At 53.4% G+C, this 69639-nt stretch overlaps 1 protein-coding gene and 3 long non-coding RNA genes across 6 annotated transcripts; 1 reads left to right on the top strand and 3 right to left on the bottom strand.

The window, feature by feature from the left end:
• Positions 1-20494: 20494 nt before the first annotated feature.
• LOC121016624 (uncharacterized) lies at positions 20495-27938 on the bottom strand. Its single transcript, XR_005784387.1, has 2 exons — positions 27299-27938; positions 20495-20950 (listed from the first exon to the last, which is right to left on the bottom strand). It is a non-coding gene; the product is annotated as an uncharacterized LOC121016624 (long non-coding RNA).
• A 5871-nt stretch (positions 27939-33809) lies between these two features.
• LOC121016632 (uncharacterized) lies at positions 33810-35396 on the bottom strand. The gene is made up of 2 exons (XR_005784389.1): positions 34772-35396; positions 33810-34025 (listed from the first exon to the last, which is right to left on the bottom strand). It is a non-coding gene; the product is annotated as an uncharacterized LOC121016632 (long non-coding RNA).
• Positions 35004-36015, top strand: LOC121016615 (uncharacterized). The gene is made up of 3 exons (XR_005784384.1): positions 35004-35062; positions 35673-35762; positions 35911-36015. It is a non-coding gene; the product is annotated as an uncharacterized LOC121016615 (long non-coding RNA).
• A 5135-nt stretch (positions 36016-41150) lies between these two features.
• On the bottom strand, positions 41151-64823 carry PCDH1 (protocadherin 1). Of its 3 annotated transcripts, XM_040454312.1 has the most exons (6): positions 64636-64822; positions 55526-56388; positions 50058-52253; positions 44633-44852; positions 43614-43652; positions 42285-42396 (listed from the first exon to the last, which is right to left on the bottom strand). In XM_040454312.1, exons 1-5 carry the CDS (start codon positions 64673-64675, stop codon positions 43627-43629), a joined length of 3345 nt encoding a protein of 1114 aa, XP_040310246.1. In that variant the 5' UTR covers positions 64676-64822; the 3' UTR covers positions 42285-42396; positions 43614-43626. The 3 variants fall into 3 exon arrangements, with proteins under 3 accessions (XP_040310235.1, XP_040310246.1, XP_040310254.1); XM_040454301.1 differs by lacking the exon at positions 43614-43652 and having other exon boundaries at positions 41151-42396; positions 64636-64821; XM_040454320.1 differs by lacking the exons at positions 42285-42396; positions 43614-43652 and adding an exon at positions 46377-46550 and having other exon boundaries at positions 44742-44852; positions 64636-64823.
• Positions 64824-69639: the final 4816 nt, after the last annotated feature.

The raw sequence follows: 69639 nt of genomic DNA, 5'->3' as shown, positions 1-69639 counted from the left end.
ACTGACTGAGCCACCCAGGCGCCCCTCTGGGGACACCTAGAATAGGTCTCTGACACTAGGGAACCAGGGTGAAGAGGGAACTCAGCCCACTGGTACATGAGGGCTGGAGGAATGTTCAGCCAGTGAGATTGGGGGTGTCTGGGCATTGGAATGGCAGGCTTCAGATTCCTGAAGGCCTGTCACTTGCCAGAGGGGGATTGAGAGTGAAATGGGCTCTTCCTGAAGACCCTCTTGAGTATTAGGAGCTTTGCAGCAATAAAAGAGGCTGCCTCCCAAGGAAGTGAGTTCCCTGTCTCTAAGAGGAGTGTAAACAGAGCCTGGAGGTAATAGAGAGAGGCAATGAACATCCCTCAGGACCACATTGGATGTCCCCTGTGCAGCTCTCAGGGTGTGTCAAGAGGTTTCAGGATCAGAACCTGCCTAGTCTGTGTGGAGGAGTCTGGCAGGGGGCGGGGGTGGGCGGACGTGTCTTGAGGGTTTCTGCCCCATCCTTTTTTTCCTGTGCTCCTTCTTTTCCTTCTCTGAGTTCCGTTCCCCTCTCCCCACCCCCACCTCTCAGAGGACCCCTGAGAAAACCAAAGACCATATGGGAATACACTCCTTGCATACTGTGGATCCGTTCAACTAAATGGTGTGAAGGTAAAGGAGGGAAAGGCAGGTGATGTATGTGAGAGAGAGAGAGGGAGTAGGAGAGGGAAAGAGGGAGAAGAAAAAGGAAGAGGAGGAGACAGAGAAAACAGAGCAATACATAAAGAGAGGGAGAAGCAAGATAAACCAAAAAAGAAAAGTCAGAGAAAAATGCTGAGAGGGAGACAAAAAAAGGGAGACAGAGGAGATTCAGAGAGAGAAGGCAAGACAGAGAGTGGAGGCCGGGCCCCCACCTGCAGCTGAGCTCCTCTCTCCTGGCTGTGACGCCGGCTGGTGGCTGGTGGTGGGTGCGTGGGTGGGCCCCGGGCACACGCGTGTGCGCACACGGGCCTGGCCGCTGAGCCACCCTGTGTCAGTGCAAGCGTGTCAGCCCCGGGATGGGGATGAGCCGGCTTTTATCTCCTCCGGCTGCACAGGATTTACAAGCTTTTGAAATACAGGATTAATAAGAAGAGGCCGGTGTTTTAATCTATAATGGAACAGAAAGTATCATTATTGTTAAATAATGCACAGCCTGTCGTTTATTAAGAATTAATGGCTTATCGAGTGCTCAGGTTGCTGCAGCCGCCTCTGCCCTCCCAGGCCTGGGCTCCTAGCCGCTGGCCTGGCCGCACCTCCCAGAGTCCTACTAGCCACAAGCAGGCTGGAGGGGCAGCAGCCCGTCGACATAGGTCTGGAAGTCTCTATGCTCTCATCCCCAGACCTGGACTCTCTCAGTGGCCTTCCCTCCCTTGGCTGTAGAGTAAGGGGAGATACGAGGGGCAGAGCCCTTCTCATGCCCTCCACCTGGATACATCTCTCCCTTCTGAGGAGACATAAAAAAAAGTGTCCTGACCCATTCTACCTCTTCTTCTAGGCCTATGCAAAATCGGTTTCCCCCTGTCACACTGAGTCCTCTGGCAGTGGTGACCATGCAGACACTAGGGAGGCAGTGCCTCCCCTCTGGGCCCTGGAGGAAGGGATCACACATTTCCCAGGAGAAACAGAATCACCTAGGGGGGCACCCTGGCTCCGGTCACAGGGAACAGCATTTCTGGATAACTTGATCTGTATCAGTTACCTCACAGACATCCTCTCCTTCTAATCTCCATCACCACCCTAGGTAGCATTGCTTTCTCCATTTTATAGATGGAACACTGAGGCTTGGGGAAGTTAAGTACTGAAAGCCACACCACAGATGGCAGAGTCATTTTCATGCCAGACCTCAGATACCAGCTGTGGGCTCCCCCCTTGTCTCACAATGGGTGACCTCAGGGGTGACACCGAAAGAACCACTGTAGGGTCTGTGTGTCTGTCGCAGGGTTGGAGCTGTGATACCAGTGATGCCCCAAGCAGCAGCAAACCCAGCATCTCCACCAGCTGGGAAAGCTGACTCAAGGAGCCAGTGAGTGCCTGGGTCAGGGATGGCAGCCAAGGAGAGCCTGACACCCGACCCGGCATCACAGGCAGACTCCATCCTGGAGCCCCTGTGACTGGGAGCTCCTTGTCCTCCCCTGCTACCCATCTGTATGGTTTGGGTCTCTGGCCAGAAATGCCCATGTCTGGACACCAAAGCTGACCAGGTCTTCACCATATCTGAGGCAACGATCAGAGCTGTGTGACCTTGGGCAAGTCACTCTACCTCTCTGAACCTTTGTCAAATGGTAATTTTGCCTGCCTCAAAGAATTATCTGAAGTAGTAAATGAGAAGCAGTCAGTGTTGATATTGGCAGCTGAGAGTGGCATTGGTACCAGGTCACAGATTCCAGTGCAAAGCACACTCCCAGCACCCACAGCCCACCAGTCCCTACTCCAGCCACTCATTCCACATGCAAGTTGTGAGCGTCAGCTGTGTAACAAGTCTCCACTTGCTGCACACCCACTCTGGCTAGGCTCTGTGTGGGACATAAGTGGTGAGCAAACCAGAGGCAGTGCTTGTCCCCACACCCTCCTGACCTCACCCTTCACACTCCATTCTTGGTCACCTAATTGTCAGCTCCCATCCCAGTCTCTGATGGCCACCTGTCATCAGCAACCCCACCTGCACCCTCCACCAGCTCCCCTCTGTCCCCATCCTGGCCTCCTCTCTGTCTTCAGGATCTGCCATACCCTATCCCCAACTCCATCGACCTTCTTCCTTCCTCCCCTGGCCTCACTCCAACCCCTTCCTCATTCTCTTCATCTTTTTCTCCCTTCCAGAGCCCGACTTCCCTCCCGCCTCATCCGCATCTCACCGGATCTCTTTCCTGATTCCCGTTCCAATCTTTCACTGCCATTTATCTCCTTCACCCCACCCCCATCTCTCCCCTTTCCCACCCCCAGCTCCAGGATTCCTCCCATTCCGTTTATGGGGTGCAGGTGTCCTGATGCTGTCAGGGACACTGCCCCCAGAGGCCTATGCAGGATGGTGCACTCCAGGGGCCAACCCCCCCAGCCACGGCCAGTGCAGCCCCAGAACCTGCCACGGGTAGAGTTGCCTCCGTCGGCTGGAGTTGGGAGGGTGCTGACTGGGCAGCGGGCCAGCGCCTCGCTCCCCACCCCCACCCTTCCCTCCCTCCTCTGGGCAGGCCACCACGCTGGGACCTCGGCCCACAGCCCGGCTCCTCACGCGGCTCCTGTTTTATTAACCTGCCTGTCGTTGCTCTCGCCACTGAATAGGGCCTGTGGGGGGGCCGGCAAGGGGGGCCTTGGGCTTTGCTGGGGATCACCATGGAAACAGCAGCCTCGGCCAATCAGTGGGCCGGCAGCGCCGAGTGCAGCAGGCAGCTCAGTCTCCGAAGCCTCGTGCAGCCCGCGGGCTGACTCCTGCCTGACAGGCCCTCGCAGCCCCTGCCGTGGGGGGGATAAAAGGGGGGCACGACCCGGGTGGACGGGGCACAGGCCGCGGAGTGGTGGGAGTGGGAGGCCAGAGGGTGCAGAGGGCCGGACTCGGTAAAGGGGGGAGATGAAGAAGGGAATCGGAGGCTCGGGATGGGGAAGAGATTTGCAGGTTTGACACCAGGAGCGTGGGGAAGAGGGCCGAGTCTCTCCCCACCTGCAGTTCTTGGTACGAACCAGGCTTCTCAGCCTCAGCACTGTGGGCATTTGGGACAAGGCCATTCTTTGCTGTGGGGGCACATCCTGTGCATCACGGGATGTTTAGGAGCATCCCTGGCCTCTACCCATCCCTGGCCTCTACCCATGAGAAGCTAGTGGTACCGTCCTATCACCCGGTCTCCATAACCAGTGTCCAGACAGTGCCAAATGTCCTGTGGGGGGCAAAACCGCCCCCAGCTGAGCTAAGCCTTCCCAGGGCATTGGTCACTATTCGTGTCACTTGCTTTCTCTGAGCCGGCTTTCTTAACGCGAAGAAGGTAGGAAGAGGAAGAGGCAAATAGTCCAAGTGAGACAGAAAGGAAGAGGAGGAGGGGCAGGAGGAGGGAGCCCAGGGCAGGGCTCCTGGTAGGTGGGAGAGCCTTTGGAAATAGGGATGTAGGAGACAGGTGCCCTGAGGGAGACCCGGGGCTGCCAATTTATGCTGCAAGGATTAAATAAAATAAAGTAAGAACTCTAAATGCCTTCCCTCATCGAGTTTCCTTCTGCCTGGTACACCCTCCCTGGTCTTCCCAGCAAAAGAAATCCTACCCTTCTTTCAGACTCACATTAGGCACCACATCCAAGAAGCCCTCCCTGATTCTCTCACCAGATTGATTTGTCTTTTTTCCAAGACTCCTTGCCACTTGGCCTCTAGCTCCGCACTAGCACTCTGCATGGTTCACTTTAATAACTGTAACTGCCTTTCCTGAGGGTTTCCCATGGGCCACCTGCTGCACTAAAGGCTTTATGCCCATTTTCTCATTTAGTCCTCCCCACAACTCCATGCACTAGGCACTGTTATCCACGCCATTTTACAGATGAGGAGGTCAAGGCTCAAGTTCAGTAACTTGTCTGAGGTCACTCAATTAGAAACAGCAAAGTGAGGACTCAAACCCAGGTTTTCACGACCCCATTGCCAGCATTTTTACTTGCCGCTTACACTGTGTAAGCGGCCGTCCCCACCTTCGCCTTCCGACTCCCTCACAAGGCCCAGCCTAGTGCTGGTGAGTAGTAGGTGCTTGAGAGCTGTTTTAAATTGGTTGGTGGTCTCTGGAAAGGTCTGAGTGGATGGCGGGGCCTCAAGCTTGAGAAAGCTGGGATTGAATTGGCAGCTGCAGGGTGCTGGGTGCCTCCCAAAGGCCCTCACGTTTTGTTGGGGCCTGAATCAGCTGGGCCAACTCCATGAAAAGCAACTGCCCTGAGCCTTCGTCTCAGTCACACTGCCTCACTGGGCCACTTTGGGTCTCAGAACTGACCTGTTCCTATGGATGCTGGGCCATGGCCCCCCCTAGTGGCCAGAGGGTCACAGTGGTGGGTGGTGGGAGTGAGAGCGCAGTCGGGAGAGCTCACGCACAGCCCAGGGGCTTCTCTCTAAGTTCTACCCCCCAGGTTTCTGAGGCCCCCTTGGGAAATTGGAGCCAGAGGTCTTAGGGAGCCTCGTCATTGTGGAGCCTGGCCCCTAACCCAGGCCTAGAGGACAAAATACTCCCTCCCTCTTTTCCCTCCGGCCCCATTTGAAGTGAGCAGGTAGTGTTGGCAGAGGACCTACATCACAGCCTCCCCCCCCCCCCCCAGTGTAGATTCCACCCCCATCCTTGCCTTATATTCAGCAAGAGAGAGTTTGAGGCTGAGAGGTGTCTGCCAGGGAACATCTCGTGATGCCGCTTCCCTATCAGGTTAGGGTTTTGATCTGGAATCCAGGAGCTGAAGTCCCAGGGGGCTCACATCAGAACTGCTCCCCCACCCCAGACACGCACACATGCCATCAGCCTCCCCTAGGAACCTGCAACACCCGCACCTCAGCTTTGAAGGCTGGGATCCTGACAGGCTGCTGTTCCCATGGCAACCCCATCCCAGGCTGCCCTGCCCAGTGCTTCCTTCCCTCCCCTGCCTTCCCCCACCCCGAACCCATATCACCTTCATTCATAGAACAAGAACTGCTTAACCTGGCAAAGTGGACTGCTTCCTCCCAGCTTTCTCTCCCTCATTCCAGCCTTTTCTCCTCCCGTTCAGTGGAGATGCATGAATCAGAGAGAGAAATGCTGAGAGTGGGGGCGGGCACAGGGCTGGACTAGAGTGGATAGAGGGGTAAGGTAGGGATGGGAAGCAGCCAGGGCTCAGTGCCCCCACCCCCATCTTTGCGCCCCCAAGGCTTGGGCCTCTGCACCTCCCACTCCCAGCTCTGTCTCAGCTCATGGACCTATGTCTCTCCTAGCTCTAATTCTGTGACCCTCTGGGGCCCAGACAGCCTCCCTGTTGAGCTCAAGACCCTAGAGCACAGCAAGGCCAGGTATCACCCTCCAGGGTCACGTATTTTTTCTCCAGGACCAACCAAACTGTAGCTCAGCCCTGGAACCCAACCAGGAGCACCAAGGCTGCCCCTGACCCCGTATAAGACACGGTCTTGCAAATGCTAGGAAAGCCGGGGGATTCTAATTTATAGTGTGAGTATGAGAAGAGCTAGAGGGGTCTCCTAGCCCCCGGCCCCAGTTAAATGATGCATGTGCCCTGCCTGGGAGGAGGAAACTTGGCTCTCTGGCATTGACAGGTGCTGTCAGAAAGTCAGGAGAGACCTGCTTCTAGCAGACATCGGTCCCGTCCCTGCAGGAGGCCCAGCGCGTGGTCAGCAACTCTGCTTCAGAATCAACCAGCCTGGGTTTGAATCATAATGCCCTAATTTACTCACTGTGTGATACTTTCCTTCTCTGAGCCTTGATTTCCTTATCTGAAAAGCAGAGATAATAATTATATGCAGGTACAGGGCTGACATCTATGAGCCCTACATCCCTTCCAAATACAGTGCTTTAGATGTGATATCTCATTTAATTCTCAGAACAGCTGAGGTAGATGTCATTATTGCTGGGTCTCTTCTGCAGAAGGAAAACTGAGGCTCAGAGAGGTTAGGGTGAGTCTGCTAGTGCGAGAGCCAGGCTTTTCATCCAGGCAGCGTGAGATAATGGATGCAGTAAGTGGAGATATTCTTGTTAGTAAGGTTCTATGACCGAATTTGGGGCTCCATCTCCCTACCCCTTTCAGTCTGAGGGTGCACAGTGGCCTCCACCAACCAATACTGCATGCCACTGGGATACAGTCTGGAGATCAGGGAGGGACCCGGGCTTGGGGAGGTTGGAGATGTGGTGGATAGAGGAGGGAAACTAGCTTTGGTCCAAAGAATGTCTGAATTGGCAGTGCTATGAAATCATCTCTGAGCCAACCACTCAACCTTGGAAACAAGGCAAGAAGGCAGGGTTTCAAGGAGGAAATGACTTATCCAAGGTCACTTGGTAAATCGCCAGTTCTACCCTACCCCCCATCATATGCAGCCTTTGGACAACAGGTCGATATCAGAAGACTTAGAAAGTTAGAAACCCCTGGGAAGGGTGGGGAGGAGTGAAGGGGAAGCAGTTTTTTTTCTATTTGCCGGGGCTTCCCTAGAACTCAAACCTGCTCAACTAGACTTGCAGCTTCCCCACCTCCCTTGTGGCCCACCTTCAGGTTCTCCAGGTTCTTCAGCTTTCTTCCTTCCCTGAGAGGGTCCCCCATTGCTGACTAGCCCACTCCCCCCAAGAACCTCAGAACTCCCAGGGATAAGTATTCCCCCCACCCCCGCCAGCCCCACCTCCCACCTTGAGTGGATGTGCAGGACAAACAGCATTGTTCCCCATACAATGGACAAAAAGAACTTGGGAATTCACAGAATAGTCCTGAATTTCAGCTTCCTTCCCCTCCAAGCCCTAGAGAGATCCATTGTCTGTAAACTCCACTTAAAATATGCACAACTCCTCCAGCTGGGGAGCCACTTAAGATGCACAGGAAGAGCCTCCCCTACCTCTACCCCCTTCCCCTCCTTCCCAGACCCTGTTAGAACAAAGCAGGGAGGAGGGGGGAGAGCAGCCACCAAGAATGAAGCTGGAAACAACCCTGCTCCCCACTCTGTGTTGTACACCTTGGTGCCTTGGGCATTTATTTGCCTGGCAATGGGATTGAGGGACCTGACCCACTGGAGACCCCTAATTGCAGTACCTTGGCACATAAGTGAAGACTTCAGAGTCCCTCTCCTCTCCTGTCTGCTTACAGGGGCCTCCAAGGACAGGGAACTCACTACCTCCAAGGCACCTTTTCCACTCCTGAAAATTCTCACTATTATAAGTCCTTCCTTAGAAGGATCCCCACCCACCTCCCCATAACCCAGTCCTTTACCTTCTGGCTCCCTATTAATGTCGTCTCCCTCTGGCATGTGACAGGCCTACTGGATTTGAAGGCTGCCATTGCAGCCCCCTGAGGCTTCGTTTCTCCTGGGCTGAGCAACCCTGCACCCTTCCCCCCAGACCCCGTTAGTCTGTGGTTTTGAGTCCCTTCACCATCCTATTCTCCTCCTCTATGCTGCCTAGTGTGTCACTGAGGACTCTTAAGAATGGGGCCCAGAGCTGACCCCAGTATCCATAAGTATTTATTTAATAAATATTTATTAAGTGTCTTCCAGGCACCAGGCACTGCGCTACTAGCTGGGGATACAGAGAAGATCCCAGCTCTCCCAAGTTTTGTAATTCTGGTGGGGAAGTCAGATACTAATATCAGATAAGCACAAAAATTAATGCATAATTACCAAATGAGATAAGGGATCTGCTTATAAAGGAACATGGTAATATGAAAACATCTAACAAAGGAGCCTGATTTAGTGTGGAAGGGAGACAGGTGGACCACCCTAGGCTTCCTGACATCTAAAGGGTATAAGCTTTAACTAGAGAACAAGGGTAAGGAACAGCATTTAAGGGGGGGGGGGGGTGGAACCGACTGTGCAAAGGCACTGTGGCTGGAAGAAGTTTGTCTCATTCAAGGAACTGAAGAAGCCAGGGGGGTCCAAACAGGGGGTTTGTAGACCCCAGTGAGGAGTTGGACTCGATTCTGGGAGCAATGGAAAGACACAAATATGTGTATGCAGTAAGAGCTGATTAAAATTTATCTCAAAAACTCATAGATCCCTAGAGTCCTTAAGCAGTTCTTCTAAGCTTCTCCATGTGCTGTTCCCTCTACCAGGGATGCTCTCTTCCTAGGTTTTTCTTTTTTTAATTATTTATTTATTTTGAGGGGGTGGGGGAGAGAGAGAGAAAGAGAGAGAGAGCAGGGAAGGGTCAGAGAGCAGGAGAGAAAGCCCAAACAAGCCCTGCACTGTCAGCGTGGAACCCAATGCAGGGCTTGAACTTATGAACCATGAGATCATGACCCGAGCCGAAGAGTTAGACGCTTATCCAACTAAGCCACCCAGGTGCCCCTTCCTAGGTTTTTCTGAGGCAGACTTGTTTTTGTCATTCAGGGCTTTGCCCAACCCACCCAAGCCTAAAGGAGCTCCTGCTACATGCCCTGTCACTCTCTATTCCTTTAGCCTGTCTTCTTCTTATTATTTTTAATGTTTATTTATTTTTGAGAGAGAGACAGAGACAGAGACAGAGAGTGAGTGGGGGAAGAGCAGAGAGAGAGGGAGACACAGAATCCGAAGCAGTCTCCAGACTCTGAGCTGTCAGCACAGAGCCAGAGGCAGGACTCTAACACAGGACCATGAGATCATGACCTGAGCCAAAGTCAGATGCTTAACCAACTAAGCTACCAAGGTGCCCCTGTCTTATTATTTTTAATAGCACTTTCACAATCTGAAAGTGACTTTTTTATTTCTTTGCATATTTACTCTTGTTCTCTCCTGTCACTAGAAAGTAAACTCTTCATGGGCAAGAATTTTCTATCTTAGTGACTTCCACATTATAGCATCTGACATAGTGCTAGCACACAGTAGGACCTCAGTAAATAATAAATGAACAAGTGAATGAATCATTGAATGTACTCCATGATGAAAGGACCTGTGTTTACCTACAAATACACATGTATAAATGTATAGATATTTAAGGGCAAGTGCATATGTGTCCAAAGTCACACAGAGACATCCTTTGCCTGCCTACATGGGCCACCTCTCAAGGGGCCTCTTAGAAAATTCAGAGTCGTGGCCTGTACAGTTCATTGCACTACTTCAGCTAATCAATACCTATACTCTCTGGCTGGACGAGGACCTGTACAAACAGACATGTCTCAGGTCAGCTGTTGGTTAATCAAAGATGAGGGTGGAATTTTAAGTGCCCTACGGGAGGGGCATTAGAAAAAGACTGACCATGTGGCCTGGAAGCAGTAAAGCACTTCATAGGCTCCATTTCCCGCCTCTTCCTAGGGCCCTAGCCCACTTCCCATTGCCCCCCATGTCTTATTCTATTGGGGGTGGCCAAACCAGGCATTGTATGGGAGCTAGAACAGAGAAAATCGAATTTAGTGGCATTTACAGAGCTTAGGAATTTGACTAGTTAGGCAATTTATTTATTTATTTATTTATTTATTTATTTATTTATTTATTTATTATTTAAGTGTTTATTTATATTTGAGAGACAGAGAAAGAGAGAGACAGTGTGTCGGTGGGGGGGGGGGGCCCCCCGGTCAGAGAAAGACAGAGCCAGAATCTGAAGCATGCTCCAGGCTCCGAGCTGTCAACACAGGGCCCAAAGCAGGGCTCAGACTCATGAGTCATGAGATCATGACCTGAGCCAAAGTTGGACACTTAACCAACTGAAACACCCAGGTGTCCCGGCAACTTTTAAGATAAACATTTTTTTATTTACTCAGTACCTACTAAGTGCAAAGCATGGCTAGAGACTGCCACACTTATACACAATAGCTAATTCAGGGTAGATTGTGAAATATAATTGAGGTAGAAATTTTAGAAGCTTTATCTGGGGCGCCTGGCTGGCTCGGTAGAACACATGACTTTTGATCTTGGGGTTGTGAGTTCAGGCCCCATGTTGGGAGTAGAGATTACTTTAAAAAAAGAAAAAGAAAAAGTAGAAGCTTTGTGTTCCCAGGGTACAAGTGAACTAGTGTGGGGTGGGGGGAGCAGGACAGGTTAATTCCCAGGTGGGGAGCTCTGGGATAGCTTATTCGAGTATTATGTAAAATGACAACCACATTGATTGAGCACTTATGATGTGTTAGGCATTTTTTACATGGATTCTCTCACTTAATCTTCACTATAAATGTGTGTATGTGATTGTTCTTTTTTATGGGAAGACTAAGTCTCAGGAGGGTTAAACAACTTGCCCAAATTTTCAACAACTTTTAAGTGGCAGAGTGGATGTTCAAGCTCAAGATGAGAGTCCAGAACTCCTACTCTTAACCATAGGGTGGTCACGGCTATGCCTAAAGCAAAGGTAGGACTCAGCTACGGAGGTACAAACAGTCCATTCTAGGAAGAAGACACAGCTTGAGCAAAAGCTGGTAGGCATCGCTGCCAGGTCCGTCTGTTTTTTAAAATCTCTGGTAGCCTGAGATCCTGGGAGATTAAAAAAAAAAAAAAAAAAAGCCAGATTTTGTTGATTTTTTTTTTTCTTCTCCCTGCTCTTTAGCGTATTAGCCCTATGATATATTCTTGCCCTAGGTGTGTCTTCCCCTAGTTCCCAAACAGAACTTGAGAGTGGACAAGGAGGTGGCAGGGATGGTCCTTCTGGTGAATTGGTCTTCTCTCTACCCAGGTTGGTGGGGGCCAGTTGGGGACATTCTCTGGGCCAAGCTCCTCCTCTGCCCATCTGCATCCCTGCCTCCTGACTCATTTCATTCCAGCCAATAGATTCATACCATGCAAATGTAATGAATAGGCAAAGAAATGATTGGCTCATTTTCCCCTGATGTAATAATGCCACTATTCAAGTAACCCCTATGTACCCTCCCCCCATCCCATTTCTGGGCATTTGATCATGTTTCTGGCAAGAAATTCCAACTCCTCTATTTCCCCTTTTCTTTTACCATTCCGAGTTAGTGAATCACTTAAAAATGCCCTACTCATTTCCTAAGGAATGGGATGTGTGGAGGACCAGAAGCACCCTTAAGCCCAAACCAACACGGTCCTCCTGAGAGGCCCCATATGCCTCTGCTGGCTGTGAGTAGCATCAAATCCAGGACAACAGTGCCCATTTACTAAGAGATTTTGTGAGAATCCATGTCCAAAGGCTTCCTGAAACCAAACCCCAGCATATCGGCTGTTCCTTTCAGCCCCTAATTTAGTAATTCTATTGAGAAAAAGAGATTGTGGGTTTTTTTATTTGGTGTGATTTATTCTTTATCATATAAATAATAATAATTTACAAAGCTCTTCCCCAAACAGAAGAGAATCTGTACATAAAAATAAACAAAAATTAAACTGAGCTGGGCCTGGTGCCCAGAAAACCAGCCAATTCCAAACATAACCAGGGGGGAAAATTCCTCCAGGTCCTGGGAGCTCTGAGGACTTGGCTGGAATTCTGGGTGGAGGCTCTGGTCCGGGAAGCCATTGCCTCCTCTTCCCTTGATCTTGTGCAGGACGATGGCACCCCTGGCAGCCAACACTCATGGAGCGCCAACCAGCAGACTCTTTGGGCTGGGACGTGGGTGGAATTTGGACCCAAAGGCATAATCAATTTTTAAAACTCCTGGGCAGTGTGCTTGCTGCTGGCTCCCAGGGACTGCAAGAGCTATTGTGGCTGGGAAGATGGGGTATTTATTGGCCAACACCCAAAGTAGGTGGAAGCTGCCTATGATTCCATTTTTCCCTGTAGCTCATTAGATGATTGGGTTGGGCAGAAGATCCTCTGATCTTCTTTTCCCTTGGAGCTCCGACCCCCTCCCTGGAGGCTTGTTATTGCTATAGATATTGAAAGATGACAAGCAATCTCCTTGACCATTGATTAATTTCCCTCAACAGACACTCTCTGGCTGTTTGCAACTTCTCTCCCCCACCCCTCTTATTTCCAGAAAGCCTCTACGAACAAGCCTGCCTTTCCACATTTTGGCTTGTACCTTTACTTTAGAGACTATATATGCCTGGAGGAGATTGTAAGCACTCTCTTCCAATCCCAAGGCAGGAGTTATGTCTGCATTGGTCTCCAGGTTCACAGTCATTTGCGATTAAGAATTTTGTAGGTGGCAAAGGTGGTCCTGATAGCATGATAATGTTGAAGGTGATGATGGCAAAAATGATGGGGAAGAGCCAGACAAAAGGGAATGTGATCATGATGCTGAGCATGCCCTTGTGGCCGGGGTGATTGTCTGGCTTAGACTGAAATCAGAAAGTAGAAAATGACAGATTGTGAATGTGGTGGTGATGGAAACAATGATGGTGAAAGCAAGGAACCCAAGAAGAAGAAAGTGAAGGCAAGTGCGTGCAGGTGAGGAGATATAGAATAGAGGGGTTAAGAGCCCAGATTCTGGGGCTAGACATTCTGGTTTGAAATTCCAGCTCTACCCCTAATTGCTAAGGTTAGTTACTTAACCTCTCTTCCTCCCATCTGTAAAGTGGAGATTGTAATAGTACCTGCCTCATACGGTTGCTGGGGATACATGTAAAGTGCCTGTTCATGGTAAACACTGTGTAAGGACATGTGCTATAAGGTGTAGATGGCAGTTATAGCTACATCTGGAGGAGTGGGGACCAAAAAGCATAGCAAGCAGTGGTGGAAGAATCAGGAAACCTTGGTCGGGCTCTAACCCTTACTCTGTGTGACTCCTCCCACCCCCCACCTTAGTTACCTTATGAGTGAAAGGGGAACAGAAGTGAATAATACTCAGATTTCAGAAGTCCCCCTGAGCAATAAAGCTCTACCTATGTGACGAATACATGGCCCTGTGGGAACATCCAGGCCCAGACAAGACCATGCAGGTCTGTAGGTCCAGGTGTAGATTCATCAGGCATTCTTGTACTAGGGGTCAAACAAAGGAAGATGCTCAGCAGGTTGGACCAGCATCCTACTACAGGTAATGGAAAGGTGAAGGGTGAGCTCCCGCCTGGGGGAGGGGGCCCCAGCTGCCTCTCACTCCAAGGCAGCTACCAGATTCCAAAGTGTAGCCCTGATGGTGTTGTGCTGGAAATCTCATTATACTGTGACCCTTGGCTATGTTGGTCTCTGTTCCTAAGCTGTAAGATTTCATAACAGAGCCAGACTTTTCCAATTCTGCCCCTTGTTCACATTCTCCATCAGTCTCTTCCTCCCCCTGGGGTTAGAGGACTGAAATGGGAAGCAAAGTTCACTTATGCCCTGTGCCTAATTAAATCTTTACAGACCCCTCTCAAGTGGACCTTGTCTAATAAGGTCACAGCTCTCTTATGTCTTCATAACCAACAGGTGGCTCTCAGAGGCTGCAGGGAGCAGAAGGTTTCCAGCATTCCTGTCCCAGAGGGCCCTCCCCCTTCAGGCTCATTTGCCCCTGAAAGTCAGGGATGGGGCCATGGGGTTGGCCTTCAGTGTCCAAGGAGCCTTCATCAGTCCCTTACCTCTCCTCCTGACAGGGTGCTGTGGGCTTCCCACCATTAGCCAATCCTGAAGCAGGGAGAATAGTCCTGGCATGTCCTGGGTTCCAGTCACACCACAGTCTATGGTCTTGGCATGATCTGCCTCCGGGAGCTGAGATTGGCCTGGTGGGGTCTGCCCTCTGACTTACCCCTTGGCTTAGGTCCCAATCCATCTCGGCTCTATGTGTGCATTTGGCTAATGCTTAGAAGACATAGTTCATATATTAACAATCCACTTATTGAGTTCTTACTACATGCCAGGCTTTATGCTAGATGCTCCACGTGTATCATCTCACTAAATCCTTATTTATAGATGAAGAAACAGATTCAGAGAGGTTAGGTCACTTGTTCAACATCACACAGTTAGAAAGCATCAGAGTCTAGATTCACAGACCTCCCTGATGCCAAAGGCTGTGCTCTTACCCACTAAGCTATGCACCACCCACCTGGATGGACAGGTCCCCCTCCTGACACACAGTGAACAAGTTGTGTGGAGGACAGTGTGAAGAGCCAAGGGATGGCCTCAGATCTACCTGCCCACCCATGATCGTGTCCACCTGAGACTGTCCAGGGAGCCTCCCAGGAAAGCTGGAGCAGAGCCCAAGTCTGCCTAGACAGTTCAAGGAAGCTGCCAAGCCTCTGCTGAGTCAGCAGACACCTGTCTACAGGCCCCCACCATGAGCTCACCATGAGAACTCCCACAGTACCTCTCCCCAGCTTCTGGCTCCTCCATCAAGGTGACCCTCTGACTCCTCTCTTCCCTGTACCCTCTCCAACCTCTACAGTGTTCCCTGTGGAACCCCTGGTCTCCCTTCCTCCTGAAGCCCCAGGCCTGTATGGTTTGACTGGTCCAGCCTGCAAATCTCCAAGTTGGGCTTCCCTTCAGGGTCACAGCTTCGGGTGCATCTGTGCATCTTGTCTGTACTTCTATAAATCAGATGAAGACCAGAGTCTTCTGGCCACTCCTCTGGACCCCTCCTCCCTGCTCACCAGCTGCACGATGCAGTCAGGGCAAAGGGGGTGGACTGGCAGAAACCAGCTTCTTTCTGAGGATGGAAAACAGAACTGTAGGAAATTAACAGGCTGAGAAATGTCTGCCTGGCTCTGTGTTTGTTTTGTGCCCTCAGTCTTTCTCTCTGCAGCTCCCTCCTCCTGCCCCTGCCACCTCCATCCTGCTCCCCCCCCAACCCCCACTACTCAGCGTGGGCGCCTGGGGCTGAAGGTTGTGCAGCTGGGGCTTTACAGGAAGGTGCATCTTGGTGTGTGTGTGTGTGTGTGTGTGTGTGTGTGTGTGCGCGCGCATGCGCTCAATGTATGTGTTTCCATGTGTGTGTTTAGGGATGTCAGACCTGCCCCTCCTTTCAAGGCAGCTTAGCCAGAAACGCCAGCGGCAGAGACAATTGTGCGGGTGGGGATGCTGAGCACAGAGCCTGTGGAGCCCGTGGGCAGGCAGAGAAGCACCACACAAGAAATTGATTCCATTAAAAAGTAATCTTAAATTTAATAAAAGTTATGATTTGATTATAGCCACAGAACCTACAGGCAAGAGGGAAGGGGGGATGGATTCCAGTGATGGATAAACAGAAAGAAAAAAAAAAAACAAGAAGGCAGGGAGGAGGGGAGGAGAGAGAGATGCTTAGGTTTGGATGGATGAGAGGATGGAAAGACCTGGGGGTGGGGAATGAGACCATTTTCTCTCCCTCAGATGGAAGAAAAAAGCCTGTGGCTGGTTTCCAAAGAGGAAGCAGAGTGAGGAGTAAGTGAAGAGATTCAAAGAGCTCTTGGGAATAGGGCAGTTGGAGGAGGCTGGTGCTTGGAGGCAAGGCCAGGAGATGGGGTTATGCAGGAGGGATGTCCCCAAGACCTGGGGATGTAGGCAAGGAACACAAAGCACCAATTTAGCAGTCAGACAGTCAGTCCTGGGTTTAAATTCCAGGTCAGCCTCCTCCTAGCAGCACTACTTAACTTTTCAGACCCTCAGTTTCTTCATCTGCTAAATGGACCTATGGAGATAGTGTCTACCTACACACCTCACAAGGTGGTCGTAAGGAGGACTGAAACCGTGCAGACGCGGTATCGGGCTTCTCCTCGGTGCCCAGTAAAGTATCCTTTGCTTCCTGTCCCTCCCCCTTCAGGGTCATCACCCCCACACTGCCCCCTCCCATTTATTTGCAGGCATTAGTCAATCCTACTCCTTTAAAAAGAAAAAGTTTATTTATTTATTTATTTATTTATTTATTTATTTATTTAGTAATCTCTACACTCATTGTAGGGCTCGAACTCATGACCCCCAGATCAAGAATTGCACACTATTTTGACTGAGCCAGCCAGGAACCCTAATCCTATTCCTTTTTAAAAATTCTTTTTGCAGTGGTAGGGCCTAAATGGACCCCATCTCCTACCTCATCATAGGGAGTTTATTCTTATACTTTGTCCTTTGCCCATCTCTCTAGAGCATGAATAAGGGCATGGACAAAGCAGGGAAGCCTCATGTTCTAGAACTTACTTCCATTATGGGCTAAGGGATCACCTGGAGGACACATCTCCCTGCCAAATCCCAGAATCATGCTTAGGCATAGCGCTGAAACCCTCTGGGCGCTTGGGTGAAGTGTTCCTTGGGTGAGCCTGTGCAGGCCCAGCCCTCAGCTGCCATAATCAGCTCCTGTTATGCACAACATTCAGCTTTTCATGCAAGCTTCCTGTTAGTTCTTCCAAAGAGCCCGGGCCCTGTCTTCAAGCCGGGCAGAGGGAGCCAGGGGCCTGCAGGGTCAGCATCAGCACCCATGAGTGGGGCCTGGGCAGCAAGCCAGGACTTCACTGTGAAATGCTAAGTGAGGAGAGAGCCAGAGATCCCTGCTACCCCAGAGTCCAGGAATTGGGAACCAGGAAATACAGTCATGGTAACAAGAGCCTCCAGGGGACACAAGAAATCATTCTTGGGATAATGTGACCAGTTCTGTTCAGTCATCTTCTCCCCTCCCAAGCTGTTTTTAGCATAGTAGTACCATCTGAATTCTCTCTCACCCTTTGGCATGTTAAAGACACCTGCTGGTTCAAGAGATTGAGGAAGATAGAACTGGTAGTATCAGCTTCTCCATTTTACTGATGAAGAAATTGAGGTCAGAAAGGGCAAGCCATTTCCCCTAAACCACACAGCTTGCAATAGATAGATCTGGAACTGAAACCCAAGTGTTCAGACTCAGATCACAGAACTCGTTCTTACCAGGCCCCCACAGCCTCCCCAACCAAGCCATCACTCATCATGACTACATCTACTGGAGCCCTTGTCACCATTGCTGTCACCAGGCTGCTCAGCTCCACCTCTTTTGCCAAACTCACCCCTTTGGTCCCTATTGTAGGAGTGTCTGGGCTTACACACTCATCTTCTTCCAGGAAGAGCAGCTCAGTCTTGGATTCCATGGCCCATGTAGTCTCCAGAAGGAAGGGTCAATGGCCCTGAAGCTTGGGAGAGGGGGCCTCAAGAGAGCAGAGCACAGCAACCTGTAGCTAAGGGGCCCTAAGATTGCCGGCATCTTTCTGGGACTGTGGACACAATCTGGCCATTACCCCCAAAGGATGGCCTCCCCCACCTGCTTTCCAGACCCTTCACGGAACTACTTTCTCTTAAACAGAGATGGATGGGCATGTCCTGGGCAAGGGTCTCCAGCAGGGCAGCCCTGCAGGTTTCCTCGAGCATGCACCTTGGCTCCCCAAGACAGAGATCTCACTCTGCTGCCCGACCTCAATCCTGTCTGCTGCATGTATCCTTGGTCTGTTCTCTGTGCACATGGCATTCCATACTCCCTATGATCAAATCCAGGCAGCCCACTTTTTTTCTTGAGGAAGGTTTTCTTCCTGTTCCTCTGCAGAGACAGAACTTGGAGGGCAGTGACCAGGGTAAAGGGATCGTTTAGTGAAAGTTTCTCCAGCAGATGACCCCCAGCCTATGTTATCAAAAGCATATCTTCATGCTTTACTTGGAATGGTTCCTAGCTCCAAGTATTCGCTAGGTGACCTTTAGAAGGAGCCACCATGGAGTCCTGACTTCTGCGTGACATTTACTAATCACCTTCCCCAGCCTTTCCCCAGAGCTGGCCACCCAGGATGAATGAAGTTGGGGGTCTATGCAGGGAAAGGGTGCTAACATTACCCAAGAGCTTACTGTGTGCCAGGCCCATACTAGAGGCTTTACCTAGAGATGCCATCTGATCCTTGCAACAGCTTTGTGGAGCAGCTCTTATGGTCCCCCACTTTGCAGTTAAGGAAACAACAACTCAGACAGGTTAAGTGACTTATCCAAGGTCACACAGGAAGAAGATGACAGGGCCAAGATCTGAACCTGAACATGTCTGATTTGGAAGCCCTTGCTCTTTCCACCCCAGGTGACTTGATCCCTGGATCATCCCCAGGGAGGGCTCCTTCACAGGCAAAAGGTCTCCAGTCCTACTTGGCAGTGTCTTTCACAGTGGAAAACTCATACACACTTCGAGCCAACAATCTCCTAGGAATGAATCCTCAAGAAACACTCATATATGTGCACAAGATGTATTAGGTGTGCATAAGATGTGTTAGGTGTCCACTGCACAAAATGTATTAGATGTTTAGGTTATATGTGCAACAGACAAAAATTAAAATTAGGGGTACCTGGCTGGCTCTGTCTGAGGAGGGCACAGCTCTTGATCTTGGGGTCATGAGTTTAAGCCCATGTTGGGTGTAGAGATTAAATAAACTTAAAAATAATTTAAAAAATAAAATATTTTTTAAAATATCCAAAACAACCTAAATGTCCATCAGTAAGGGATTAGATAAATAAGCAGAATTACCATGAAGCTGGAAGAAAGGATGAGGCAGACCTTAACTGGACAGGATCGAAATCTCTCTAAAATAGCAAGTTAGGGGAGGAGAAAGACTGCATTTGAATCCGTGTATGTTCATACACATTGTATTTTATGTATGCATACATATTACATATATGTATTTTGTTTGTGTAGATTTTTTTCTTAAGGCATCAATTGTTTCCCAGTAAGGGGAAGTGGGAAATGGTGGGGAAGTATAGAGAGTTGAATAACTTCTGGGGTGCCTGGGTGGTTCAGTTGGTTAAACATCTGACTCTTGGTTTTCACTCAGGTCTTGATCTCACAGCTCGTGGGATCAAGTCCTGCATCAGGCTCTGTGCTGACAGTGCAGAGGCTGCTTGGGTTTCTCTCTCTCTGTCTCTCTCTCTCTCTCTCTCAAAATAAATAAACATTAAAAACAAAGAGAGAGTTAAATAACTCCCAGGCACCAGGAATCAGACCCTCCACCCTCGCTGTGTTTTTTAAGGCTATGTCCATCCTTTGACCCCAGAGGGTTCCAAGCACAGACATCCGTGTGCCTGTGACAAGGGAAGAGAGTTTCTTATCTTTGCTGGGCATGACTTCCTCCTGCCATCCCCATCCCCACCTGGCATCTCCTACTAGCAGTGCAGACAAGGCTCCAGGAGATCTTCTCCTTAGGTTATAATCAATAGGTTTTCCATACATTTTGCCATGCCAGGGTAAGGGGGAAAGTTGGAGTCATCCGGTGATGTGTTGGAGTTGTGCAACTCCATGTCCTGCCCCATATATGAGCCAAGCTTGTGACTTTGTTCCTCTTGTCTCTTGTTCATCACTAAGTTTAATGTTCTGTAAATGAGGTGAAATCTGGGGACATCTGATAAGGAAGGGGTTGGGAAGATGCTGAGTGCATGTGATCAGCAGGGATTGGTTGAATGTTTTCATTTGTCTTTAAATATCTGTCTTGGAATGAAGTTTACATCATAAGAGCTATTAGCAGGGACATCCGTTGCACCTGGGTGCTGACCGTCAAGATAAACTCCAACTGACCGTGACTTCCTCCCCACGCCGTGCAGATCCACACCGCATACACACTGGGGGTCAGATGGACTTCTGTCATTACACAGACAGATACGATAGCTTGTGTACCAGTACCACCTCAGATTGGCCCACCTGTAGAATCAACTTTGGCTGTGTGTTCTTTCCAATAAATTCTGGTATCCTGCTTCACTGTTGAATGTAGTTTCAGTGATCTTCATGCACTCCCCACCCCCCACACATACACCCCTGCTTTCCCAACAGACTCTGTCCTCATTCCTGCAGGTACTTGTCTCTCCCCCTCTCTCCTTTGTTTCTCTAAGCTGACTTAGAGTCTCTTGGATAAAAATCCAACTCAAACTGGCTTAAGCTTTTTTATGCACATAACTGAAAAGCCCAGCTGTAAATTTCAGGCATAGCTGGATCCAGGCACTTGATCATTTGGCATCTGTCTCTCTCCAACTCTCAGGTCTGCTCTCCTTTGTGTTAGATTTACTTTCTGGTAGCTCTTCCCCAAGTGTTTTAAATAGCATCAGGCTTAAACCTACCAGGGTGGTAAACCCCATAGAAAGCACACCTTTTCCAATGGTTTAGTGCTGATCATACTGGATCACCTTTTATTGAATCATGTGGCCCAGGGATGAAAGGCACAGATGGGCCAGCTCCAGTCCTGAGCTGCACCCTGAGATCTCGGCTAGTCGGGGGTAAAGTCAGCCCTTCCTAAACCACATGGACAGAAGTGAGGAAGGGATGGTTGCCTAGGGAAAATATGGGTGTGCTTAGCAGCAGAAGGAAGATGGGAAAGTGGGATGGCAAACCAACATGGTGCTTACTTGGAGGAAGGCTTCACTTGACCAGTTCTTAGTTGTCTCTCTTGAAAAACTGGGTGTGGCATCCAGATGGATTCTCTGTTCTTGGACGTCTCACAGCCTGGCTTCCTCTCACAGCCTTGAGCAGGCGACCTGGGTTAGAGCAGCTCCCACATCTTTCAATGTCATTGCCATTCTTACCACTCCTTTCCCTGTTTCTGCTCCCATTGGAGACTCTGTGGTATAGAGCCAGGCAGGGAGGGAGGTAAGAGAAAGGAACAGATAGGATGGAAATGAAGAGAAGGAAAGAGAGGCAGAAGCCCAAGAGCAAACTTACAAAGCTGTGCCAGTGCTGGGTGCCTTGGCCCCCCCTCCTCCTCCCTCCCACATCCCCCAGCCTATGAGTGGTATGTCACAGCTTAGCTGTGCCAGCACCCTGGATGGGCTGGGCTCCAAGCCCCCACTGCTTTGTCAGGGTATCATTATCCCTATTCTGCAGCTCTTGTCACCTGGAGGTTCTTTCTTCTCCTCTGGCCCACACACGGAACCTGCACACAGGTGCCTCTGTGTTTGTCTCCTGTCTGACACCTCTTAATTGCCACCACCTTTGGGGCCCTCTCCATGGCTGCACAGCCAGTGCCTTTGCCCCGATGTGTGCTATCCCTGTCCCAAACCCTTTTCCCCTCCTCTTGCCTCTTTCTGACTGGCTTCTCTAGGACTAGAGAGACAGCCAAGACCTCTGCTCCAGGGAGCCTCCTTGTCCTCCCTGGGAGGGCATTGGTGGAGAAGCCAGAGCTCAGGGGAGGCACAACCAGGCTCCTGGGCACATCCACTCAACTGACCACCCGGTAAGAACTGAGCAAGCACCCAGTGTCTCATCTGTGATATCCACAGTCTTCTCCACAGCTTCAGATTCGCTGCTCCTTTACTTGTTATCCTATGCAGAAGACCCACTTTCCCTGGGTCCCCTGTCTTTGTCTAGCTGTGCAACTTTTCCTGGGGTTTTGGAGACAGCAAGGGCCCTGAGTGAGATCTGCCTCCAGTTCACTGTGGAAACCTTGGACAAGTCTCTTGCCCTCTGGGCTCCTCAGTTGCTCCACAATGAAGAGGTTGAAACTAGATCAGGGAAGTAAATTCTGGCACACATGCCACCATTTCTAATCCAGTGCCCATGGCAGACATTGCTAATCAATAGTAGCACTCTGTTCTCAGGACACACTCCAGGCAGCTGCTACTCATCATTCAGCATTAACTTGTGACTTGAAACTTCTTTGCCACTCTGGGCTGGTTGATCTCTAAGGGCCCTTCCAACATTGACAGTCAAGGATGCTTTTGGCCTGGTTGAATCAATATCACTCCCCTCACTTCCCATTTCTCCCTCCGGCTCATTCTTTTGATCATCCCCATTCCTCTCCCTCTCTCTTCTTGCCTTATTTCTAAGCTCCTGCTGCTGAGTCCATGTAAACCCTAGATGATGTCTGGGTCTCCAAGGTTCTGTTTACTGTCACTCAACTGCAAGCTCCTTGAAAGTTACATTTTCCAGGCAGTCACACTTACATATGTTGGGTGGTTCCGTGGCATTGGCTCTGGGGAGGGAGGCAGTGATAGAGACACCAGAGATAGTCAGAGGAGGAGCAGGGTTGATGTGACCAGAGAGATATTAAGAAAGAGATAAAGGGTGGGCAGACAGAGGGGCTAGAGTTAAATTTATGTATTAAGACCATACTGGTAGAAATACGGAGGGGCAGTTCGAATGGAATTTATCCTGGACCCCCAAGGTCACAGTGGGAGGGAGGACCAGGTAGGATCTAAAAGAGAAGGTCAAAGGGGGCATGTAAATTAGTTGACAAACATTAAGTGGGCAAAAGGATTCTTTGATTTGAAGGCGCTATTAAGAATTGTGATGGGGCAACTGGGTGGCTCAGTTGGTTAGGCGTGGGTCTTCGGCTCAGGTCATGATCTCATGGTTTGTGAGTTTGAGCCCCGCATTGGGCTCTGTGCTGACAGGGCAGGCAAAGCTTGCTTGGGATTCTGTCTCTCCCCTTCTCTCTCTCTCTCTCTCTCTCTCTCTCTCTCTCTCTCTCTCTTTCTCTGCCCCTCCTCCACATGCTCTTTCTTTCTCTCAAAATAAATAAATAAACTTAAAAAAAAAAAAAGAGTTGTGATAATGATAGGGACTTTTGGTGGGCGCTTCCTGCATATAAAAGCATCCAGTAGTTATTGATCAGAAGAGTTTGGTACAAGAAGGTGAGTGCTGGCCAGCAGCCAATTAGAGGCTAAAAGCAAAGCCTCACCGAAGTGGCAGGACATGTCTGTTCCATCAGAACTGCTTAGAGCAGTTTCAGAATTTCAGGAAGTCCTGCCCACTTTATCTGAGGAGCATATGAACATGCACAGGGGCCAACCAGCTGGGAGAAGAGTGACCACAAGAAAACCACGTATCTGCAGGCCTGGGTTCAAATCCCAGTTCATTTACTTACTAACTGTGAGATTATGACCTCAGATTTCTCATCGTTAAAATAAGGATAAGCAACATCTAACTCATAGGGTCATCGTAAATGTTAAATAAGAATGTGTGTTGGGATTGGCCAGCTGGCTCAGTCAGAGTGAGCAACTCTTTTTAAAATTTTTTTTTCAACGTTTTTTATTTATTTTTGGGACAGAGAGAGACAGAGCATGAACGGGGGAGGGGCAGAGAGAGAGGGAGACACAGAATCGGAAACAGGCTCCAGGCTCCGAGCCATCAGCCCAGAGCCTGACGCGGGGCTCGAACTCACAGACCGCGAGATCGTGACCTGGCTGAAGTCGGACGCTTAACCGACTGCACCACCCAGGCGCCCCCAGAGTGAGTAACTCTTGATCTCAGGGTCATGAGTTCGAGTCTGTAGAGATTACTTAAATAAAGAAATAAACTTAAAAAAAAAAAAAAAGAATGTGTGTGAAGTACTCAGCACAGTGTCAGGCTTGTGACTGATAATAAACAGTAGCTGGTAAGTTGGTGATGCTAGCCAGCATTATTATGGTGGGTGATGACCCATCTAAGGGGTCCCAGGAGTGACTGCCTAATCCACTCACTTTATATATACCAGGTGCTGGCCTGTTTACCTGTGTTACCAACTTTACTGGTGTGATTCTCCCGGGCACACCATCTAATTCCCCTATGACAGATATATCTTGTCTAAACCGAAAAGGCTGCAATTCAAAATGCCTGCTCTTGGGTGGGGATTACCAATGGTGTAGGACGAGCTGGACAGCTCCCCTCGGGCCTGAGAGGAAGGGCTGGTTGTTGCCTACCACGCAAAAGCCAGGTGTGGAGAATAGCGCCAGGGTTGGGTGACCGGGCCTGGGAAGGGGCTCCAAGATGCTGGCAAGAGGGGCTGCTTCTCAAGTTAGTCTTTGTCTCCTTTGCAGTCGTGCTGTGGGCTTCCCAGTCCAGGCTGCCAGCCTGCTCAGCAGCCCCTCCTTCGAGAAAGGAAATGGGAAGGCAAACAGTTTGTGCTGCTGCCTGTGAGGTTGCTGCAGGAGTCTGCCTGGCTGGGGTTAGCAAGGGCCAGCCAGGCTGTGGGCCAGCGGTGGGGGTGCTGGGGACCGGGATCCCAGGATGAGGCTGATGGGGCAGCTCCCCAGATCCCCCCAAGCTGACCTCTGTCGTTTTGCTGAGGCTTGAACTGAGGTGGTACGAATGGAATGAGCCAGGGCCCGTTGAACCCCATGTGTTCTGTGCATGTGTCTGCCAACATGCAGAAAGAAGGCCCAGGCCAGGTGGGAAGAAAGCCCAGCCTCCCGGCAGGCTTCTACCCGCAGGACGTGAGTGGTGCCCACTTGAGCCTTGACACCACAGTTATTTTGAAGATGCCCCATCAGCAGGGCACCGTGCCCTCAGGCCACGACACAGAGCCAAAGAGGAAAAGCTAGGGAGTCACACAGCCATGGGTTCGGATCCCAGCTTTGCCATTTACTAGTGTGACCTAAGGCTAGCACCGGCTCTGTGAGCAACCTGTGCCTCAGTTTCCTCCCCTATAAGTTAAGGGTAATAAAAATGGGCTCCTGACAGGATTAAGTGAGAATGATGCATACGTAGTATTTGGCCCAGGTCTGGCACAGAGCAAGTGCTTGAAAAATATTACTATTATTCTTCTAATTATGACCATTGTTCATGAGGTCCCAAGATGTGTTACTGAGCAGTTACACAAATTCCAGCCCAGGAAGTTCATCAGGCCCAGTGTGGGAGTGGATCTTATCAAATCCAGTGTGATTTGGTCCTCGTCCTTCTGCCACCCTGAGGAAGTGGCCGGGACCAGTCATAGAGGAGCTGAAGTATCCCTGCAGGACACTGCAAAACCCCCTCTCCCAGGGCTACCTGATCATACAGCCGGGAAACAGAAAGAGATCTCAGATGATGCCCCTCCTTGACCCCTTCAGCCTTTGTCCTGGCCAGGGTCCACGGGGAGGCAGAGGGATAAAGAATACATGTGCTGCCCATGGTGGCTGTCTGCCTACTCCTGGGAAACTGAGCAGGGACTAGGCCCAAACCTGCTGGAATTTCCCTGGGTTTCAGTCCTGACAGGATGTCAGAGCTGGCCATGGCAAGAGACAGCCCGCTAGTTCTCCAAGCAGTGAGAAAGCAGGAGGGGAGCCATCACTTACGATTTCAGACAGAGGAGCCCATGAGGGGCCCCCACACCCTCTCTTTTGGGGCCCATCCTCCTCCTCTTGCCTTCTTTCTCTTTAGGAACAGACTGTGTTCCTGTGTTTACCTGAGAGGCAGGGGGTGGGGGCGTTGCTGCGTCTGGGTATTTCTCCATATGTGGGTCCTTTCTCCACCCCGGCGGATGCCTGGGCTGGACTGTATATTTCCGGAGTTGCCTACTTGAATCCCAAGCTTTTATTTTTAGAAGATTACAAATGCGGGGGCTGGGAGGAGGGGCCTGGGGGCCCAGCGCCAGGGTGGGGGAAGAAGTTCAGGGGTCTGAATATAGTGACTGTGGGACAGAAGTGAAGTTAGGCACTAAGGGGAATAAGTGAGATGGTGGGGAAAATGAGGTGAGGAAGTAGGGAGATCCCACTCAACTAGTGCCCTGGAGTGATGATCAGAGTCTTTTCTGGCTGGGCTGGGTCGGGGGGAGAGGGGAGGGGAGGCTTGTGGAGGGGGATGTGTCAAGGGTCACCTCTTAGGCATGTAGCTGGATCCCCAGGGAGGCTGAGAAGCCTGGGAAAGAGACAGAGAAAGTCTCCCTTCCCCCTCCCTGGGCCTTGGGGACTGGGAGAGCAGCTTCCTGCACTGACTACTCCTACTCCTCAGGCCCCCCAGGCTGGGGACTGGCCGGGGACAGCTTAACCCTTCTGGTGCTGGTATCAGGGAAAGGAGAGAGCAACACAGAGGTGCACACATCTTCTCACACGGGTGGCCCCCACAGGTGCAAGCTTCCTCTTGCTGTCCTGCTCAATACACTCATCCCTGGGTCCTGACCCCACAGCCCCAGATGGCCTGAAGCGGCCAGGATTCAGGAGGTTCTTTTCTCCCAGAGCACAGAGGGAAATGGGGGTGCTGACCCCAGGGATGGTTGGCACAGCATCTGCTCCTTCCCCAGTGGGTGAACCCAAAGCTTACAGGGTTAGTGAGTCCCCATCCTACAATGAAGGGGAGGCCCTGGGCTGAGAGGAAACTTCAGGTCAAGCCAGGAGACCTGGTGTGCCTGCCTGTTTCTGTATAACCTTGGGTAGTCACTTAACCCTCCGGGCTTCAGATGCAGCCTCTGAGAAACATGAGGAAATTAGACCAGAATGGTCTTTCATTCCCTGGAGTTCCAAGACCAAGGCAGCCCTAAGTTCCCAGACATGGAAGTTCAGGGCCTTCCTCTCCACCTGTTCCATGAAGGCAGGAAGCCATTTGCTTTCTTCAGCCCGGAGTAAGCGTGCCCAGCGTGGTGCCTTGCACATACTCCTCCAACTAGCCGTGATAAACAAGTAAATAGATGAATGACCCACCCTTGACTTACAGACTTTTTCCACTGTCTCCTCAAGAGCATTAGACTAAGAGTCAGCAAGACCTGGCCTGGGTTCAAATTCTGACTGTTACTCACCAGCTGTGAGGCTTGGGGGCACAAGCCCTTCCAAGCCTCAAGTGTATTTATCTGGAAAATAGGAGCTAGCAGTAAAACACTTACCTTACAGACTTGTCAGGATTAAATCCAAAGAGCTTTTGTAAACTCTAAAGTGATTATACAAAAGCAAGAAGCACACTGTTACCGGTAATATTGTTTTTAATCCTAGACCTGGTTCAGAGGGATGGTTCAAAGGGATGGTGGTCTTAAGCCTGAAGGATCTTGATAGTCAGATAGGTGTCTAACCTCTCCAGGCCTCACTTTTCCCATCTGCAAAACGGGGATTATGATCGTGCCTACAGCAGAGGGTTGTTGTGAGTGTCAATGAGAGAGTACATATACAGGGTTTGCAGAATCTCTGGCACGTGGCAATCTCCACAAATAGTGGCTGCTATTATTTTCACCTCGTCTCTCCATTAATTCTTCCAGCTTCCTCACCCCCAGCCTCCCACCTGAAGGAAGTGGATCTTTCACCCTTACCTTCTGTTCATGACTGCAGATAGTGGATGAAAACATCTAGCAGAAGAAGCTGCCTTCCTCACAGTCCTTAGAGGGGGCAGAGCAGGAGTGAGTGTTGCTGAGGAGAGGCCAGAAGATGAGGGCAGTGTGTGTGTGGAAGGGAGGAATGGGGGTCGGAGACCGTCCCAGCACCCTCCCCAGCAACCCAGGATTGAGGCCACTCCGCCTGCCAGGCTGGGCGGCAGTGATGTTGGGAGCTGCTTATCAGGTTAGAGCGGAGCCGCTGTCTCTGGCTGTCTCTGCACATTACCCAACCCATCCGTCCCGCTCTCCAGCGCGCCCTGCCTGCCCCCAGCTCTGCCTGCGCTAACTAGTTAATTGGATCTTAGCTAACCTGGTTATGGGCCAAGTCAGCCCAGCTCCTCTGCCTCCAGAAGCACAGGTGGGGGCAGGGCAGAGCGCTGTGCATGTGTGTGTGCAAGCATGTGTGCCTTTGGGTAGCGGCCTGTCTTGGAGCCCTTGTTCTAAGCCTCCCAGGATCCCCTGAGTCCATGGAGACTGGATTTGGGTGCCTGAAGTGAGCCGCGAGCACCCCAATCTGCTGTGAGTGGTTGAGTGGTTGAGGGCACAGGCACTGAATCATACCACCCTATTCCAAAGCCCAACTCTGTCGCTGCTAACATAATCTGTATGACTTCGAGGTGGCTGAGCCCCAGCTTCCTCGTTTGTAAGCTGTATTATACAATAATAAAATGTACCACCGAGGGTGGTTGCGAAGATGAAGAGAAACAGAACATCCACCTCGGTGCCTGGCACTGAGTAGGCACTCCATGAATGATAACTGCGATCGCCGTCATCCTCACTGCGAGGCACATGAGTGGGCTCCAGCCACGTCCCCCATCCTGGGGTGGGGTGGGAGGCATCTAAGGGTGGAGGCGGGAGAAGCTTTCATTCACTGTTGCCTGCAGGTGTTTCCTCTGAGGCGAGACTCCAATCTCCTCAATTGTTCCTTATGCAAATGTTATGCTAATGACACATCAGCACACCCCTGGGCCCAGTTTGGGGAAGGTGAAGGGTGGGTTGATTCCCCTAGTTTCACTTCTGCCCAGTTTGTCCCCTTCCAGCCCCCAAGGAGGAGCAACTCTTGGTCCTCTGACAACCCCAGTCCTCAGGGCAGAGAGAGAGGGAGAGAGAGAGAGAGAGAGAGAGAGAGAGAGGAAGGGAGAGAGAAACACCCCGATGGTGAGAGAAACAAAGAAAGGCCCCAGTCTTGGTAGGAGACGGACAGCATCATCATCGCCACAATCATCAACATCAAAAAGGCCTTTGGAAACGTCAGATTCTTCCCCGCCCTGTGCGGGCTACTCTACAATTACTGAGGCCCAGTTTAGGGCCCTGGGGAGCTGGGGGGGGGGGTGGTGAGGAGGAGTTTGGAGGAGGGAGGGGGAGAGCTAGGGTTTGCTAAGAGACAAGTGGCCATTCTCTTATTGTCCTTGAGGGCAGGGGCCGCACTTGGGGCCCCCCCCCCCCCCCCCAGCGCCCCAGCTTCTGACAGAGGGTAGGCTCACAAATAAAACAGAGAGACGCAAATAAGAAAGTGATCCTGAGTTGGCCACAGCGGGTTCTTGTCCTGCTCTGCTTTCACTTTCTTACCAGCTGCGTAGATTCACCTCTTTGTCTGGTTTCCCAGGCTATAAAATGGGCATCGACATTCCTGCTTCTCCAGGTTCTTGCAAAAATTAAATGAGATCCCATAGGCCTCAGTGAAGATGATCCACTTGGGCAAACAGAGTGATAGCCAAGGCAAAGCCAGTGCCCATCCCCGCTCTGTGGCCCCACATTAGGGTGGTCAAACAAAACTGGTCCCACCTTGCACCTGGCAATTTGATGTGTGATCAGTTTTCTGAACCAAGGTAGATAGTAAAATCAAATGGTGTGTGCCCTCTCCAACTAGGTGGGTTTGAGATTGGAGTCTCCACTGAACATTTAACCTGCCCTCTGAGTTAATGTTGGACAAGATTTACAATTGAACTGTAGTCTTCTGATGCTGTCCTCTGGATGGTCTAAAAACAGAGATGGGAGGGGATGTACAAGGATGACACTGTAGGCATCTGCTGCAGCAGCCAGGGGTGCTGACGAAGCCAATGTGGAACCGGCCTCTTTCCTGTGGGGAAGTCCGGCAGACACTGCTGTCGTTGTGCTGACATGTCCAGGCCTGTAGGCACCTCCACCATGACCCCTCCAGTCCCTGTAGAGAGGAACTTCAGCACTTGGAGTCTACTCGAGGGCAGACCCTGCCCTCAAGACATAATAGGTGCTCAATAAATACAAATTGGATGGACGGGGGAGACGGCCACGAGGACACTGCCAAATAAATCCCAAACTGTGCAAGCAGCAGGCCACTGTAATTAGACCAAGGAGGATAGTCAGTTATTAATATCAGACACGAGGCAGGGTTAACAGCCACTGAGGGTGGCTGTAATGAACAGAGAATCACCTCCTGTGCCCTCGGGGCCTTCCCTCCATGATGGCTTCCTGAAGAGGGCTGAAAAGGGCTGGTCGGCACCAAGTGCCCTTGCTGCCTCAGGATCTTCTGCTTTCCTGGTCCCCTAGATGGTGTTTGTCTTGGTGACCCACAATTAGAGTCCCTGCCTCTCCCATTTCTGCCTCCTTCCTGGAACCCCCACAGCCTTTTATCTCTCCTCTATTATGATGCCTATCAGTACAGAGCCCAATTAGACTTCTTTATTCCCAAGACTTATCTCCTCCATGGGATTCTAAACTCCCTGGGGACAGGATTTATCCTGTCCCCATTTCTGTGTCCCAGTGGTGGAAGCCAGCACACGGACCCTGACCATCACCCTTCTATAAGAAGGAGAAGGAGAGGGGGAGTTACAGAGAGAAGGTAGAGAAGACATGAGGGAGAGGAAGGGCAGGCTAGCTCAATGAGGGAGGGAAAGAGAGGAGAAGCAGGGAGAAGGAAGGAAGAGGGAAATAGCAAGGCAGCCATGTCTGTTCTCTGGGTCAGGGGACACAAGCCTAGCCCTGCCTTTGGTGTCCATAGTCTTCTTGGAAAGATAAGGAGACCCCCTGTCCTCCTGCCCTGTCGCTGGCACTGGTTCACATGTCCCTGGCTTGGACCTGTTCTCTTGGCCCTGCCAGTCCCCGTCCCCTCACTCCCTGGCTCTCCTTGGCAACCTGCCCCTGAGGAGGTGCTCCTGGGTGCCATCCAGCGGGTGGGGGCCGGGCAGGAACCACGCCAAGCCAGGGAGCACGGCCAGGAAGGAGTCGGCAAGGCAGATGCCGCCCCTCTCCTGCTGCCTTGATTAGAGAAATTGAGATGTTAATAATATTCCGAGATGCAAGGTGCTAATTAAAGTTAATTACTGTTTCCTTGTGAAGTAACCTCTCCTCGTGTTTACCAGGAGCAAGGCTGCCAGCCGCTCCCCTGGCTCGTGCCAATCACGATGCCCGCTGCTCGGTGTCCCCACACCCTCACAGGTGCCCTCAGCTGCCCCAACCCAGGCCAGGCGGACATCACTACCCGAGGTTGCCAGGTCCTGCCTCTTGGCATATCACCGAGCAGCCTTGCTGAGGAGCATGGGAGCACGTGAGCTTGAGTGTCCTGTGGAGCCCAGGGATGGGACTTGTGGCCTCAGTGGCTGCTACCCTGATCCTCTGTTCCTCCTGCAGACTCCTGCAGAGTCTCTCCCTGTCTCTCTTCCAGCTCCTGGACCGGGCGCAATTTACTTAACCTCTTAGAATCTCAGTTTTCCTATCTGTAAATGGGGCTAATAATTCCTACCTTGTACAGTTGCTGTGAGGATCACATGAGACACTGCCTATAAAATGCTCACCACAGTCACATAGCTGGAATTTAATAAGCTCTCAATTAAGGTTAACTGTGATTATTGTTGTCTTTGTTAATAATCCTCTCCCTCCCAAATCCCTCTTCTGTGTGGTCTGGCTTTGGGACTGGGGATGGGTCAGTTGAGTATACACAAGTCCTCCACACAACTGGGACAGCCCCCCCCCCGCCCCGCCCCCAGGCACACCGCACACAGGGTCCTACACCAACACACCTGGGAAGCACACACAACCCTTGTAGGGTGCCTCCCTCTCCCTGGCCCCAACACATCCTCTTATGGCGCCATCCCTAGTTTCAGCCTCACCCAGGGAAGTAGAGAGAAGAGGGAGGAACCTGACAGGGTTCTCTAAGAAGTAGAGTTCTGCAAAGCCCAGAATGTGTGTGTGTGTGTGTGTGTGTGTGTGTGTGTGTGTGTGTATGTACACACGTGCACGTGGACCTCCCTGCCCCCACCCCGACCCCCTATGTGTCTCTGCTCTTGTGTTCCAGGCTGCACAGGGCTTTGGGGGAGAGTTCACCCTCTTGGGATCCAAGTCAGGTTGCCATGACAACCACTGCAGGTGTGCACCTCTGATCTCCTCTGCTCCCCCATGACACATAGCCATTCTAGCCAATTCGGTTGGGGGGGGGGGGAGACACTAGCTCTCTGATGGGAGTCTCTCTGTCCTCACCCAGGCTACCACCACTGTCCCTTGCCTGCCTTCTGGGCTGGAGAGTGGGCCAGGGGACAAGGCAGAGTCCCGTGAAAGAATTCGTTCTTCATCCCCAGCTTCCTGTGGGGCTTAGAGCTAACGAGTGAATATTGCTGTCACCTTTGGTTTGGCAGGATGGAGGCTTCTGAAGGGGCCTCTCTGGGTATACCATAGGTAATCAAGGGGTTAAGACCTCTCTTCTATTTGCAAGCACCGCCCCTACTCAGGAGTATCTCAGGCTTTTGCTCTGAGGGAAGAACTGGCCAGCCCCTGCTGGGCCATTTCCTGTTTATGGGCCTGGAAGGGTAAGGGAAGGATAACTGAGGCTGGGCATCTGGGCCAGATTTGGGAGTGAGAGTGGGTCAGTGTCTGAGACACACTGATGACACCTGAAGGCCCTGGGAAACTGCCATGGCTCAGCCCTTCCTACACTCCACCCACTGTAGCCCCAGACCCAAATTCTAAGCCTAGCCTTGGTGAGAGCAGACCCTATCCTTGGCCCCTATCCAAGCTTAACTTCCTCCTGCCTAAAGCCCCTGCCCCTAGCCCCTCTGGGAGCCTGGATGCCTTCCCCTAGATCTCTTGCCCCCAGGCTCTAGCTCCTCCACCTCCACCGATGCTCTCTCCTCACACCCACTTCCCCAGTCCACCTCTCATCCCCAGGCCACCTCCTCCCCCCACCTTCCACACCTCCTTCCTGCTCTGTGCTCAGTCCTTCTGGCCTTTATCCCTACTCAGCTGTGGCCCACCAGCCCTCTCTCTTGCTCCCTTTTCTTGCCGTTCCTACAGAATCCCCAAATAGATTTCCTCTTCATTTATTCATTCGTTCATTCAGTAAACATTTTGAGTGGTGATAAAGAAGTTAAACAAGATTCTTGCCCCCTGCAAGCTTTTATTCTAGTGGGACGAGACAGAAATTGAACACATAAACAAATAAATGAAATGACGATAGACTGGGATAAGGTCAAGGAAAAGGACAAAGGGGAGCTATGACAGAGACCACAAGGGCACCTTCTAATCCCCTACTTAGTTATGGAGGCAGAAGGGTCATAGAGAGTGGGGAACAGGGGCCACCTGGAGGCAGAGGTTTGGCAAAGGCGGTCCTCCCAGCTCATCTGTAAGCAGTGCACTCTGAGGCCAGACCTTGTTGCTATCCACCCACTCCCACCTGCTGTAATGGATACCTTCCTCTTCAGTCAACCTCCTCAGACCTCCCCCCTGCCATCCCCACCCCATCCCCGCCCCTGCTCCCACCCCACCGGCTCTTTCCAGCTCCTGGGCTCCCCTGATAATGCCGAGGAGGTGAGGGGCAAGAGCATCTGTCCTTGGGGGATCGAAAGGGGAAACTGAATGAGCAAGAAAAGCGTGCCCATGTCAAAATACAGCTTCAAACCTGAACAAACTACTACAGCTGTAAGAAATAAAATATGCATGTGCTGAGGGGTTTTGGAGGGATCATGGCCAGGAAAGGGTTCATCGGGGCAATTTTCTGTAGGCGCAGCACTTTGAAGGTTGGAGCACGTGCAGAGGGCACTGGGCATGTGGAAGAGCTCCAAGCCACATGGAATTGCAAGCATATTCACAAACACAGCTCGGGGACTTTGCCCTTCCCAGTGCTGCAGCCCCATGAAATATTTAGGTTTCTGGACATTGCTCATCCCTTATTGTCCCCCTCAGCAAGTACACTTCCCCTACATCATTTATGGCTGTCCCCTTTCCTCCCTTGGAGTACTGCAGAAAAGGGAAGATCAGATCCCAAACTGGAGGAGGGTCTGTCCTAACCCTGTGGCAAGGGGGCAGGATCCATGCCTAACTTCTCACATAGCCCTCCCCGCACTGCATAGGCAAGGAGGGTGAGTCTAAGAGCTAAGAGGTCATTTTCAGCCTGAAAGACTGAGGAAGCAGAATAAGGAGAGAGTTTGGAAGATGCAGATGTCCTGGTTCCAGAAGGGAAAGGAAAGGAGTCTGGGAGTGATGAGAAAAGTTGCATTTATTGAGCGCTTACAATTTATTGGACTAAGCTGGTTACATGCACCATCGCCTTAAATCCACACAAAAAATTTAGGATTTATTATCCCCATTTCATAGCTAAGAAACTGATGCTCAGAGAGGTTAAGTGACTTGTTCAAGGCAGTCCAGACAGTCCAGCTTCAGAAGCTAAGCTCCACAGACTCCAGCGAGGTCTCTCCTTAGTTGGGGTTGGGAAGGGGGAGGGGGTCAGGGGAGTCATGCCAGGCAGTGTCTGTCCCCTTCCCTCCTACTCCCAGAAGATGAGGCTGCTTTCAGTATAATCCCCTCTCCCTGCTCTCCCTGCTCCTGGTTCAGCCCCAGCCAGAACTCCTAAATACTTCACCTGTTTATTATTCAAATATTGCTGGCCAGAGACTGGGAGACCCTGAGGAAAGGTGAAGAGGAAGGTGAGGAGATAACAAGGGAGAGCCAGAGAGAGTAAGAGGTAGAGCAAGAGACAGAGAGAGACACAGGGGCCAAGCAGAAAGCAGGGGCGTTTGAGGGAGCACTGGTGACAGAAGGCCAGGATGTACAGTGACCCACAACCTGGACAGTTAGAGCTCAGCCCATCCACTGGCCGGTGATGGAATGGATGGAAGGTGATCGAAGGAACTCCTACTCCCCACCCCCAGCTCTGTCTCCACCCACCCTTCCACCTTCACACCCGAGCTTCTCCTTCCCCTCCCCCACCATCTTCTCAGGAACAATTCTAATTAGACTAAGTGACTAAGAGGAGGTTTCAGCCTGAGCAGCCAATTAGGCCTGGAAGAAGGGAAGGGAGCCCCCCCCACCAAGTCTCCCACCCCCACCCAACCCCCTCATCTGTCTTTTACCTGGACCAAGTATTCTTAGCCCAGGACTCCAGACTGTCATTCAAGTTTCCCTGATACTCCTCCTCCCTCACTGCCCACTGTGCCCCATTACCTGTTTCCAGACAGCCCCCAGCCCACTGCTTAGTCCCCGTCTTGAGCCCCTCCATCCTCAGGCCTTGAGTCCATTCAAGAGTCTCTGGCGGGGGGGGGGGGTGGGGGGGTGGTGGTGGTGGTGCAAGGAAAGAGTGGGGTCCTCCTTGGGAGGCTGTCTTTCTGAGTCTCTTTATTTCTGATGTTTCTCCTCTGTCTCTCCCTCTCTCTCTTCTCTTCCTCTGGCACTTATTTCTAACATCCGTGGACCAGGCCTACTGGTTGCCATGGAGACGCAGTGTGCAGCTGGATGGTGAGTGTGTGAGAGGAGCTGTGTGTGCTCTGCAGCACGGGGCGGGGTGGGGGTGCCGGTTGCTGCGTGTGAAACGTACCCATGTGCAAGAAATCTTTCTTCGAGGTTTCTTTCCCTGAAGGGAGACCCAGACCAAGGGGGAGACTCCCAAAAGGCCCCAATGATCCTAAAACACTTGGTGATATTCATCAGGGACACATCCTCCCCCGCAGCCCCTGCAGGTCAGATACTAAATTCTGTTCAGTCCAGACTGTGGACCGGCAGATTCTGGAGGGGCCCCAACCTGCCCCTCCTGTCTGAGGAGAGGATTGGGAACCCTGGGAAAGGAGCAGGAGTGGGCAGAGGACTTTCCTGTACAGAACAGCTGGAGTACAGATTAAGCTGTGCAGATGGACCTACTGATGAGGCCAGCAACCCCCCAACACCACTCCAGGGGCTGCGGGTGGGGAGGAAGTTGGACCAGCAAGCTGGAAAATCCCCTCCATTTCTATACATCTTACCCTGTATTTGTCCAGCCGGTTGGGAGAGGTAAGAGACCTAGTTTCCTGCCCTCAGGAAGCTTAGCATCCTAGAGGCATCAGGCTAACCCCTTTATTGTCTCCCACCCCAGGGCCTTGGCAGCTGCCCTTTCCTTCGCCTGGAATGCTCTGTTCTGAGCTTTACATCTCCAGGTTTCCTCAGATAAGCTACTCAGGCCACAGTGAGTAAGGCAGCCCCTTCCTTTCCCCCACCTCCAGTTATCCTCCTTCATGTCCTACTGTTTGTTTCCTTCACGGCACTTTAACACAATCTGTAATTATCTCATTTGTTTGTTTGTTTATTGTCTGTCTTCTCTACTGGAATGGAAGTTCCAAGAGACAGTAGGGATCATGCCTGTCTAATTCAGTGCTGTAATGCCAGCACCTGGCACCGGGCCTACCACATAGTAGGTGCTAAATATGTGTTCAGTAAAAGAATGGACAAATTCTTTCACTGAAGTGCCACAAGAATCCTCGGTGATGGTGAGCATTATTATTCCCATTTTACAGATGAAGAAATGAAGGCTCAGTCACCTGCCCAAGGTCATACCACTAGGAAGCAGTACAGCCAGATTTCTAATGTAAGTCTCTGATTCCAGATGTGAGGGAAGGAGGTAGGGACCATCTTTCCTAACCTTCAATGCACCTGGCTCCTGTTCCTGTTTGTCTGTGGGTGTCTCTACTCCCATCCCAGGCATCCCCACAGAAACCTGTGCAGAAAAGCGAGAAGGACAGTTAAAACCTGTAAAGAATGTGAATTTGGGGCACCCGGGTGACTCAGTTGGTTAAGCGTCTGACTTCGGCTCAGGTCATGATCTCATGGTTCGTGGGTTCGAGCCCCAGACACACTTTGTGCTGACACCTCAGAGCCTGGAGTCTGCTTTGGATTGTGTGTCTCCCTCTCTCTGCCCTTGCCCTGCTCTCTCTCAAAAATAAACAAACAAACAAACAAACAAACAAACAGAACAAAAGAATGTGAATCTGACCTTTTTTTTCCAGGATCTCTCAATGGCTCCTCTTTCCCTCCTTAAGTTGACCAGCAGGGCCTTCTAATTCTGCACCACCACCATCCCCCTTCCTTTTCAACTTTACCTGCCCTCCTCAGTTACCTTCCCCTCCTCCTACCCCGGGTCCTTTCACACACAACTCCCTCAGCCAGATCTGTCCAGCTGGGACACCACCCCTTCCAGGAAGCCTTCTGGACTCTACTGGAGGAGACACCTCCTTTAGCATTCCAGCCTAAATTTACAGCTCAGGGCAGGGCTGAACACATGCTGTGGTTATTATTTACCTGTTTGCCTTTCCCATAGAGACCGTGTGTCATTCTTGGGGTATCCCAGTACCCTATGCTGGGCTGGCACAAGGGACAGGCTCAGGAAGTGTTTACAGAATAAGTGATTCTAATATCCATGTCTCTTGACCCCTGACATCTTTTCCAGGGTTAGACCTTAACAGGAGCTCCTTACCCTCAACGTGGGGCTGAGTCAGGGGTGGGGATGTTGTGAGGTCCTCCTGTTGATTCACTGCTTCCTTTGATCAAGTGAAGCCTCAAGGTTAGGGCTGGTCACTCTGGCCAGGTAGAGGGAGGGTTTGTGATTCTGTAACTGGAGGATTGGTGGGGGGCCTGCGGGTTGCTCACTGAGCTGGAGAGCTGACCTGATCCCTTGTGAATTCAGAGGCTGCCAAAGGTGCCTCAGCCCTTCCAGGCCTCCTCCCACCCCAGGCTCTGGAGCCCCTGGTCCAAGCCTGATCTTGATGGTGTCTTCTTCATCCCCCCACTCCAGCCCGTCCCGTCCCTCACAGAAGATCCAGCCACTGGTCACTGAATGTAGTAAGGGGACCTGGGGTGGGCGCCCGGCCCTGCGAAGCCTGCGTATGGGAACGGATGAAGGGGCGCCTGCGACCTCTGCTGTACCCGCAGTCGATCCGGGTTTACACGGAGGCTCATCCAGGATTAGTCCCTGCGCTCGGCTAATCCCAGCCTCCCAGCCGCTGAACCGACCCCGGGGTCGAGGAGCCAGGCCCATTCTGCGCGGGCGGGAGGACGGGGCTCGCAGGAGGAGCGGAAGCGCAGGCGGGCGGGGGTGGGGGGGAGGGGGAAGAAGGGAGGGGCACCCCGGGAGGCGGGGCCGGGAAACCGGCTGATCCGGTCTCTGTTCTTCGACCTCTCCGGAGCCAGTGTTTACCGGGGAGCCGGACGGAGGAGGCCGGGGCCGCTCGGGCCCGGACGCGGGGGGCGGGGAGCGCAGTCGGAGACTGGGGTGAGACTTTTTCAGGTCCCCTAAATCGATCTCCAACCCTGGTTCCTGAGTGTGGGACGCAGCGACAGATATCTCTCACCCCTTCTTCCATTCAGATCCGTAATTCATACTTGTTGCTAAATGAAAGGGGGAATGGAAAAGGATACATGCCCCGTGGAAGAAGGCAGCACAGCGTGACCTTCCCCCGCGCCGGCGTGTGGCCGTGGCCCCCCCCCCCCCCCCCCCCCCCCCCCCCCCCCAGCCCTCACCTTAGCTCGCAGCGGGACTGGGATTGCCTGGAGCGGGTTGGGCCAGCGGATTGGTTGGGGGAGGGGCCACTTTGACAAGCACAGAGTAGATGTCTGTCCTCAATCTGCGTCCTTTTGGCCCCCATTCCAGAGTGGCACCGGTTGATCTCAATGGGTCTCCGTCCCTCCTTTCGGCCGCGTCTCCTGGCCCCCTCAAAGGCCTCTAACCCAGTCTTAGCCCCCAGTCTTCCCGGGACCCAGGCCTGAGGGCCCGGAAGAAGCGAGGTGGGGTCCGGTTTTCACACTTTTATTGTAAAGCTTGGGAATAATTACACGGGTCTTCCATTGACAGCTCAGCAAACAAACCGGAAACGAACCGAACCGGAGGGGGTAGGGGCGGTGCCTGCGCATGCTCGCGGCGGGGGAGGGGGGGTCAGAGAAAGAGAAAGACAGAAAGAGACAGAAATCATTACAAATCAACGGGATTGTGCTCGCAGCGCCAGGGATGGGAGGCTAGTGAGGGCGGGGCGGGGGCCCTTCCCGGGAGGAGCGAGGCGGTGGGAAGTGGCACGAACCAAGAGAAACACGACCCCAGTGTGGGCACCCGATGAGCCCAAAACCCCCCTCCCCGAACCCCACCCCCCAACACACGAGAGAGACACGGCCCCCCTCCCCACTCAGATAACCCGAGGAGACACAGTCTCCCTCTCCCCACGGGCAGACACACCCGCCCGGGAACCCCATGGGCGAGACACAGTCCCCCCTCCCAGAGAAGTCCCGCATGGAGACGCCCCCTAAGAGACTTTCTCATGGCCAACAAAAGCCCTCCAACACCAGGAGACAGCCCACACCCAGGGAAGAAATGGCTCCAGAGGCCGGGTCCTCAGGAGGGAGAGGTATCCCAGAGCCTCCAGGAGAAAAGACAACTCAGAGCTGCCCAGTCTCTTCCCAAAGTGCTGCAGGTCAGAGACACCCCCAGAGGAGAGATACAGGGAGGGCCAGAAACATCCCTTCCCAGACATGCTGCAGAGATAGCCCCCTTCCCTGGGAAGAGAGATGGCCCAAGACTGACATGCCTTAAGTACTCCCAGGAACCCTGGGAGGAAAACAGGCTCCCCAGAGAGCCTGGGTAGGGGGGAGACATACTCCCATGGTCCCCAGAGGGAATACATGTCCCTCCAGAGACTCCCAAAGGGAGAGATAGGGCCTAGGGAGCCCCCAGAGGTGAGAGATGCCCCAGAGACCCTCCCCCAGGGATGTGAGACACACTTCAGGGACCCCAGGAGAGGTCCCATATACCCTCCCCCTACCAAGAGACATGCTCTGAAGTAGGGGGTTGGGGACCAACTAGGTCCCCTCTAGGAAGACACTGACTGGGTCAGGCTGGGTTTGAGGGGGTCTCCTCTGGCCAAATGTCGCCTATTTGTACATAAAACTGTACGCGACACAAGGCATTGGGGAAGGGTTTCACAGACCTAGGACCAATGGGGGTGATCCCCAGTGCTGTCACCCATCCCCTGCCCACCTTTGGTTTCACCTCTCGAGTGCCCAGGTGGTGAAAGACTCAGCACCCTGACCCCAACCAGGGGGCCAGGACTCTGCCTTGGCCTGTGGGAAGGGCTCCCCCTCTGTGCTTCTCAGCCCTCCCAGCCATCTGGGCTACCCCCTTCCTTCTGGCTTTTCCATTGTGCAAAATGCTCCTCTGCCCTTCCACTCAGTGCTCAGGGGTCTCCAAGACCAGGGCAAGGTGCCCAGGCCACCAGGGGCTTCCAGGGGAGTCCATTGACTCCAGGAATGCCTCCTGTCTGGACCACCCTCTCCACCAAGCAAATGGGCCTCATACAATCTTCTTGCCAGAATCCTGACCTCCAGGACCCAGGACAGCCCTTGAGGCTACTGCCCCACCAGCTGGGCACCTCATGTTACCAACTCCACCGCTATTGCACCTGCCCTGTTTGTGCAGGGGAAGGGGGCTGTCTCTTTAATAAGCCCCCAGCCCACTTCTGGGCCTCCCCCAGGGAAAGGAGCCTTTGGCCAACCCCCAGACCTGGTTGCTGCCACCCCAGCCCACTCTACCCTCTTCCCTCAATAGAAGGGCTGTGTATGCTGAGGCCACCAGCCTAACAATGCTCTCCTTCCCAGCACTGTTACCCCAAGCCAAGTTAGGGGCAAGGAGCAGAGAATAGGGTGATTCTTCAGGCCCCTGGCTTTTCTAAGGTGGAGATGGGGTCTCTGGGGTTACAGGAGTCAAGACCCCAGCAGCACAGCTCCCAAAGGCACCAGACGACCCAGCAGCCTGTAACCACCCCCTCCCACCCTTGGGCTGCCCCCCAAGCTTAGACTAAGTCAAGCAAAGGCCATACCCTGAGTCTCCAGCCTCCCAGCCTGGGCCCCTGGGGAGCTGGAGAGGTATGGGCCAAGGCAGTGGGGGTTTCTGGAAGGGAGAGGGACTGAGGCTTTGAGATGGCCACAGTGGGAGATGGGGGCTCTGCAGGATGCCCCTCACACCCTGGCCCCCTGAGGTGCAGAAAGGAATCCCACCTCATCATGGCTGACTGGGCTTCTCTGCCCCCCAATCTCCCCACCCCCTCCCCCATGGGACCCCTGACCCTGGCAAAGGGAAGCCCAACTGGAAGAAGGGGGCCTGGAGCCCAGGGTGCCCTGAGGCAGCCCTTCCCACCCCCTGAGATCAAGGCAATGGTGGTTTTACAGGCTGACGGGTCAGTCATGGCAGGGGCTGGGGGTTGGGGGGCAGGGAGGGGGCAGGGTGCAGGTTCCCCCTGCTGGGGGCAGCGACCAGCCACCCCTTGAGCAAACCTTCCTGCTCCCAACTCACCCAACCAGGCCAGAGGCACAGTCATCCCACCCCTGTCCAGCTGCCCCCCACAGCCTCAGGGCCCCTCTGTGATGCTCATCTGGATGTGGGGGGGCCAGCCTGAGCAGGGATCCCCCCCCCAGGGCACAGCGCAACAGTTCCAAAAAAATAGAGATTTGTATTTTTAAAAAAAATTAAATAAAAGCCCAGCTCTGCTGATAGGCGAATGTTACCCCCATTCCCACCCCCACCCACCCACTGTTTCCCTGGCCTGCACCCCCATCCCACTACGGCCCCAGGGGTATTTACAACATGGAACAGTAGAGGCCTGGGGTGGGGGGCACTGCGGCAGGGAGGAGGGGGCACAGGGCAGCCCCCCCCTCCGAGGGGTCCCCCAAGACAACACAACATCAACAAGAAAAGTTGCAAATCAGGCAGAAATGGGGACATCATTCCAAGGTCCTTATATACAGACACTGCATGACCAGTAGGGAAGGGGGGTGCCCAGATGGGATCAGGCATGGGCATGTGGCAGGCAGGTGGGCCAGCCCAGGAGCAGTATAGGAAGACAAGGCCTCCGCCCCACTCCCACCCCCATCCCCACCCCACCTTTGGTAACAAAAGCCCTTCAGGGAGCCCCTGGGGGTCAAGAGTTTCCTCTGGGAGTTCCCAGGGAGAGGGGCTCCCCAGTTCAGCCCTGAAGCAGGGCCGGAATGGGGACATCCTGTCTCCACCCTAGTCGGCCATGCGAGAAACAATGAGTTAAAAGTGTGTTGCCCACCCTTGACTCCACCATCTGCCCGAAGTGAGGGGGTGCTCCCTGGAAGTTGAGAGAAGGGAGCCTAGACATTGTAGAGGAGCCCTCTTGGGCACCAGCTGGGGGGAGCCCCATAAAGGGGAAGAAGGGCTCCCAGGGGCTGGGGGATGAAGTGAGGAGAAAGGACCTGGACCCTGCATGGGGGAAGGGCCTGCGTGTCATGAGGCCAGTACTCACCCCCACGTAGGGCCCTGGCCAGGAAGTCCACGCTGGAGGGGTCAGGAGCAGGGCCCTGGAATGGGCCCATCTGGGAGCTGGCCGGTGGCTGGGGGAGGGGCATGGCCACAGGCCAGAAGGGGGCTCACAGGTAGATCTCGCGCTTGGCTGTCTGGGCAGATGCCGGTGTGGCTGCAGGTGGGAAGTCCGAGGTCTGGGTCAGGGGGATTTCCTCCAAGGTGGCCGAGTCCTTGCAGGAATCATGGCTACTGTGGGAGAAGGCACTGTAGGAGGGCAGGAGGCGCACGGGGGCCGTTTTGGTGTTCCGGTCTTCCGGGGGGCTGGGGCTGCCGGCGCCCACAGGCTCCTGCCCTCCTCGGTCCTGGTAAGGCACGAAGGTGGAGAGTTTGAGGGCGCTGCTCTTGGTCCGGCGGCTGGGAGACGACTGGCCAGGCATCCAGCACGTGTCGGAGTGGCCAAACTCGCTGCACTCCTGGGTACATGTGCCTGTCATGGCAACATCAGGCAAAGGGCGCAGGTCTGCAGGAGACAGTGGGGAGGACAGTCTTCAGGCAAAGAAACCTCACAAAGCTCCACTCCGTGGCTTCCCACAGGTGCCCACACCCTGCCTCAGAACAGGGTGTGCGCCCTCTTTGCCCACTGAGTTCACAGGTACACACACCTGCAAATAGACACACACCCTCCTACCATCCACCGCATGCTCTTCTCTCTCTCTTTCTCATACAATCTATCCTTAAATAGATGCGTTCCTCCATCCTCAGCCACCCCCCAGCTCTCCTATCAACACGCCCACCAAATCTGCCCTCAGACAGGTGCATAAACACAGAACCCATCTACACACCCCATCATCTATCTCCAGACCGGCTTAAACGAGCAAATCTACCCTTAGGAGTGTGAAACCCCCATCCTCATTTAAAGGCACAATATCTCTGTCTGTCTGTCTGTCTCTCTCTCACACACACACAAACACACACACACACACACACACACACACACACACACACACACACACCCCTATCCTCAGATAGGCATGGACACACAGATCTACACTGGGCATCTGAATCCTCAGACGAAGGTGGGCACATACCTTCTGAACCCCCTCAAACTCACCATGCTCCCAGCTGTCCTGGAACCCCACCCTTCCCCAGCATAGCAAGGCCCTTCTTTAAAGCCAGGGAGAGGGGATGAGCTTCTGTGTGGACAGTTCACATAGAAGCACACACCCAGGTACTCACAAGCACACTCATGCAACCCCTCCCCACCTCACTCCAGCCCCCTATGCCAACCACCACCCCTGGCCTAGCTCCGGCTCCCTGCCCAGAACACCCACGGGAACAGGAGTTGGCCGCCTGACATCAGTAGCCGGTGTGGTTGCTGGGCAGCGGGGGTCTCCATGGGAACGGCTGGGCCATGAGCACTTCCTGTCACAGTTGCCCCTGTCCCGCCCTTGCTCAGGGACGGTACCAGGCGGTGACCCTCCCTCAGGGACATGACTGAGCAGCACTGCCTGGGGCAGGGGCTCCCTTGGTACCACCCACCCTGGCTTGGCCTCCTGCCAGTGCAAGGTGAGGAGGGGACAGCTCTGTTGTTAACCCTCAAAGCACCAAGGCTCTTCAGCTCAGGGCAGAGTTGGGAGACCCAACTTGGCACAGAGCAGAGCATGGGCACTGGGTGGGCGGAGCTGGGTGCTGGGCCAAGTCCCACAGACCCCAGACCCCAGAGCAGCTCCCACATACCTGGCACTCCGCCTCAGGGCCTGCTCCGGCCAGCCGGCTCTGCGCGGGCACAAAAAGGACGAGATGGGCATGAGATAGAGCATGGAGGGGCATAGTGGGGTGGAGGGCCCTCTGAGACCTAGGGCCTGGGCTGTCAGACAAGTGCCCTGTTCCTGAGAGCTGGGGAGTGGAACTTTTCATCGTTTTTGGGGGGGTAGTTTGGACGGAGGGAGGGGGCAAGACCCAAAGACAGCGATAAGGTGGAGAGTCTTTCAGTCCTAAGGGGAAGCTTATTCAGTCTCCCCCTCCACAAGCTACCATGGATGCCTTCAGACACACACACATGCAATACGCACTACACAGACACACACATTTTGACAGCACACCCACCATCTATCCCCACACTGACCTCTGCTCTGGCCCAGACATCCCTTCTGCCATCACCCTTCAAACCCCTCCCAGACGAGCCTTTCCCCTCCCCACACCTCCCCGCTCCCTTTCGTCAGCTAAACCCTCTCCGGCTCCTCCTTTCAGGGGATCATCATACCCTTTTCTGAGCTCCTCATAGCATCCAGGGTCCCCTCCCCTTTCTCAAGGCCCTCTGACCCCATTAAAGGACCTCATTACCTCGAGGTTCCCCCAAGATTCCCTCACCACCACCTGAGCCCTCTGGCCACCATTCTCCTGGTCCCTGTTCCCAGGAAGTCAGTATAATGTGGTACTGAATGCAAGGTCTTAGGAGTCAGAGAAGCCTGGGTTTGAATCCCTCCCAGCTCTGTCACTTCCTGCGTATTACTTTGGGCAAGTGACTCAACCTCTCTGAGCTCACCGTTACTCCATTATAAAGAGAACAATAAAGTTCTCAGATCAGAGAGAAGTTGTGAAGATTAAATGGGTATATGGCAGAAAGCACTCAGCACCGCGATTACTGCTGAACACACAGCAGGAGCTCAATAAATGGAAGGTATGTTTAAACTCCGGTCACCATTCTCAGCTCCTGCCCACTCCCGGGGCGCCCTGACCGTGCTGATGCTCCTCACCGTTCTCAGGGTGCTCCATCTCTCCTATGCTGCCATCGGGCGTCGTGCGCTCGTAGTGGTCCTCGGGCAGGGCCAGGGGGCCGAGCCGGGGTCCTGAGGACGACTTGCTGGACGGCGTCTCAGACTCCTCCAGGCCACTGTCATAGTAACTGTGCTGGGACGGGTCCTGCAGCTCCTGGGCCTGACTGGTGGCGGAGAATGTGACGCGGCGGTGAGGTAACTGCGGGGACAAGGAGTGTCACTGCTGGCAGGTGGGCTGGCCCCAGGGGGCCCACCACCACCGCGAACCCCAGCCCCTGCCAGGCCTGCCCCAGAGCTTCCGGTCCCCCAGGCCTTAGCAGCACCCGCGAGGAGGCCCAGCCCCCCCAGCAACAGCAGAGCCCCCAAGAAAGCACAGATGCCAGTCGAGGACTTCCCCTTAATTCTAGGACAGCTCCCAGGATAGCCAAGGCCACACTGAAAGTCCCAACACAGCATAGGCCCCGGTGTTGTTAGAGCCCCCAGGCTACCACAGTAAGCCTAATCCAGTACAACCACTCACCGCCGCACAGCTTCCCAGTATTGCCACAGCCGTTAATTCTAGAACAGCCCACACCAGAATAGCACAATACCAGCCAACTCCCCTAATTCCAGCATAGCCTTCAAACACGAGCAAGCTTCCGATTTCTAGAACAGCTTCCTTAAAGCAGTATGAACTCTTTGTTCCAAAACAGCTCACCGATACCAGAACGGTTCCCTAATTTCCAAATAGCATCCCCGAACTTCAGCTCCTCACCTGTCTCATTGCTCTGTAACTTCCCATTGCCTCCATCCAAATGAGATCGCAAGGTCTTTCTGATCCTCTGTTCCTACCCCTGCTGTGTGTTGCTGCCGGCTGCCTCAGGACTCCCTCCTGCGTCCCCTCCCACTCAAGCCCCTTGTCCCCACTTCATCCCCCTCTACAGAGGCCTGGGAATGGAAAAAGGTGGGAGGGAAGAAGGAAGGGGAGCCTGATAACAAACCAGGGCCCCTTGGGGGTGGGGAAGCAGAACAATGGAAACTCCTCCATCCTCCAGATCAGGAAAACAGTATTAACTGTAGAGGGTAGGGCCCAGGAGGACCTGGGCATAGGGGGATGGGCCTGGCATCCATCAGGAATTAGGAAGGTGGGCCTCAAATGGATTCTCCTTCTAGGAAATAGGAAGGAGCTTCTGGGAGGGGTTGTGGCTTGGTGGAGCCAGGACTTAGAAGCTTGGACTGGGGGTGGGGATTGGGGCAGTGGAACCGTGACAGGCGGCTCCAGGCAGCCCTGTCTGCCTGCCACAGGTTAATGATCATCCCAGGAACCTGGCAACCTCAGCTTGGCACTTGGCACCACCAACCAGTCACCCAAACACCCACCTGGGACTGCCACTGATTTTCCTGCCAACCAGAAGTCAGGAGTTGTGGAGGGTGTAGACCCAGGGTCCCTGGAAGCTAGGGGTGGGAGTAGCTCAGGCCAGGGCTCTCCTGGGGCTGAGTCTCCAGGCTCCCTCCAATCCTCTAAGACTTCGCTGGTGCTTTGTCTTTATTCTAAAGCCCTCAATAGGAACTTATCAACAAGGCCAGAGGAAGGGGTCCTGAGTTTGCAGACCCACCCTCCTGATACCATAACAATCTCCATCCCATCCAAGGCAGTTGGGGTGGTGACGGGAGCTGTCAGGACAAGGAGCCCTGAAGCTTTTGGGAAGGCAGCCCAGAACTACCTTCCCATCTTGGCTCCCACCTCGTCTTCAGGAATAGGCAACCCTTCTTGGGATCCGTGTTGTTATCCAAAACACCGAATGGTCTGGGTGATGACAGACGAGGTCCCCAAAATGGACCTGGACATTTGGGGCTGGGATGTTGTAAAGGAGCATCGTCCACCTGGTGTTGAAGTGAACAGTCTCCAGGAGGGGGTCTGTGAGGCACAGGGACATCTGGTTGTCAGGTGCTTCTCCTTCCAGTTTTCTCCAAGATGACAGCCAGTAACTCTCCCTCCCCAAAGAACCTACTACATTTGGTAATCCAAAGCTTCAGACTTGCCTACTAGGCATGCCCCTTGGTCTCTTTTGCCTTGGATTTTTTTTTTTCTGTAAAATGAAGGGTTGGATCATACTCAACCCTAAACATTCCCTGTAATTCTTATCACTATCAAATCTTAAAAAGCCTAGATCCCAAATCTCTCTGACTCCAGTCCTGAAGTTCGAGACATTTGCTGGGTATTTCCTATTGGCCATCCCTACTGGTCCTTCAGATTCAACAAATCTGAAACCAAATTCTTCTTTTTCTTTCACCAGCTTATGCATGGGCAGCAACTTCATCACTGTCCCATCACCCAGACACAGAAGGAAAATGTTTACCTGGGAATCCTGGTAGGTGTCCTACTCATTCCCCCTCCCAACCCTATATCCAGTCATCCTGTGAGCCCTACAGGTTGTTTCTCTCTAAGTTTAGCCAAATCCATCCATTCATTGTCCCCACTGCCACCATTTTAGTCCAGACCTTAGAGTTTCAGTCTTGTACCTTCACCTTTACCCCCTTTATATCCACCATACGTTCCACTGGACTTTCTAAAACTCAGTTCATCCAAAACTCATGAGCTTTTTCAGGGGCTCCCATTTCCTGTTCAGGAACTTCTGGCATGGCATGTGTGTCACCTACAACCTACAGTTCTTCCCATCTCCTCTCTCAGCTCTCTTCTATAGCCTTCATGCCAACCAGAATATTCCGCTTCCTGCCCTCTCCCTGTCCCCAAGTTGGCCATGCTCACTGCTGCCTCAGGAGCTGGTTCCCTTGGTTGAACCTCCTGCCCAGCTCCTGCTCATCACTGAAGAGCTGGCTCAAGTTTGACATTTTCCTTCCAGGAGCCCACTCCCATGTCCTCTGCAGGTGTTATACTGCGTTCCTCAAAGAAAGGGAGGGGGCACTATGGTCAAATAAATTGGGAAAACCCAGAGTTATACAAAGTGTAACAGGCTCCCCCCAATTCTCACAGGATTGGCAGAGCCTTTAATAGGTTAATGTGATAGTGCATCTCTTACTCCCCAAGCTAACTTAATCACAGGACCCCTTCTGTATAGTATTATGGAAAAGAGCAGACTCTGGAAGTCAGATTTCCTGATGCTTTCCGTTTGAATTCTGACTCCATCGCTAACTAGTTTTCACTTCTGGAAAATGAGCATCATAATGACTTATGTCACAAAGACTTATGAGCACTGAATGAGCTAATTCACATAAAGTGCTGAGTAGGGTACATTGTACCTAGTATAAGGTAAAAAAAAAAAAAAAAAAATGGAAGCATCTAGTTGCAGAAGTTATAGTGGGACAACTTGGAAAAAGCTTTACTATGTCCCACTCGACATTTAAGATTCTCAGTTGCCTCATCTTTCGCCTTGCATGTGTCATACAAATACGACCATTTCCCTTCAGGGTCTAGTACTACGCTGACCACACAGTAGAAACTTGGCCTAGGTGTTTCAGTGGCAACCATGGTGTTGTGGTTTGGTTGTGTCTGAATGTTGGGAGATGTGCAATGTGGCTCCGTGGATGTGTCGGGTTGCAGCTGAGTAAGGGATAATCCCTCAGCTGTTGGGAAATAAAAAGAGATGAAGAAGCTAAAGGGAAAAGAGAAAGATGCACCTGGCAGCAGCAAGCATGGGAACAAAAGAGAAAGAATGGTTGGTCAGGAGTTGCTGGAGGTCCCCCTAGAGATGCTTATTTGTCCAGGTGAAATGACATGAAACTAGATTTCACTTGCCCATGCCCCACTCCTCCAAAGCCCCCAGGAGTTTTTACTTTGGGGGTATGCCCAGGGCATTGGGGAGTTTGTGGACAGAATCAGGGTAGAGAGCTGGCGCCTTGAACCTCCTGGGAGTGTCTCAAGGCTCTTCAGTCACCATGGAGATGCATTGCCTCTGGCCTCAGAGACTCTCCCAGGACCTGAGGCCCCTCACCCAGGCTTTAGCCCCTGTCCCCCTTGGGCACAGCCAGAGACAGGGCAGACCCAGGAGAGCAAGAAGTGAGAGATGGAGAGAGAGAGAGTGAGTGAGAGCCAGCAGCCCAGGGGTGGCCAGAGCAAGGAGCTGAAGGAAGGGAAGTGAGGAGGGGTAGGATTAGGATACCTCAGCCTCAGTCAGAAGGGAGCACCCTAAGAGTGGGGATACAGAGCAGGCCAAATCCAAAGAACCTCAGGATTCCCTCCCGTCTCCCTGGGCCCTCCCTCCCAGTAGCCCAGGCTGGCGATCATGGTGAGGACATGCAGGGCAGGGCCCAGTAATTGTTGGGAATTGAGTGCTGTTGGGATGAAACAGCTGGGAAAGGGACTTGGGGAGACCGTGCCCTGGGGGAAGGTGGCTGGTATAATCAAGGGCGGGCAGTACTCCTCGCTGTACTCCTCCCTCACCCAGTGCTCTGGCCTGAGCTCTGTCAGGGACTGCTCAATGTGAGCAGATTGGAAGGGTCAAGTCTCAGCCAATGGACAAAGGGCGGGACTTGGGTGCATTTCACTTGGGTGCAGCTGCCCTTTCTTGGCGCAGGACGTCATTCTAGGGAGAAGGCTTCACAAACATGGGATGAGGGGACATGCTGTCAGATGTGGGGGTAGATGGGATGACAGTAAATTAAGATAGGGTTGGGGCTGAACACAGGTCTAGGAAGTGGGAAGGGGCAAAGAGAAGGGATGGGGAAATTGGGTGGAAACCTAAGGACAAAGGGCTGTTTCCAGTCTCTCTCACTCCTTCTCTCAGTTCCCGGAAAATAAGAAACCAAAACTCCAAAAATAGAGAACTTTATTGTCAGAGGTAAGCGTTTGGGTCTGGGGAAGGGGAGCTGGGGCCCAGCCACAGGAGCCTGGGGTGGGGAGGAGGCTGACACAGCACACCTAGAGGCACAAATAGGGAGGCCCCCTTCCCTGACAGAGTCCCTATCAGTTACCCCCTAGGACCCCTGGTCTCCCTGTTTCCCTTCTAGAGAAGCACCAGTGGCGGGTCTCAGCTAGAGACCCAGGTTTGGAATAGACTTCTTCACTTCCCTCCCACATCTTCTGCCTTCAAACCCCTCTGCTCACCCACCCATCAGCCCCCACCAGCTAGACCAGGTGGGGTCTAGTGTCTCGGGATTTGACAATCACAGGCTTCTCCCAGTGGGGCGGGGGCAAGGAGGAGGATGCCACAGAGCACACCCTCCCTCAATTTTCACTAAGCCTAATGCTCTGAGCCTGGGTGAGGCAGCAGTGTCATCACCAAGGCCCCAGCATCCCCAGATCTTTGGTCCCACCTCCCACCACTGGCTCGGGTCGGCCCCTACGGGCTGGTGAGCACACAGGTCTGATACACCTGCTCTGTCACTCCCATACCTCAGTCCAGATGGCCCCATGATAGGGGTGGGGTAGGGGCCGGGGTGTGCTGAGCCGCAAGGGCTGGCCTACCTGCTTGCTGGGGTATTTGGGGGGGTTGGTGCGGTAGCTGTAGTCGGAGTACTGCTCAGAGCCTGTGGACGTGGTGTCACCTGTGCCCACGAATGTGTTTGCGGGTGGCAGGTCCTGCACCACCTGGTGCTTCTTGGAGGCCGAGGGTGACTGGGGCTGCAGCTGGATGGAAGGCAGTGGGGAGTTAGAGCGGTAGTGGCGGCCCAGGTCAGGGCTGCCGGGTGGATAGTTGAGGGGCAGGTGGATGCGGGGGCTGTCCCCAGGGGCGTCGCTCATCAGGTTGAACTTGAGCGATTTCTGCAGCCCAGCCTCGTCCTCATCTTCCACTGGCTTCACAGGCTTTGGGGACTTGCTCTTCTTGCCCTTGCTTTTGTTTCCCTTGGAGGCTTTGCTGCTGGGCTTGGGGGCATACAGGTCCTTGGTCTCCTTCTTACCGGCCTGGTAGCCACTCTTGGCTTCCCGCTGCCGGCAGTAGCGCACGAGCACTGCCAGGGCAATGAGCAAGGCCACAGCCACAACACCAGCCACCACACCAAAGAGGATGTTGCCACGCTGCTTGGAGCGCTCGTATTCCGGATCCCCAGCAATGTCGATGTCCAGTGGCGTGTCCAGGCTGTGGCCCAGCAGGGTCTCTAGCAGGGTGCGGTTGGCCAGGGTCTCGTTGACATAAAGGTGGACCAAGGCTGTGCCATAGCGTGGGGGCTTGCCACGGTCACTGACCTTTACCACTAGGCGGTGCAGCCCGTGGTGGCGCCGCTCAATCTCCTTCTCGAGGGTGATGGCACCTGAATGTGACCCGATCTGGAAGAGTCCGTAAGGGTTGCCACCAGCAATGCTATAGGTCAACTCAGCATTGACACCAGAGTCAATGTCCTCAGCTGTCACCTGGCTGACCGTCTCACCAAGACGGGTCTGGGGGGTCAACAGCCGGTGGGAGGTGTTGGAAGGGGCCGTGATAAAAGGCGCATTGTCATTCTCATCCAGCACGTTGATGGTGACACCAACATAAGCTGAGCGAGGTGGGACACCGCCATCCACCGCCTTCAGCTGGAATGTATAGGTGCTTTGCTGTTCCCGATCAAAGCTCAGGCTGGAGAGAATCGTGCCCGTGCCATTCTGAATAACAAAGTCACCATTGTCCTGCTCCACCGTGAGCTGTACCCGGGCATTCTCCCCCTTATCCCCATCAATGACGGTCACCATGCCCACTGGACTCAGTGCCGGCATGTTCTCCATCACTGAGAAGTTGTAGCCGCTCAGCATAAACTTGGGGTCATTGTCATTGCAGTCCAGCACGTTGACGAGGACGGTGGCTGTGCCCTGCAGGCTGGGGCTGCCCCGGTCGGCTGCCACCACCTTTAACTCATAACTGTCCCGCTGTTCCCGATCAAGGGATGTCTTCACCCGGATCTCTCCAGTCTCAGGTGAGATGGTGAAGAGGCCCTTGGCGGCTGGCTCAGGCTCCAGAGAGTAAACCAGCTCAGCATTAGAGCCCGAGTCAGCATCACTGGCAGTGACTTCGGTGACCACTTCACCTGGCTTGTTGTTTTCTGGGAAGGCAACCTCAGTGACGCTCTGGGTGAAGACAGGTGCATTGTCATTGACATCTACCACCTGTACCTTGAGGGAGTTGGTACTAGAGAGTGGGGGGTTGCCAGAGTCCACGGCCACAATCTCTATGGTGTAGTCTTTGACCTTCTCGTAGTCGAGTGGGGTGGTGGTCTGCAGGAAGTACTTCTTTTTGCTGTCACTTCCCGTCTCACTGGCCTGGCGTAGCTGGAAGGGCACATCACCTGCCACCACACAGGTGACAGCTGCATTCTCTCCCTCATCTCGGTCAGATACCTGTACCAGGGCTACAGCTGTCTCCTCTGCCACATCTTCTGAGATGTTCGCCATCCCGTCTTGATGGGTCACCAACCCTATGCCCCGGATCTCAATGGTGGGGGCATTGTCGTTCATGTCCTTCACAGTCACCACCACTTGGGCGCGGGCACTCTTGGGGTTGGTGCCTCGGTCCTTGGCGAGCACTGAGAAGCGCAGGGTACTTACATCTTCACGATCCACGGGGCCCTGCACAGTAATAAGTCCAGTGTTCCTGTCCAGTCGCAGAAGACGCCTCACCACTTCAGGCGCCTGGTGGAAGGTGTAGTCAATCTCCGCATTGGCACCTTGGTCCGAGTCATTGGCTTTCACCTTCAGGGCAGGGGAGAAGAGGAAAACAGGAATGAGTTAGTCTGGGGATAGCAAAGTCAGGGACACGTGTGCTGCCTTTCCAATGAGCACAGCAGATATAATTCATTGAACATGGCACCATTTCCAAAAGCAGCACCTATACTGCCCTTTTCCCAACCCTGACATTGTGGCAGGTATCACTGATCTATTTCCCGGAGGAGCACAGATGCAGCCTGCAAATCCTCAGCAGCGCTACAAGCAACCAGTAGAGATGGGATGGGGCATAATTCAACTCTGCTTACCATTCCTGTTCCAGTGTGCCCAAATATGGGGATGAGGATCCAGCTAGCAACTGGGGCAGCCCTTCCAGCCAGTTAAACTGGCCTTCAACCCTTCTGGAGAGCTGGAAAGGTGTGAGTAGTGGAAATGGCATGTATGCATGACATATGTGTATAACATGCACGCATGCACACACATGTGTTACAAGACTGGGGTTATTGTTGTGTGAGAAGGTACGTGTTTGTGCGCTTGTGTATTTGCACACGAGTAGAGCCCCACATGCCCCACCTGGAGGCCACAGGTGAGGGGATTTCTTTTGAAAGGAGCCAGGTGGGGATATGGGTCAGAATGAGCCTGCCAGGCCACTGCTCTCTCAAACCGGGGAAACCTGTTTCAGCAGCTTCTTCCCTCCTGCCTGGCCCTGGCTAGGCACCAACTTGAGGAATCTGGGCGGCCGAGCTGCGGCCAACAGGGAGGGGTTGGTGCAGGCCACAGAGCTTGCTGGCAGTGGGCTGGGATCCCAGCACCAAACAATGAACTGTCTGTCCCTTTGCAGTGGGCACGCCCTCCCACGCCAATGCCGACGCATACTCGGCCCAACTCTACAAATATGGGTGGTGATGGGGCAACAGGAACCCGGTGGGAATGGCTATGAGGTACCACTGGTCAGGGAGAAACAGAGGGTTCGAATTACGTCACAGCCAGACAGAACGTGATGTCAGTAGGATGTGGGTGCTGGGGATAAACAGACAGGTATAACTTGGCAGAGTCTCTGAGAAGCACAGTGGACGAGTCCTGGGTTCAAATCCCAGCTCCATCACTTTCCAACTAACTATGTGACCTTGGGCCAATTACTCAACCTCCTCAAGCCTCAGTCTACAAAATGTATAAAATGGGGATGATAATAGAACCTATCTCACGGGGTTGTGGTGAGAATTAAGTGAGATAATACTTCTAAAACTGCCTAACACTGCCTGGCACGTGGCAAGAGCTCCCTAAATAGCATCTATCCCTCTTTTTTGTTTTGTTTTGCTTTGTTTTAGAGAGAGAGAGAGCATGAACTGGGGAGAGGGACAGAAGAAGAGAAAGAGAAAAAGAGAGAGAGACAGAGAGAGAGAGAGAGAGAGAGAGAGAGAGAGAGAGAGGGAGAGAGAGATGTAAGCAGGCTCCATGCCCAATGCAAAGTCCAACGCAGGGCTCAACCCCATGACTCTGGGATTATGACCTGAGCCGAATTCAAGAGTCAAATGCTTAACCGACTGAGCCACCCACACACCCCAACATTCATCCCTCTTTTTGTCCATCCACCTGTCCATCTCAGAAAATTTGTGCTAACACAGTGCTAGACACCACATCTGGTGGGCCCTCAAACCACGGCTAGTCTCCTCTCCTTCTGGCTGGGAACCAGGACTCTTTCAACAGTGGAGACACCTGGGCAGGGCTTCCTAGCAACCTGGTATTTGCTAACCCCTGTGAGAGCCAACCTGTTTCTTCTCACCAACCGCCCTGTCCCCGGTCTATCTGTCCCCTACCTTTTCATTATGATTTCCACCTCTCCCTGTCTCCAGACTGGTCACCCTGCTTCTTATCTACCCGTCTTGCCATCTTACCTCCCTTTGTCTGGATGACTCTTCACTCCTGTCTCTGTTTCCCTCCCCGCCTTTTTGAGTTCTTCCTGCCTCTTTCCCATTGCTTGTCCTTTCTCATCCTCTCTTTTCTGCCCTTCCTCTAGCCCCATCTCTGCCCTGCTCTCTTGCTTCAGCCCACTGGAAGGGGATGTAAGCTGTTACATGCATAGGCTTTGAAGCCAGACTGCTGGATGGGGTCAGGGTGGGATGTGAACACATCAGCTGGGTGAGATCAGGTGAGTTTCCAAATCTCTATGGGCTCAGTTTCCCATCAGTGAAATGGGGATAATGCTTACCTTGTACTGTAAGGATTAAATGACATAATACACATAGTGTGTTCAGAACACTGCCTGGCACCCAGGCTGTTATTATTCACCATCTCTGATGGTCTGTCTCCCTATTCTTCCTCAGTCTCTCTTCTACACGTTCAAGTCCACCAGCCTCTTAAAAAAAAAGGACAGGACTGAACTCCTTCCCATGCCCTGCTTCAGTTTAAGGATACAGAATGAAGGGTTTCCCAGGATGGTAACGGTATACAGGGCAGGCTGTGCCCTCCTCAGCTCCCTCACTTCAAAGACAGACAGCTTCAGCCCAGGGGGAAGGAGAAAGGAGCTGGGGCTGGCAGGAGGCCAGGGCTGAGATGACAGCAGGAGATACGCCCACCTGTCTGCAGGGACGCTTTCTTTGCTCCCTCCCAGGCCCTGGCTCCACCAAGCTGCCCAAGCCCCTGGGGCAGTTCCCATGGAGAAGGGTGCTGAGAACTTCAGTAGAAGCAACCGACCCTCCATTGTACCAAGCATCCCATACTCAAGAGCACCCTGTACCAGGGAAGGAAGCTGGTGTACAGACAGACATCTGACTGCAGTTTTCTAGAACTGTGAGGACTCACTTGGCTAAAATAATCTCATTCGACTGTCAGGGAGAGGCAAAGTAAGGCTCTGTCCTCTAGTTTCAGGAGAATCTCATGTGGCTAAAGGGCCATTGGTTGGGAAGATATTCTCATCTCTGGAGAGACTGTTCTTGTTCCAACTTTGCTCACTCAGCTGAGGAGGAGAATATCATTTGACTTGGGAGGAGATTTCACTTCTCAGAGGTTTCTCCAACTTGAGTCGGCCTTGGGAATGAGTGGGGGGGGGGGCGGGGATTGCTGTTCATATGCTATCTGTGCTATGCTATGTCACTCTAAGTAGCTTGATAGAGGAAAACCATATCACCTTCTGGGGTAGGGTGGGGCTTATAGGAAGATCTCACTGGGACTGGGGAAAAAAGCTCTTACCACAGTACCCTGGCAGTTTCCCCTTAAGTAAAGGGAACATTCATCAGGCTGGGTTGGGCTCCCATTTCTAAAGGTGGGAACCCTAACAGTTAGATGGAGGGGCCTCTCACCTGGATGACTGAGTGGCCTATGGGGCTGTTCTCAGACAGCTCAGCCTCATAGGAGGGCCGCTCGAACTTGGGGGCGTTGTCATTGGTGTCAAGCACAGTGACTCGAAGCAGGGCACTGCTGGCACGTGGGGGGCTGCCACCATCCTGCACCTTGATGGTGAGGTCATAGGAATCCCAGCGCTCCCGGTCCAGGTTGCCCATCACGATGAGCTGTGGCTGCTTCCCCTCCTGGTCCTCTGCCACCTGAAGCCCAAATAGCTCCTGGGCCTCGGGCCCGGCCTGCAGCTCATAGGACGCCACACCGTTGGGGCCAGCATCACGGTCAGAAGCCACCGGGATGGGGAAGAGTGAGCCGATGTTGGTGTTCTCAGGGATGGGTAACGTGATGACTGGCGAGGCGAAGTTGGGCGTGTTGTCATTGATGTCCTGTACCTCTATCTGGCCCTCTAACAGCCGGGGACTGCCATTCTGCACGAGGTCTGTAATAGACACCTCAAACTCCAGGATGCAGGGCTCACCGGGGAGCTGGTTCTGGCATTCACGGAGCCCCTCGCGGTCGATAGAGGTCTCCGTGGTGAAGATGTCTCCCGTCTTGCCATCCACCCGCAGGTACGGGGCGCCTACCTCTAGTTTGTACAGGTGGCCCATATCTGGAAAACCGTAGTCAGCTGCGAGGCTCCCAATGAGGGTGTTGGGTGGCTGTTCCTCCAGCACCTTGTACACCACCCGAGTGGCATGGCCTGGGGATGCGGCCAGCAGAAGCAGCAGTGTCAGTAACAAGGGAGGCAGCAGCAACTGTTGCCGCCCAGGGCCTGGGCTAGGCCTCAGGGGCCCCATCCTGGCAGGCTCTAGAATCAGGAGGGCTGCAAGGGGAAGAGGCAAAACAGGAGGTCAGCTGGGAGGAGGAACCCAAGCCAGCCCCTGACTCTCCCTCTGCCACCTATACACTAACCCATGAGGAGAGCTCAGCTCCAGCCCAGAATCCTGATTCCAAAACCCGGAACCCTGAGTTTCACCCACAGCTGGGTGTAGCAGCAGTGTCTGCCCCAGCTGGAGGAGCAGGTAAGGGGCCTGGAACAAGTCTAGAGCAGCTCCCGCCCATGGAACGCCCTGACCCTCCTGACACTCCCTCCTCCCTGCTCTCTATTCTGTGCTTTGCCCAACACCTCCTTCTCACCAGCATCCTGCCTTAGTCACCCATGGTAATTACCCTGATACTGAGATACAGAGAGACAGCAAGTGGAAGGGGAAGGCCTTAAGCAACCCCCCACATACATGGTAGGAAAGAGACACAGGCACCCCTTACATTCCCCGGACCCCACAAGGAGGGCCACTCAGGATGGCTGGAGAGAGTGGGAAGGACCTCTCATTTCTCTCCCTTCTGAAATGCCAGTCAATATATGTGTATGAGGTGTGACATGTCAAATGCCTTTTTTTTTTTTTTAATGTTTATTTACTTACTGAGAGAGAGAGAGAGAGAGAGAGAGCGCGCACAAGCAGGGTAGGGGCAGAGGGGGAGACACGGAATCCGAAGCAGGCTCCACACTGTCAGCAAAGCCCCACTCCAGGCTCGATCCCACAAACCGTGAGATCATGACCTGAGCCAGAGTCGGACACTCAACTGACTGAGCCACCGAGGCACCCTCAAATGACTCATTTCTGACAATAATCACCTACAGTGCCCAATGCTTTCACCCACATGGGGGGACCAGCTGAAACTAGGCACCTATCAAGGCTTGGAGATAGCTGGAGCTGAAGAGAAGGAGTTAGCCACCCACCTCCCCTCAGACACACGCTGCGCTGGCCAGTTCCCAGGACTCCAGCTCCTCCCTCCCTCCCCTACTTCCACTGCGGGCAGACTAGACACTGACAGGTGTGTGGAAGAACAGTGTAGAGGTTAACACTGGGGTCAGGACTGTGGTCAGGGCTGACTGGCCCTGGAAGTGGCATCGGGAGCTGCCCTGGCCTGTCTTTAGCAACTGCGAGCCCAGCAGGTCTAACTGGGACAGAACTGCCAACCACACCACCAGCCTCTCCCTGACCACTCCCCTCCAGGCCCTATGTAGAGTCTCTCAGTAAACATCTGGCTCCTATTTGACCCCTCTCCTCACAGACATCTGGCTCCTATTTCATACCTTGCCCCTCCCCCCCTTAACTGGTCCAGTCGCATCTCAGACATGCTTCTCCATGCCAGCCCCCAGGTCCTTCCAATTGGAGCCCCTGTGTGTCACAGCCAACCACAAGCGGCACTCCCATCACCCCAATAACTCACTTCTGCCCATCTCTTCCAGCTTTGAGGCTATGCATTTGCAGACCCCAGCCAGACCTACTACTGTCCCAGTCTTGACCCCTTCTTCCTCTAGGAGGCCATGGCCATGGCCAGCCCCTCTATTAATAAATCCAAAGTCAAGCATTTCCTGCAGAGGGCTCAGGATCACTCTCCTTTTCCCACCTCCCCATTTGCACCTGAAGTACCTGCCTCCCACCTGGAAATCCTACCCAGCCTTGTCTTAGATGGCACCTATCCACCAAAGGCAGACTCTGGTCCCCCAAGAAGCCTTCCCAGGCCTCTCCAGCCCATGGTGACCTCTCCTTTCTCCAACTCACAGCCATTATTGTCTGCTCCAATCCTGTGGCAATGAATCACTGAGCTCTCTGGGACACCGCCCTCCTGCCTGTGTTGTTCAACCCCAGTACTGTGCACCTATTCCTGCGTTCTCTGGCTCTCCAGGCAAACGCCAAACTTCCTGAAGGTAGGGCCAGGCTCCCTACATTCATCTCCCTGCCCCAACCCACGCACCTTCACAATGATGGGCACCATGCATTCAACAAATGTTTATTGTGACTTACAACATGCCAGGCTCTGTCCCAGGCACTGGGACACAACAGCATACAAGATAGACTCAGTCTGCTACCGTGGAGCTCACAACAGTTCTACCTCAATGACTATTTGTCAATCTTGTTTGGTTGTAATCATTTGGCATATGTAAGGCTGCGGGATGGAGAAGACATCAGACAGTCTGAGGTGAACCCTAACTGCCCATTTCCTGGCTGCTGAGCAGGAGGAAATGATTTAGAGCTTCAGTTTCCTTATCTGTAAAATGGGAATAATACTACCTATTGTCTAGGGAGTTTGAAATTTTGTGGGCTAAATGCCTAGCACACAGTAAATAGTCAACAAATGCTCCCTCAAAGCACCTACAATTGTAGTTATGTGACTGTTTGGGAAGTAATTTGTCAAATGTCTTTCCTACAAGACTGAACATACAGCAGGAGAGGCTCTGCTTTGTTTGCTCCTACATCCTCAGGACGCTGCTCTGGACCCAGGACACAGCAGGCACTCAGAAAGAGGTCTAGAGTGACTATTTTAGCTCCCAGGCTTAGCTTATCCTGGCACTTTCTGGGTGGTTACTGCTTATTTCCTTACCCAATTCCCTTACTCCATTGAGAACCTACCGGGGTCAAATTTAATCCCTCTCTGTTTAGGTCCACAGTAGACTCTTAGCAAATGTTCACTGAACGCAGATTCCCTACACAAGTCAAACACTTGACTTCCTTCACATAGCCTTCCCGAACCACACCAGCTCCCACCGTCACTCCTTGACAGTAAGGTGCTCAGAGTGTGTGAGGCTGCTATCAGATTAGTGTGTGTGCTTGTTCTGAGTTGCAATCTTAATCTCTGTAAAGGAAGGAGGAATGTATCTAGTGCCCCATGTGGAACCATCCTCCCATCACTTCCCCTCTACCTGCATGGACCTAGCACAAGGCTCATCTTACTTTCAAGCTCCAACCCAATCACACCTCCAATGGACTCTCACCAAAGAACCTCATTCCCTGCTGGGTACCTGAGCCTCTGTCCCACCATGGGGGTGGGAGGGGAACAGCACACACACACACACACACACACACACACACACACACACACGATGGAATCCTCTTGCACACCAATTCTATGCATAAATCTTGGGAGGGTGGGGTTATATGGGAATTACCCTAAACCTGACACAGAGGAGAAATAAGGCAGTGACTACTTGCCTCCACTCACTCTCTTCAGAACAGGGATTCTTAACCTTTTTAGATCATAGCCCCCTTTATGAATTTTATGAAACCATGGTGCATATTTTTCCAAGAAAAAAATGAATGCTCACACATTTTGGCTATAAATTCAGAGGTCTGTGGTCTGACAGAGTCAGGGTGATTTTGATTTGTAGCGGCTCCAATAGCTACAGGCTAAGCCCTTCCTTCCCCCTCTCAGGGTCACAATACACAGTTCTAACCCCTCAGGCCTCCCAGGCAGCACACACAGTAACCACCCCCTACCCCGCCACACACACACACATTTTTTTCTCTCTCACTCATTCACACTGTCACCCTTAGGAGATCCCTTACCTCCATCCAGCAGAAGAGTCAGGAAAGGACTGTGGTGTACAACTTCTGAGTTGGAAAGAGAACCACAGAGGAATATCCAAGGCCAGGAAGGTATAGGGAAGGTGTTTTTAGGAAGTAGGAATTTAGGGGAACATAGGTTTGGGGGTGTGGCTACACACAGTGAGGGCCAGAGTTGAAGAAGCTTTAAGGCCCATGAAGTGCCTGGAAAGTTGCTTTAAAATGATGCCCCCACCCCAGGAATTCTGATTCTAGGGGGAGGGACCTAGAGAACACCCAACCCCAGACAGCAGGATACAATATCAGGAAACACTAGGTCCCTGGAGTTAAGAAAGAAGTGCAAATTCTACAGTCGCCTTTACCATCATCATCACTGTCATCACTATCATTATCATCCCAGTTAACACTCCCTGAGATTTTACTCCATTTGCATACATTATCTCATCTAATCCTCCCCACCCTCTGAAACGGGTACTTTATTATTACCCAGCTCCCCATGGTACAGATGATAAAATTGAGGCTCAGAAAGAATAAGGAACTGTCTCAGGTCACAAAAGTAGTAAGTGAAGAGTCAGGACGTGGGAAATAAGAATGTCTCTTCACGGCCCAGAGTCGGGGGCCCCCCCCCCCCCAAGAAAATCAACAAAGATCACAGAGGCTAGAATGTGTTTGCTATGTAGCATCTCCTCCCTCCCTCCCTCTCCCCACTCCGGGCTACCAACTTGCCTGGAAAGGAAAGAAAGAGAGGGCTTGGGGTTCAAGGACTGAACCCCAAGCCTCCCAGGCCTCCCCCCTCCCCCGCCCCCGACCATAGGGCGCATGCCATTCTAGGGATGGAGGAGTCAGAGGAACCAGGACCAGCAGTGAGGCAGCCCTAACCCTGGCCCCCATCATCCCTGAACTTTGCTCAGGTGGTTGGTTATTGGGAGTCATTAGTCCCACGCGGCAGCTTTTGAAGTGATTAGCATCTTATCTGCCCTTGCCCAGGCACTGGCTGCCTTCCTGGCAAGGGTGTCCCCACCTCTGCCCAGTGACATAGGCACCCTGAGAAGCAGAGTTGCAGCATACACAGTGATTCATTCTTCTCAGGCCTGAGGAGTGCAATAAGGTATGAGGGGGCAGAGTCCAGGGAAGGCCAAGGAAAACGCCATCTGTGTCAACATCTGGGGAGGGAGGAGAATCGCAGTGAGAGTTCACCTGGAACCTTCAGTTTCAGTCCACCTCAGGGACCATGGTCCACTTTCTGATGAATGCTAAAACACTTAGAGGCAGCTGACTCTGACCCCCACCCTTCTTACCCCTGCACTGTTACACAACAGCCACTACCACCGGGGGCAAAAAAAAAAAAAAAAAACACCAACAACAAACAAACAAAAACCACAAAGGACAAAGCCAACCTCTGGGAGAGTAGGGTAAACAAGCAGGGCTGTGTGGGGTGGAGCTGTTCAGAGACTTCCCACAGTGAACAAGTGCACAGCCCTCAGCTCCTCTCCCTTCTCTTTCACAACCCTCTATTAGCCTCTGCAGGGCTTCCAGGCACCTGCATTCTTGAGTCAGATTGTCGGGCTCAAACCCTTGCTCCACCACTTACTTCCTAGCTATATGACCTTGGCCAGGTGACTTCACCTTTCTGAACCTACTTCCATATTGTGGAATGGAAATAATAAATTCTGCCCCTTGGAAGGTATCTGGGAGAATTAAATGAGATCTGTGGCACTGAGGTCTATTACGTTGTAAAGGACAGATATATATACATACATATAGCATTTTATTTCCAGCATCAGGCACACAGTAGGTGCTCACTGGTTCAGTAAATAAATGCACCCATCCCCTGCCAGTTGAGCAGACCTATGAAGACAAGGTTGGTGTGTATCTTACCACTGTATTGCATCCTCACCACCCACCATGGGCCCTGGTGGATAGCAGGTGCTCAATACATCGTTGAAAGAATCTCACTCTGCAGCACCAGCTATCCTTGCTCAAGGTAGGGGTAGCCCTCACCCCATATCAGAAGAGCCTTCTCCATCTCCTCCCCATCCCCCTCCCGACCCCCCACCCCCACCCCCACCCCTGCCCCCGCCCCCGCCCCCGCAGGCCTTCTCCTGGTGCTTCCACCCCTCTCCTCCCAGCAGTAAGCTCACTATTTCTATCTAGCCCAGATCCCCTGACCGAGTAGCCACAGCAGCATCAGCCCCTCTGCTAGGAAGATACCAGACCAGCAAGACACCCTCTTCCAGATGAAGTCACTTACTGAATTGGGTCGGAGGAGAGGGGAAACACGCTGCTAGAACTGCAACCAGATCTGCTCCTCTACTACACTACCCCTAGGCCATCCCTGGAGGCCCTTCTCATCCCTCTCCCCCATTCCACCCCACGCCCTGGGCTACTTGTAATTACAGATTTCAATCCTCCTAGACCTCTACGTCAAGAAACTAGCCCCCACCTCTAGGCTGTCACAAACACCTTCGGGGCGACCTCTTTCCTGGCAGCTACGGGAGGTTGGCCCAGAGCAGGTAATGGAAGGCCCCCAGCGTCTTCCGGCAAGGTGTCCTGGACTCCATCGCCGGGGCAGCCTCCTGTCTACACCTCCGTGGTCAGCGGGCGCTCCCCGCACACACCCAGAGCGTGGGCATCTCCTCCCAGAGGACGCAGTCGTGTGGTGTGGTGGGGAACGGCTGTTCCTCCACCATCCTCGGACTCAGGCGGCCCCACCCCCATCCCAGCGACGCAGGGCCTCCGGGAGCTCAAGGCGAGGTGGGGGAGGGGGGAGCGGTGAGAATGTGCCTCGGCTAGCGGGCCCCTTGCGCCCCCGGCCCCAGCGGCCGCCGCGGGGAATCCTTCCTCCTCCGCGTCTCGGCCCTCTGCCTAGGGTCCCCTGCAAGCGGGCGCCGGCGGGAGCCGAGCAGCGGGCGCCGGGAGGGGGCGGGGAGCGAGCCGGCGCCGGAATCACAAAGCGTGGCGAGCCAAGCCGGGTGGGGACATTCTCCAGAAAAGGACCCTCCCTCTCCAGGCTAGCAGAAAGGGGTCTTTGCCCCACACTCAATCCTCACAGACCTCAACGCCTCACCGAATACTTCCAGCTAGAAGAAACAGTCGTCAATCACTGCTGGGGAAACTGAGGCCAGAAGTCTGGCTCCCGAGGGTAGCTGAGTCCGTCTCGCCTACCAATTTTGTTCCAGCGCGTGCAGCGATCTCCCTTCGGGCCGCAGGGCCTGGCCCGCGCACACGACTCTGGCCTGTAGCCGGCACCCGGCGGAGGGGGCGTCCAGGTGTGAGAGGGACACAGGTGTGCGGGACCCAGGTGTGCTGGGGACCCAGGTGGCTCGCAGAACGCAGCTAAAAGGCCCGAGGAGGGTCGCAAATACCGCCGCAGGCTTGCACCCTCTGCAAAGGGACCTGGGGCCCTGAAGCCCAAGGGAGCCGGGGTGGCGCGGCCTGCCAGTCCAGCCTGTTCCGGGAATACCCGGCCAGGGCTGGCCGCGGAGTGGGGGTGGGGGAGACGCAGGCAGGGAAGCCGGTCCAGCCAGCCCCCAGGGTTCCCGCTGTGCTGATATTTACAATAACAATGTCGTGATTAAGATGAAGGGGCGCTGGGGGCTCGCCGGACCGCCCAGCGGCTTCCCAGGACGGAATCCGGCCTCGGAGGGAGAGGGACTGAGTGTGTATTTGTGTGTATGGGCTGCAGGTGTAATGTGACACTGTTGGTGTAAGGTGTGTGTGACACCCAGTGTTAAGATGTGTGAAGCAGTAGATTCAGTGTTTGTGTCCCTGAGGCGCCGCTGTAGGTTCTACTTTCTGTGTTAGGGTGTGTGCCGTCAAGGCGTGTGCTGAGACACTACGCTTGTGTGTTTATGTGGGTGCAGTTGAGGGGGGCAAGCGAGACCTGTGTTGTGTTATCTATGTTCTGGCCAAGGAGTGCGTAACATATTTTATGGTAGGGTGTGTTCCTTAAAGGAATATGTATGTGAGAGGCTAGGTTTTGAGTGTTCGTTTGGCGAACTGTGGCTGTGACACTCGTACATGAGGGCACGGGATTGTGTTTGTGTGTCCATGTCGCCGAATGTCACACCCGGTTATGTTCTGTCGCTCTGTTGTGGCCAAGGGTTGTGTGTCCGTGCTGCTGAGCGTGCAGACGCTGAAGCGGATTATGTGCTAGTGACGGTGCCCCAGTGGGCGCTGGTGTGCGGGAGGTATGTCTGTGTGCATATATGTACGGATGTATGTATGCGTGTACATATGTCCGTGGTCTGGCCCTCTGGTTGCCCGCGGGGAGCCTGAAGCACCTAAGTGATCCGAGCTGGTCGCCCAACAAGTGTGTGTGTGCGTTGTGTATTAGGGTCCTTGCTTGCTTGGTCCTCGGGGAGCCCCCCCCCCTCAAACGGGGGGCTGCGCGCTTCCCCCAACCACCTCGGTTCGGCGCGCTCCTAGAGTCGCCTTATTCCCCGCGGGTCCAAACGCGCAGGGGTGCGGGACGCCGAGGCAAAGGTCCGGTTCAGCACCCCCTCTCCTCGCTCCGCTCCTCGCCGCGGACTTTGGAGGCCAGGGTGCCCCGGCCGTAACCCCCAGCCCAAGCTCTCAGCCGCCCCCACCTCAGCCCCAGCGCGCTGAGCACAGCCTGGGCCCCCGTGGCCTCGCTCCGCTGAGCGCCCCTCCCTCAGCTCCCGCCGGCTATGGCCGCTCCTGGCCGGGAGCCGCCGCTGCCTCCACCGCCACCGGATCCTTACCCGCCTCGGGGCACCGCCGGCCGCCGGCCCTGCTGTCCATGAGCCGCCACCGGCCCCGGCCCGGGCTGCGGCTCGGCACGGCTCGGGCTGGCGCTGCGGTTCAGGTTCCGGCTCCGGCTGGCTCTGGGCACAGCAGCCCCGGCGGCTTCGTGTCCGCGCCGCGCTCCCGCTCCCCGAGTGTGTGAGGCGGCGGCGGCGGCGGCGGCGGCGGCGGCGGCGGAGCCAGCAGCGAGCGGAGCGCACAGCCCGGCCCGCCCCCTCCCTCCCCCTCCCTCCTGGCCCGCCCCCCCCCCCCCCCCCCCCCCCCCCCCCCCCCCCCCCCCCCCCCCCGGCCGGGAGGTGGAGCTCGGGACCGCTCTGGTCCCTCCGGGAGGGGACCCCGAGCACTGCTCCCCAAAGCCACGACTCCCCTTCGCTATCTCCCCACTACCCCGGGCCCGGATACACAGGCAGTACCCCTCCCTGGCTCTTCACCTTGCACTTATCCCACTAGAGCCCCCATCTGGGACCCCTCCTGAATTCCCTTCCTAACCTCACTCAAACACCTGTCCCCTACCCTGCCTCTTGGGAAGTTGGGGCAGGGGAAATGTCTCCCCCAGTGCCTTCTTCCCTGGAGGGCATCCGTTCCTCCAGATCCACCTTCTTCCCGACCAGACCCCCAGATCACCCCGCGTGGCCCTCCCTTCCCATTGCGCTCCGGGGAAGTCCACCCCTCCCCCTCTGGCCGAAGCCGCAGAGCGGTCAGCCTCTGAGGCCGCAGCAAGCCGTGGGGGTGGGGCTATGGAGGGGACCTTAGGAGGGGGAGGGTAATGTGACCCGGGGGCTCCTCTAGAATGAGGATGGGGGATATATACAAGAGTGAGAATGAGGTGAAGCGCCGGAGCTTGGGCTCTTCGAGGGTCCCCCTATCACCTGCCCTCAGGGCGGGATGGAATTGTGGCCCCACATATTTACCAGTGACATACACACATTCACAGACTCACACGGGTCTCTGCCCCACAAGGCCGCTCAGTGTCACGGCCTGTGTTACACGCCCTCGCAGTGCCACACGCTCCCTGTCACACTCACCGAGTCACACACGGTGTCACACGCCGTGTCTTACACACTCCTATTCTGGTTTCTCCCTCTCAGCTCTGGCTCTCTGGCGCCATCTAGAGGTCTCTGAGAAGCTTGGGAACTCCCTTTCCTGTGCTCAGGGTTTGGTATCCCAGGATCCAAAATGCTCCACTTCAATATGACGTCCTGCCTTTTGCCACTTATAAGCCTAGGCAGGGTGTTCTAGGTCAAAAGAATGAGGAAGACTATCCCTGGCAAGGCCTGGCACTGGGTGTGGAAAAGCCTATTATGGGATGACTGGTTGTTTGGCCTCTATTTGCCATAGCCTCTGTCCCCTTCCTGTCCCCCATTTTCCCATCCCTACCACTTTTATTCCCTTTTTCTTCTTCCTCCCCCTCCCCCTCCCTTCTGTCTCCCCACGTTTCTGTGGAGTACTATTCTGGGTAAGGTGGGATCTCAGGCCAGCTAAGAGGGCACCCAAGGACTACCAAAGATCTCGTGCAGAGCAGCCTCCCTCACTCAGCCTCCCTTTCTGACCTGGGTCCTCTTCTAGTGCCTACTCCCAGCCCTCAACCCCAGGAGCCCACGTGGGAGGCTCTGGATGGGATGAGCTAGTGAAAGGAGGATCTGTCCTGTAACAGGCTTCTCTACCTCTGCCCCCGCCAAACTCACACTCTCCTCATGATTGAGCACATCTCCAAGGAAGGAATTAGTGGCCCAGAGAGAAGAAATCTTCCACAGAGGAGCTGCCCCAGGCTCCCTGCCCCCAGCATGTGCCCACTGCCCACTGCAGCAAACCCTCCCCAGTTGGCTTGCTGGGAGCCATTCAAAGGCTCCTCTGTTCTCATCCCTTGCTCAGGGCTGAACAAGATAGGCAGCCTCGGAGCTGGGCAGGAAATGCTAATTTCCCAGATGTTCTCCTCCATCCTCCCTGCTCCACCACCATCAAACCCAAATCCTGCACCAAGTGGTAGGAGCAGAACTGGGCCAGAGCAACACAGGGTGTGCCTACTCTTCTCCCTGCTCCCCATCCCCTCCTACCCCAGCTGCCAGGCTGGGCTCTGGGGGGTGGGGGAATCTGAGCCTGGGGCAGTGTAGACATGGGGATGATACTGTCTCCCCTAGAAAGGAGGCCAGCAAACAGTAGGGACTAGGAGGTGGCATCTGAAGAGGAGAGAAGCCAAGGCTCCTGGCCTCCTACCAAACTGGGACCTGGCAGTAGAGCAAGTAGAGCACTGGGGGGCTCCTGAAACTAATGGTGCCTGAGATCCCACTTGAGACCTTGCCAGGGGTTGGAGCCTGGGGGATGCTAGGCGTGGAAGTGGCTGGTATTCTTGTCGCCTAAGGCTCTTGCTGTGATATGAATGTACCTGGGATGGGCTGTGGCCAAGAGGACTAGGGTGCTGTAAGTCCTGGCACTATAACAGAAAGGTTGCTGTTTTTTTGTTTTTTAATGTTTATTTATTTTTGAGAGAGAGGGGGAGAGAGAGAGAGAGAGAGAGAGAGAGAGAGCGAGCGGTGGGGGGGGGGGGGGAGGGAGGGGGAGAAGAAAATAAAGAGGATCTGAAGCAGGCTCTGCTCTGACAGCAGAGAGCCCATTGCAGGACTCGAACTCACGAACCGGTGCAATCATGACCTGAGCCAAAGTTGAACACTTAGCCGACTAAGCCACCCAGGCATCCCAGTTGCTGTTTCTGACTGCAGCTCAAATACTGTTGCAATGCTGTGATGCTGGTGTACATAGGCTATAGCCAGAACAACACAGAGTACCTACGAGTCTGTTGCCAAGCTCTGTGTGTGTGTGTGTGTGTGTGTGTGTGTGTGTGTGTGTTCATGTGTGCATTTTGAGGGAAGAGCTGTAACTGAAATGCCATTGGGCCTGAAGCTATAGGTGTGAGGCTGGCACACCTGAGAATGGCTATAGCAAAGAAGCAGTTCTCTGATAATATGACGTAGGTAGAGCTGTAGCTGGATCCATTGCCTAGGTCCTAGGAGATGAGAGGCTGTTGCTAGGAGCCTGTACCTGGGAGGAAGTCTGTTACCTGGGATAAGAGCAGAGCTACTGTTGTGTATAGGACTGTAGCTGGGATGCTATTGGTCCCGAAGCTATAGCTGTGATGACAGCATACCAGGGATTGGCTATAGCTAAGATGCTGTTGCCCAGGCTTGTGGCTGTGCTGTTACTGTGTGCGGGATTCTAGCTGGGATGCTGTTATGCCTGCAGCCATAGCTCTGAAGCTCAAGTGTAGCTGGGAGGCCATTTCCTAGTAATGTAGCTGGACCACTGTTGTGTGGGGGCCATAGCCCAGACTCTGTTGCCTAGGAGATGAGAAGCTGTTCCCTAGGATGCTGTTCTGGGAGGCAGCATGCAACCTGAGCTGGGACTGATCTGCTGTTGGAGCTGATCTACTGTTTTACTTGGGATGGTTCTGTGTGTCTGTTGCTGCGCCTGTGGCTGGCCGGGTGGGGGAAGGCGAGTGAGTTCTGCCTTGAGGTCTGGGAGATGCCAGGAGCCTGAGGCTGGGTGGGGGCTGCCGCTCTGGGGAGGCTCCAGCAGCTGCTCTGCTGTGGAGCTGGGAAGCCTGTTTTCATTACTGTTTTAACTCTTTTTTTAACCTTGTTTTTCTCTCGGCTGCACTTTCGCTCACTCATTAATTTTGGTATTTTTCTCACGGTGCCTCAGCCCCTGTCACGGCTGCCATGGCAACAGGAGGCAGTGTGCACAGCGCCAAAATATCTGATCAAAAAATAACCAAAATAAGCAAACACCAAAATGGCTGTGCTGGGGGCTATAGCCAAGAGAGAGCCCATGGCTCAGATCCAGGAAACCCAGGCTCCCAAGGGACCCCTTTCACTCCCTCCTCTTCTCCAGGGAAGCTTTGCTGAAAGCCCTGATAACCTGGGAGGCCCCTTCCCAAACCCCCCCCCCCCAACACATTCTCCCAGGACTCTGAGACTTCCAATGGCCCTCACCCAACAGGCAGCTTTGCCTGAAGTGGGAGCATGGGGAGGATGTGAGGGCTGGGGATTACTTCCCAGCAGCTGACAGTTAAGCCTCTCAGAAGCTCCCTACTTGTCCTAGCCACACACATCTATACCCACCCAGCCACCTTCTCCTGGCCCCTCCTTCCTTAAAGCTTCTTCCACCTTCTCTGCTCCCAACTGCTAATTGGCCGCCTCTATTTTCTTCTTTTCATACCCCAGCATCCTGGTGGGACAGAAGACAGGAGGGAGCTGCAGCCTGCAGGCCCATTGCCCAACTCCTCAGTGGAGGTGCTAGGGAGAGATGCCACAAAAGTATTTGACACCCTGAGGCCTCTGGCCACCTCTAGGTCCAGCTGCCCAGGGGCAATTCCTGAATAGTCCTGAATACCCACGCTCACTCCAGTTTCCACTCCTACTTCCTGGGAGCCTGCTCATTTCCCGAGGGCCTCCTTCTCTCAAGTGAACATGTTCCCAGGAGAGGTAAACTGATAGAGCCTCATGTGAAATAGGAAGGGGCAGAGGTCTTGGTATTACTGTCTCCCTTCCTTCTTCACCCACTTATTTCCCTTCTGAAGGGATGTCCTTTTGGATGTCTGGAGCATTGAGAACTGGAGGAACAAGGATCCCCTCGATTCTGCCTCAAATCACATCACCCAGTTATATCCCTGGCTGCTTTTCTTAATGTCTCTCCCCCAACAGTAAAAGCCTGGTTCCCCATAGGTTTCTGTTGCCATCTGCGAATAGCTAGAACTCACCTCCTGCTTCTTTTTTTAAAAATTTTTTTTCAACGTTTTTTATTTATTTTTGGGACAGAGAGAGACAGAGCATGAACGGGGGAGGGGCAGAGAGAGAGGGAGACACAGAATCGGAAACAGGCTCCAGGCTCCGAGCCATCAGCCCAGGGCCTGACGCGGGGCTCGAACTCACGGACCGTGAGATCGTGACCTGGCTGAAGTCGGACGC

Source organism: Herpailurus yagouaroundi, unplaced genomic scaffold, assembly GCF_014898765.1.
Source record: "Herpailurus yagouaroundi ecotype Mexico unplaced genomic scaffold, PumYag 29, whole genome shotgun sequence".
NCBI classification, from domain to species: Eukaryota; Metazoa; Chordata; class Mammalia; order Carnivora; family Felidae; genus Herpailurus; species Herpailurus yagouaroundi.
Note: the sequence above shows the minus strand (reverse complement) of the source record. Positions and strands in the feature narration are given on the sequence as shown.

Excerpts from the sequence above, each read along its gene's own strand:
- PCDH1 (XM_040454301.1), bottom strand. The coding sequence starts at position 64,675 with ATGGACAGCAGGGCCGGCGGCCGGCGGTGCCCCGAGGCGG. Across the intron at positions 56,389-64,635 it reads CCGGCGGTGCCCCGAGGCGG|CCCTCCTGATTCTAGAGCCT; the intron begins GTAAGGATCCGG and ends TTCCCCTTGCAG. Across the intron at positions 52,254-55,525 it reads TAGGCCACTCAGTCATCCAG|GTGAAAGCCAATGACTCGGA; the intron begins GTGAGAGGCCCC and ends CCTGCCCTGAAG.